This window comes from Haemorhous mexicanus, chromosome 1 (genome assembly GCF_027477595.1).
Source record: "Haemorhous mexicanus isolate bHaeMex1 chromosome 1, bHaeMex1.pri, whole genome shotgun sequence".
NCBI lineage: Eukaryota > Metazoa > Chordata > Aves > Passeriformes > Fringillidae > Haemorhous > Haemorhous mexicanus.
The window spans coordinates 117,909,248-117,981,336 of record NC_082341.1 but is presented as its reverse complement, the minus strand read 5'-3'; positions in this window follow the sequence as shown (position 1 = coordinate 117,981,336).

Below are 72,089 nucleotides of genomic sequence, written 5' to 3'. Positions count from 1 at the left end.
TTTACATAATTCATAGTATCGTGCCTGCTGAGATGAGTAAAAAATGCTTAATACATTCAGGGTGCTACTTCTGCAACATTTTCAAGGTCAGACATTTAATTGACTCTTGATTCTAATTCTATCAATGTCAGTATCCTCATTTAAGAAAAGGGAAATGACAAAGGAAGTTTTTTAAAATAACTTTTCATATCTGAAGCGTATACAGAAAACATTGTGGATGCCTTACACCTGATTTATTTTGACTCTTCTACATGATGAGAACTGTATAAAATTTTTGTTTTATATTTAGGTTGTGGCATAATTATTGAGAATTTTCAAGGCTGTGCCCAAGGGATCCAAAATCTTTCCAAAATCAATCCTTTATATGCATTTGTTTTCATGTTTCCTGATATTTGTCTTTGGATGAGATTTTATTTGGCTATACTCTTATAGTCTTTAGAAGTTGGTTTATGAATATTTCCCTCTCCTGGGAGCAGTCAGGCTACTGGCAAAAGTAAAATGGTTGTGTGAAGGGTATCCAGAGTCTGGTCACGCAACCCAGTCCGTCAATTTTCCATACATATAGTTCACTGATTCTGTTCAGTAGTACTCAGCTTCCCTACAACCCCTTGGTTTGCTTAGGCACAATATCCTTATCTCAGCCCACAAGTTTTGAAGCTGCTGGACAGCAGGGGCTAAGATACATTCACCTTCAACCAGGTGCGTTTCATTGATCTCCTGTCTTTTGCACCAGCATGACAATGAAATGTTGAACTCGTGTGTCACCTAGGGAATCATCTGACTTTCAAGCACAGACAAGGGTGAGGCATAAGGACAATCAATTAAACCTCTATGCAAACAGAGAATCCTTTGTTTTTTCCCAACTAACTCAAAGACACCTTAACACAGCAGCGGAGATGCAGATCTTAAGAAATTCTTTGCAGACAACTCTGTGGACAAAAATAAAAGAAAAAAATCTACAAAATTTTAAGACCAAACAAGCTTAGCTGGTAAATGTCCTGGTGACCCTCAGAAAGGGTGTGTACTGTGGGTAAGGAAAGTGGAGAGGATGGAGCTAGAAACGGGCAGATGAGTCTTTTGGCATTTTTGCTCTATTGTACACAGAGCAAAATTCCAAAAGTGCTTTGGAAAATTTCCTCATGGTATTTCTTTGTTAGTTTAATTCTTGTTTCAACATACACTTGGTGCCCTTAGGACTTGGAAGGAAAAAACTGCAGTAACTCATTCTATTTATTCAATTTTGTTGGAATGAGATAATACCGTAAGAGTGATATCTGCTTCCAGTGCAGGACGGACAGTTTGTCTCCTGGGAGATCTGTGTCCCAAAACTATGAAAGAAAATTAAAAAACCTAAAAAGAGAGAGAAAAAGAGAGAGAGGGAAGAATAAAGTTATTGTTTTATTCAATAAAAAAAAAGAAGTTACGCTTTTGTTTTCTTTATTTCTTGCTATAAGATTTGGAGTTCTAAATCCAAATTAAATAAAGGAAAATTATGTACAGGTAGATTATTTTTTCCTAAATTGAAATGACATTACCTGTATCTTTTCTGCACTGTTTTCTCTAAGAATCTTGGAAAAGAAAGTGCAAAGTAGATAATAAAAAACAGGGGTAGAGTACAGCTGAAGAAGACAGTCTAGACCATTAGTCTACAGATAACACTGACCTTACCCAAATAGTTCCCAATGAATGTATGCCTAATCTTTTATTTACAAACGTCCAGTGATAGATTTTTATGTGTCAATAAATTTGCTGTCTAGACAAGTGTTTAGTAGCTTTCTTTTTATTTTTTATTCTTCTTTTGTTCTGTAAGTGCCAACCTAAATATCTTCTATGTCAGAAATTACATCTGCTTCTTACTGACCTTATCATGGCAGAAGTGTAACATAATTTTCTTGTGTCAGTCTTGAAAGCTATAATGTTGTCTCATTTTAGGCTTTCCTAGCTGAAACAATTTAAATATCTGTCCGTGGACTGTGTTCTTGAAATCCGTTTTTATTGCCCTACTCAAACCTCGTTCTGCTTTGCTGACTTACAAACAAAGCCCCACAGGTAAATGGTGCTCCTAGGAACTGTGGTGGGGTCATTCTTCAGTCTGATAATTTGCCCTGGAAGAACAGTGATCAGGATCATTCTGGATTGTACTTCTAAAGTGTTTAAACTTGTCTTTTCACAAGTAACACTTCAGTGTAAGGTTCAGCAATAAATATGTTCTAGGAGCAATTCCTAGGAGAAATGGAGGGAACATGAAGCCATTCACTTTTGGATGCTAAGGCAGTTCATAAGCAGATATTCAGGGTGCTTTAGGTCATTTTGTATAAGTGTCTTTCCAACACCCCTTAATTTGCTAGTATGAATGTTATGATTGCTATTGAAGATTTGGCCTTTATAGTAGAATCACACATTCTGTTATCATTAAAGTTATTGAAGCTTTCTAGTTTCTTATCTATTACAATGGTAAAATATTTTGTCAGATAACTCCCTGGGGGAAAAAAAAAAAAAAATATATATATATATAGTTCGGCTCTTTTTTAATGTTACTGGTATCTCCATTCCATTCTATACAACTTACTGGGGATATGTGATTTTTTGTTTGTTTCTTTTCATCCCGTGGCTAGAAAAAATATTTCCCTAGCACAGACTTTTCATGAGAAGGTGATGCAGGAAAAGGGGAAGATATTTCAGGGGATAGAATGGACAAAGTCAGGGGAGAAGCTGGAGCACAGACCTCCATTTCTAAGATCAGTGTACAAACAAATGTGCTGAGGGCTTTCTGAGCAATATCTGCCTCTTAGAACTTAATGGTCAACAAATTTAAAGTTAGTTTATTCTCAACAGCCTTCAGATACTCTTACAAAGAAGAGAGCTGAACATCCTCATTTTGAAAAACATGCAAAAGTTTAGAGGAAACATATACATAAATTTAGAGTCCTGTCTCCTTATCTTCATATTTGAATGTTTGACTGTTACTGAGGAGAGGAAAAGGCAAAATGATTTACACTCACATCATAAGAGTTATTTGTTCCACAGACTAATAACTACAGCCTCAACTCTGAGTGGCTCAGTTTTACTCTGGTCGTCGTTTTTTACAATGGGTTGTGTCTCCTGAGTTACTGATGTGAATTTCCACTCTACCACTTGGCTGGACTCTGTGAAATTCCTTGCTTAATTGATGTTGGGTGAAACCTACACATGACTAGAATCCTTTGCGTGAGGAAACAGACAAGAAGGGCTGTTACAATGCATTGTTATTTAAAAGTTACGGACTTTTAACAGTTAGTTATTTTAAGAGTTATGGAGTTATTGAATTGCCAGTCCCCAGATAATTCTTTCTGAATTTTTAAAACAAAACCCTTGTGTCTGTACATTGAACATAAGGCATTTGAACTTGAAAGGCATGACAGATCATAAGCACATAGAAGGAATTTAAAATTAATTTATTTTTAAAATAATTGTTTTTAAAGTGGCTTTAACAGTACGGGGATTTGCCTAATGGTTTTTGAATGACTGAGATGAGAAATATGAAAAATAAAGACTGTGATGCATAACATAATAAAAAACAATTCACAAAATAACATAACAAGTAACATAATAAAACTGTTCTGTAAAATTGAAAAGCATGCAAAGACTAGATCATTGTACTTTGTCAGTAAGTGATGACATGACATTTATTGTATTATTATTCTTCACTGGATGCTTTGTCCGGATGTAAGCTGAAGGTTGAAAGCACTGAGCCATCAAAATTGATAACAAAATCCAGTCCTCAGGGAACTCCCACTCAGAAAACTGAAGCAGAAATTATCTTATTAGGGTGTGTGTGAAAACAAATGAGAAATGATGCAAATTGCACAGCAGCACACGATTGTGATATTCTCTGGCATCCATGAATCTTTACATTGTTCTAATCAGATGTAGGCATAGGTTTGCTGACCTGTAATTAATTTTCATGTCTTTAAGTTATCAGAAACCAAAATATCTGAAAGGCAGAGTCGCTCTTTTTTTAGAATACGAAATACTACAGGGCTTGATGGTCTTGCTCTGCCTTATCTAGTCCAGGGACTGGAGACTGGACTGGTGACCATGGTTTGGTGTCTGACAAAAAGTGGATACTCTTCAGTCCTGGAAGGTTCTACAGGTATGGGAGCTGCCTTTTTTTTTTTTCTTGAAGCAAGTATCTGTAGTGGTTTTTCAGGGTTCTCTGCTCCATCTTCTTTTCTATAAGTGGTCAAAAACTAGTCTTGCTGTAAATTTGTGGGATATTCTGAAGTGGGTATCCCTCAGTCACTGTAGTTATCACAGATTCCTTTGTATAAATAACCAGAAATAAGGTAAATAGGGTTGATACTACCAGGTGTCCCAGGGAAAACATGTGACTGTTCTGTTCCATGACTGTCTTTCTGCTTCTAAGGATTTATCATTATGGAAAGTGTGCAAAGTATGAAATACTTCATGTGTGTTTATGTGAAAAAAAAAGTCAGAACAAACTAAGAAACCCCAACAACAAAGCAAAAGAAATGAGATATTCATATATTCTAGTATGCTTTACTAATAAATTACCTCTATTCAAGGAAAACATGTACAGAATTTGCCTGTCTCCCTTTACTTTTGGCCATTAATTTCTCTTGGCTTTGCGCTGCTGTTGCTGCTTCTGATCACAGTTGTCAGAATAACAGAGAGCACATAAAGATGGAAGCATTTTCCCATCTCTATCATTAACAGACACCACACAAGTATTTTCCTTCTCTGAACTACATTGTTTAAATACAGTGCTGCTTCACTGTTACTCCTTGGAGAAAGATTTATCTGAGCAGATGCAATCCCTGCCCTCATGGCCTTTAAACAGATGCTCTGCCCAAGATGTACAGAAAATCAGATACACTGATACACAGAAAGGAAAGGGGAAATTCTCCTGTCCTTCATTCCCAGTCTTTCCTGAATGTATGTTTGCTTCTGGCTATATATACAATAAGTTGTACTTGAGATCACAGGACAAGACACCAAAGCAGATTGTTATTCATTGCACATCAAGTACTTTCACTTCATAATTTTTCTGCTTATGAACAGGTTGTCTGGAATTTTTTGACCAAGTTCAAGCTCTATTTAATAACTTGTAAGTTGTTTTTGAGAATGCTTTGGGTTTGTTGTTTCTCAGTCCTGATTAGCAAGAAGTTTCCACAAATAAGACTTCATTCATTGCTTATTTATCTATTTTTGGAAGTAATTTTTGGGCTTGACTGTCATCTTGGTAATTGCTGACTACAGGGCAGAAAAAATAGCCTACCTTTTGTGTTGCAGCACTTTGTGAAAACAAACAAGATAGTGTAAACATTACATCACTGCCTATCAGCTCTGTGAGGTAAATGTCTGTTCGTCTCTTCTTCTCCTCATTTGTGATGTAGGACACTTATTTGTCAATGTGAGATAACTGTCCATGAACTGCCCTATTTTTACCGTAGAGACACCTGCAGATCTCACTTCAGTAGACTAAACCTGGAGCAGGCAAGTGCAGGAGTTTTTAGTTTATAAGTCCAGAGGCTTCACACCCTGCATGAAGCAGACAACACAGAAAGGATTCCTTCCAGGCACCAGAATTTTGCTGCTGCTCATCAGAAGGGTGGATTTGTTCAGTGGAAATGTTGAACCTGTAGATGATCCAGAGCAGACTGAGGGAAGAGTTGGATTTAACCTCTAATTTTGCTGAGCTGAATAAGTGTAATTTATTTTAAACCATTCCTACCTAATAGTGCTGCTAACAAGAGCATTAATTCACTTGCTTAATTGGCTATTACAATTATTATTATTATTATAATGCTTATAGATAACCTCCTTCTGCAGTAAAGTGCCTGTGTGGAGAAGACACTGTGAAAGTCATACAGTTTTTAAGGAGAATCTCCACATAAGACCTCCAATGTTCATACTGCTGAGTTATTCACAGTTGGGTCTGTTCTGCACTGGATGCTCTCCTGGGTGTCTTGGGGCATGACCTGGGGATCAAGGTGCTGCCTGCCTTTCTGGAATTTAACCATGGCTTCACTGCCCAGTCCCTGGGAGGCTGTACCAGAGTTTTTGTTTGAGATTCTGGCCAAGGGAAGGGGAGGATGGTCACTGGAGATGGGAAAGATATCCCTGATATCAATCAGTTTCCTATTAGGCTCATGAGAAACTCAAGTCACTGACAGCCCTCTGTTTCCCCAATACTTTTAGGATCAGGCACTGGGGATTGCATTAATGTCTCCTGAAGAGGGGAGAAAGAAAGCTATCTACTGCAATAGATCTTTATGATATTTTCCCCCTGATAGTTCACTGATAACTGGCTTAGATGAAGGTGCTTTTTCTTGCAATTTATAGCATCAAAATCTGACAAGGATAGGGCACTTCAGTTCCATTCTTTCTGTCTTGTTTTTGGCACTGAATTTATTATTTTTCCCCCACTTGTTTCCATCAGGAAGTGTAGAGGGAGTGCAACTCCCGCTGCTGTAGATCTTCACATTTATCTCTACAATTCATGCAGAGCTCAATGCACCATTGATAAATTACAGTGCAATTTCTTAACAGTTTCTTATATAACATATGCACTCTTCCTAATGGCTATAAGGTGAAATGGCTATCCAAACCCTAACCTGGTCTTTAATAGATATAAACCTGTATGATGTACTTGCACTTTTTTTCCTCTGTATTTGGCATAGGAAGCTAAGAGGCCATACCTTTGGGATCTAATTACGTAAGCACAAAAAATTTTGGTGGAAGGGTGGTGCCACAGTGAAATCATGCAAGAACCTGAAATGACTGCTAAAGTGATTATGGTCAGTTGGATAAAAGCATATTTTGGGCCAGATTCAGAAATGCAATAAAGCTGTGAACTTTTAAACTCCCGATATTTCTTCAAGCCCTTTACTTTATAGCTGGGAACTGCTGTACTTTTATTCTTTTAACTGAGTGATGGGATTATTTAAACTTTTGTATATTAAAAAAAGCATTAAATGAATTGCACTAAAGAAAAGTGACATATTAATAACTCAGAGACAGCAATTTCATTTCCCAGTGCCTACTTTGTGTACTCATGGTCTTATACATCTTAATTTCAAAGTAGTTTCTTCAGGATTGAAGAATGAATCTGAAGTGTGACTTCAGCATTAAAAAATTGCTTCTGATTATGGAAATTCCTTACATATGTAAGGACAGTTCTCTATGCATCTGTCTCTTTTTTTAAAACTTTATGGTTGAACTGATTGAATGCGCTGATTTTGTGGTTGATAACATGAAAATACATTCTTTTTTAGGGTGTTACATTTGCTCAAAAATATTTTCATTACTCAGAGCAACATACAAGCTAAAGGATGAGCATAATTTCTTTATCAAGTAATGATCTAATGGCATTAATTTACAACAAAACATTGTTAAAATCTCTATGTCATAATGAAAGGAAATAATAATTTATTAGTCAAAGTCTTGCTAGAGTATTCATCCTACCTGAAATAGGAGTGGCCCATATGTACTTTCCCACATCGGTAAAGTAAAAAAAATGGGTAGTCTTTTTCATTTGTGGGTGTACCTAGAATGAGTTAAAATTTATATACCAGTCATCAGCTTTTCTTCACAAATATTGATGTATATTTGAAGACTAGCTTGAGACTACAGACCAGGAAAATCTCATTCCAAGTTAAGGATAGGGCTTCCCATAATTAATTTTAAAGTCAGAAAACATTATCCATTTGCTGTGTTGACTTGATAATGAGAACACTTCTCTGTTCTCCTATGTACCTGTTTTGTACATTGGCAGAGCTCAAGACCTGGGGTGATCTGGACATGACAGACAATCTCAACAGCATTGTTTCTGATTTATTATTCCTGAAATTCCATGTCGCACTTAATTTGAAAGATGCAGTTTTGCTAAAGAATGACTTTTTCTCAGTTTTCTTGGCTTTCTGTAAGGAGAAAGAAAAGTTGAGAAAAAATATGCAGACCATCAATCGTGCAATTAGGAAAACAGAGCTTCTGTGACTAGCTGTGTCCTCAAACTAATGTCAACTTAGCAGAAATCATTTAAAGACTTCTGACTTTCAAACCTGACAACGTCTACAAATCTAGAAAGTTTTATCTAATGTATAGATAGAAGCTCTTGTCTCTTCATCCCTTCATCTGTAAGAAAGCACTCTTTGATACTCTTCATTATTAAGGTGATGCCTTGGCTGAAATATCTGTGTAAGAATGGAGGAGGTCTTTGAGAGAGTGAGTTATGGACAATAAGACTTTTGATAGAAAGGACTGGTGCAAAAATCTACATGCACAAGTTGAGTTGACACTTCTATATGTTTTCTGAAGAAAACATATTTTTAAACTCAAATCCACTTGCAAACCTTTACGTTCTTTTGAATGCAGATTATCAACATTCATGGAAAATAATATAAGCATGAAGTTCTACTATGATTTCTGTGATGTCTGAAGTCATACTATGATTTCTGTGATTGTCATTTCTCACTGCATGTGTAAGAAACAAAGACATTTCATTTTGCCATAGTTTCATTTCCAGATATTTTAAGTGGAGAAAGAGAAATGCATTTGAAGCTTTAAGTTCATGATCTGAAAGCAGACTGGGTAAACTCATTGTGATCTTACACATGCAGCTTTGCAGTAAAATGTGAAACAAAGATGCAGGTCAAGATTAAAACTTGAGTCAAAAGTCAGTGTTTGTCTTGCCTTGAACTGTTCCATCCAGGTCTTTGGCACAGCACTGAGACCTGCAATAGCTGGTCTTGAGCAATACCCCCGTGTTCACAGCCTGTTCTGCCCAGGCACTTTGCCTTATGTCCCCTAACCCACTCCTAAAGCTTCAGAAAACCCTGGGGATAAGGAAATGGCTCACAAGCCACAGAGTACACACTAGATCCTTTACAGAGGATTAACCCTGCCGTGCCTTTTTTCCCATTGAAATCCCACCTTCTCCTGAGTCTGCTCTTCCAAGAGAAAAGAAGACAATCTCCCACATTATTAAATATAGGACTGAAACTAAGACAAAAACTGTTTGATAAAAATGTAAAGAACTACATTCTTTATAGCAAAGAAATTGTCAAAAGTCTCTCTTGGATAGCCACAGTTCTTTTCCTTCTTGTAATGCTCAGATTTTCTGGGCATATAACTATTGCCAGCCACCTCCTTTATCTCTTCCTGGGGGTATATTCCCTGTGTATTCCATTGCTTTTCCCAAGTGAGGTCTGCCATAACAAGAGCAACTACTCCTAGTTCCTGAAAAATAAAACTTGCTCAGACTTACTTCTCCCATTTTGAGGACATCCCTCTGACTGTGTGAGAATTAGTCACTGCTGCATGGTAAAGGCATTTTTGTGCTACCTGGATGTACTTTTTCTACAGCCCTCTCTCATGTGAAGCATCTCTGCTGTAAATAGTTTAAGGAGCTGATACAGCAGAACTTAAAAGTATTTCTGTAGGAATTTAGTGCCCATTTATCATGGCTGACCTTCCCAAGATGGGACAGCAATGTTTTCTGTTGCCTTTGCATTCTTTCAGACCCAATGCATTTTAATAACTCTGTAGTCAGCAGACTTCTAAAATATCAAAATATACAAACATATTTCAGAAAAAAATGCAAAAAAACCTTTGGATAGGGTGGTAATAACAGAGGGGTCAAGGATTTATAGAAATAGAGATGTCTCAGAACAGCCTTGTAAAATTATGGAAGAAATGATATTTTAAATTCCTAATACTGTGAGAAAATGCATTGGAATTTTAGCAAGATGGCACCTCTATCCCTGCTTTAAAATTTATTCCAAGTGTACTCTTTAATTGTGAATTCTTATTCAAACTCAAGATATTTCAAATTCCATAGTGTTTTACTTGCTCCTGCTTAGGCCATAATCTTGGCTGAGTAATGAACCATCTTTCTCATCTGCCACGAACAGAGTATATGGGCAATTAGGTAAAGCTGAAGTGGCCTCAATAACTTCAAAAAGGGGTCACTTTTCTTTCATGTTGACAGTCAATACTTTAGCTACATTGTTGCCTTGTGATTTTTTTTTTAGCTGTTTTATTACCCTGTGTGCACACTTTTCTTCTCTCTCATTTTTATTCATGCAGCTCTGCATCTTTTTGAGTAGTTATTTCAACAAGTTGAGGATTCCAGATAATGGGTTTTGGCATCCTAATATATTTTTTGTCTTCTAAACATATTCAAAATATAAAGCATGTAAATTACTAAGATCGCTCCCTTGAGATTCTATCCATTATTTTTTAAATGTGCTTTCCACTGTCTGTGAGGCTTCTGGACCTTCTATATTAACAGAAGGTGGTGATTTACTTATGAGCTCTTTCTCTACCATAGAAAGGGCAGCTTGGGTTTCTCATATTGCTGGACAAAAGCAGATGTTGTTACCTGAGATGGAACTGATGCTGGTCCCTTCCTGAATTCCTGATAGCATGATCACAGTACGTGCACCAAACTTCCCTTTTATGTGCAAGTGTGAAGCAGGCCAAGTGTCCCGTTAGTTTTTGGTTTTGTTTTTTAATTTTTTAATCAAGGAAGATGACATTTTTCTCATAGCTGAAACTAAAAGGAAAGGAAAATGTTTGTTGAAGCATTCGGCCATTTATGGTTTTGGGTCTTATGTATGAAAGTAAATCCAGAATAAAGAATGTGGAATCAAGAGAAATAAACACCTTTTACAGAAAGTTGCCTGGAAAACTATTTAACTCTATTTTTTTAAAAGGTTTTTGCATTTTACCATTGATAGGAAACTTCATGGGAAGAAAACCACCCCAAAGATGCAACAGTTCTGTTATTTGACTATGAGAACAAAAAGCCCCCTCCAAAAATCCTGCTAGTTTTTCTCAGCAATTACTTCCTACATAGGAAAAAGATTCAATCTGCCACCTGAACTTGCATCTTTCATGAGAAAACTGTGTGTACCCATACAATCCTTTTCTGGTTTTTTTTGTTTTTTGGTTTTTTTTTGGTAAAAATCTGGTAAATTTTTGCTGTAAAATACAAGTATGCCCCTATGATTTATGGATCATAATTTCATCCAATTAGAGTAGGGATAGAGCTAAGGAATGTTTACTTTCCACATTGCATTCTGCACATTTAAAAAACTTCCATCCAGATTAATGGTGTTGTCCTGTGACTTGATTTTACACCACTTTAATCAAAACTTCACTAGCTATCCAGATGTATTGCTATTATCAGGAAAAACACACAAATTACACCCAAATGAATGATATAATCCATTCATCTGGAGCTATACACTGGAGGTATGTAAAGATAACCATATGTACAGACATATGGATGAATGTATGTATATGTTGATTAGGTTATTAAGCCATGCCAGGTCAGTTTTACTATGTCAGGTAAATTATGTGAAGAACTGTTAAAATTTTATGGTTTTTTCTAAAATAAATTTTCATTTTAAAATAAAATAATTTCGAAACGCACCTTATATTTTTTATTGATTTCTCAGCCCCTTATCCCCTTCCTTGATTTTTCTGTAGCAGAAAATAAAAATGAAACAAGGACTTAAGGAATAAAAAAAGAACTAATACATCCCAAAGAGTTTTCCCATTAAAAGAAAACAAAAAAAAAAAAATACCAGCTCATCTTTGGTTGTATTTTTTTATTTCTTTAAATTAGTTTTTTCTAGGAGTCATGCAAAGTGTAAAATTTTCATAGCAAACTTTCATTGTCGTATCAGGAGAGTTGGCTAGTTTATTCAGGTTTGAAAAGGGCCAAACCAGGAATACATTTGAAGATCATCGTGGCTGTACTAAATGCTTGCTTGGACATGGGCCATACATCTGCTCTGCTGCAGCGGGGTTGTTTTGTTTACAAATTTACCTGCCTAACTGCTTGTGTTGAAATAATGCTTATTTAGTGCAGTGGTATTTGACAGGATTAGTAACTCTTCCCGCTTGCTTTTATTGGGGTGAGTGACGGCTTTGGATGTAAAAGGAAATAAGTTCTGTGTCTTTCAGACCTGTTCATATTCAGAGCAAATATGATGTATCTGATATGGGTATAGTTCTGTTAGATGCTGGAGTTGGAGAAGGCTTTGGGGAAATCTAACTGCAGCCTCTCAATACTTAAATGGGATTTAAAAGAAAGATGAAAACAATTTACTGGGATCTACAGCAATAGGAAAAGAGGAAATTTTAAACTAAAGGAGTGTAGATTCAAACTAGACACTAGGAAGAATTTTTGTTTACTACAGTGATGCCCAGAGTGTGGATGCCCTATTCCTGGAAACATTCACGGTCTGGTTGAAAGGTTTTTAGCCATCTGATCTGTCTGAAGATGTCCCTGGGAGTTTGAGCTAGGTGACCTTTAAAGGACCCTTCCAACTCAAGGCATTATATGAGTCTAAGAAGTGATTCAGAACATACCTGTGTAACTCAGATGACTGTCACAGCAGTTCATGGGTTAATCTTTGAGTATTTATGATCCAGTACTGCAGGCAGATGAGATAATGCATTTTTCTCTTTTTCATGTAGCCCGGGTGAAATATGTTGCTCTTTTTCACGGTGGGCAGTTCTCAGGTCTGCCAGCTTTCACACACAGGAGGCGTGCTACGGTTGCCTTCAGGTTGTGACCCCTGTGATAGGTCTGGCATCTCCCCAAAGGCATCTCCCACCATATATTTATTGAAATAGGAGGCAAAAGTGTGTTTTTGAAGTATTTCTGAACAGAAGAATATTATATTCATCCAATATACTGGCAATTTTATCATATGACTTTTTTCTGCTCTCACCTGACTTAAAGCCAGCACATTATCTCCACCAGGCAGGTCTTATACATGAGAGTAAAATACAAATCTCATTTGATCTCTGTTGCAAATCTGATTATTGTCTAAAATTCTCCATAATGCACCTCACCCAGCCATAATCAGTCTTGCAAGCAAGTTATCTCAGTCTAGGTCAGTGACAGGTAGACTTTTGGCTGGTTCTCACACAAAGATTTCCTCACATGCTGTGCCAAGCATTAGGCGATCATTCTCACAGTGTCTGTGGTCCTGCCTTGTTGATGTGAAAACTTTTGGATTGCTTAAATAAAAACTACTGTTGGCTTTGGCTTCTGAATATATCCTCATGAAATAAAAATAAATGCTCTCATGAAAAGCCTTTCCTTCTATTCCTATTTCTGTCAAGGCTCCAATACACCAGAGGTTTAAAATAAAAAAAACTCTTTTTTTGTTGTATGCTAGTGCAGAGCTCTCCAGCTGACAGCTTGATGAGGTGGTGTTAGTATTTCTAATTTCAGTCACTAAGTGAATTTCAGAGTAAAAAGAGTTGTTTCAATTTGCTGGTGGGGAATATATATATAGATTGTTCAACACTGGTTAGAAGTGCATATCACAGAGGTGTTCCAGTGTGAAGATTCCTGTGAAGAATATAACCACATCATAGTTATATTCTTCAAATTTGTATGCCTTTTTCAATGCAACTCTATTATGACACAGGTATAAGATATGGAATGAATAAATAATATGCACATGTTTATGCTGTTGCATTGCAGCTGATCTGAAGCTGCCCCTAAACTCAACCAACCTTGAAGAATAAAAGCCCCCAGATAAGGCAGGGGTAGGTTGGATTCACACCCAAGCAAAGACCTCAGCCAACCCTGTTCTAGCTGAGATGTAGATGCATCACTGGCCTGAGAGCAGGGTGGAGAGGTCTCATCCAATCAACCATCTGAGCCCGGGAAATCCAAAGCCCTATAAAAGAGGCAGCCATAGTAAACTCATGGCTGCTTTCTGACAGCCCACCAGGGTTGTGTCATGTGTCTGTCTGCAACCCACGACCCCATGTAACAAGTGGTGGTATCCTCACTTGGTTGTGAGGACAAACAGCCATTTCCCACAGGCAGAGTGGAGGGAGACAGAGGACAGCACCTGCAGAGCCTGTCCTCACGGCGAAAATCTGAGAAAAAACAGAGGCAAGCAGAGCCCAACCCAGCAGTGAAAAGCTGCACAATACAGCCAGAGAGCTGCATGAAACAAAAAGCCAGCGAAGCTGAAAAAGCTAAAAGATAGAAGAAAAACCCCACTGAAAAATGGGTGGTTTTGTCTCCGTGCAGGATCATCCAGTTATAAAGCTCCTGGAAGTGAGTGCTGCAACACCAGTGGTACATGGGACTGCTCACTAGCTAAGAGGAGCTGGGTTTGGTTTTTGGGTGGAAAAACCTCATTCAAATTGGACCCATGCTGCCTCCTGTTACCCTGTCGTCAAGGAGTCCTTGCAAGTAGAATAATGGAAAACACTTTGCATTTTTTAGTGTAACCAAAAGGATGAATTGTTGTCATGTTGCAGCTGATCTGAAGTTGTCCCCTAAACTCAACCAACCTAGAAGAAAACAAGTGCCCTGATAAGGCAGGGATAGGTTGGATTCAAACCCAAGCAAAGACCTCAGCCAACCCTTTTCTAGCTGAGATGCAAATACACCACTGGCCTGAGAGAGCTGGGCAGAGAGAGGTCTCATCCAATCAACCATCTGAGCCCAGGAAATCCAAAGCCCTGTAAAAGGGGCAGCCACATTAAACAAATGGCTGTTTGCTGATGATCCACCGGTGTTTTGTCCTGTGTCTGTCTCCAACCCACAACCCCACATACCATGTTTAGGCATCAAAAGCTTGAACAAAGCAGAAATTTCCTCCAAGATGCTGATATTCCAAGCCTTTTCCCTAAGTGCTGGATAACTAAAAATGCATGTAGTTTAACAAGTACTCTAGGCAAAAGGTTGTGTTAAAGCATGAGGGAAATTATTGTGTGGCACTTATAGATAGTTTACAAGCACACATATGCCCTAAAACATAATCACTACTTATTCAGAAATGCACAGTAGACACTGCATGACTAATTTTCTTTTTTTTTTAGAAACAGAGACAGACCTGAATTCAGAAAACTGCCTAAAGAAGCTGTAACATTTTTTATATTATAAAAGAATTAGGTATTTTTATCAAAGTTATTTATATGTATGATACACATTTCCTATTTTTAAAATACATTTTGTGCATTTCAAAAGTGCCTTTGTAATTCTGATATTAACTGCTTTTCCTTTATTTGAATTGCTAGTTAAAAAATCCCCCATAAATCAAACCAAACCAAACCCAGCAACACATGAGGTAGGACAACAAAGCTGTCAGTTAAGCTGGTAGAACCTGCACACCCTGACCTTGCAGGTCTGCTCACTGTACTTATCATTTATGACTAGATCAGGTGTTTGAAAATTAGAGTTGTCAAAAGCACTTATGAGTTGTCAAAAGCACTCTATTTGCTCCTTGCTTTCATTACTCTAAATGCTGAGGAAGGGCAAGCAGTGACTACTTAAAAATTAATGTAGAACTGTCTGATTTATGAAATATAAATGTGACAAAAGTCTTTGTGAAGCTTTTTTTTTCTATTGACATCATCACTTCTGTGCTTGTAACCACACTACAGGTTATGTGAACCACACTTCATGATTCAGGTGTCTCAGTTTTCCTTTGTAAATCTAGTTAGAGATGATACAAAGCAGGTTAACACTCTTCAACCTGACAGTCTTTTGAATTGTTTCTAATCTTGCAGTTATACACACAAACAAATAAGGAAACAATTGTGTTTTGAAAAATACCAAGTTACTTTTTGAAGACAAAATTTATCAAGAGTGCTATGCATGGGAAATGCTGTCAGGGAAGATTGAGAGTACAGCTTGGGTTATATGTCTGGTAATTTCCTTAAGATATAAATACTAAAGAAATACAATATAAAAACTTTTGTTCTGCAAACACTATTTGTTTATTGCTAGCAAATATTCACTGATTACTTTTGAGTAAGCTGGGAAGGCTTCTTTTATATTTTTTTCAGTCTAGGTTTGTTTTTTTGGATTTTGGGTTGTGTTGGGTGGGGTTTTTTATTTTACTTTGGTTTGTTTGGGAGTTTTTGTGGTTTTTTAAAGCTTTGGGCACTTCTTAGACTTTATATTCTTAGGCAGGACTCAAGATTCATTTCTTAAAATTTCAATACAACCTTGTCTTATCCCTTCCTACAAAAATTTCAGCTGAGCAGTGACTGACCTTCTTCTGACCCATACGGTGACCTATTTCCCATCAGGCCCTTCTGGATTTCTGATTGTCTTGAAGGAGTTTTATATTTCATACTCTTCTGTTGTATGTTGGACCCTTCCCTTCAGACACTTATAGTTTCACAGTGCAGTGAAACTATACTATCTCATGCTTTTAACTTAAAAAAAAAATGTTCTCTTGAAAGTAGGAGTCAGTTGGCCTCCTAGTTCAAGAATATTCCAGTGAGGCTGCTCTCAGCTCTTGCTGTTTGAATGGTAATGAAAGCAAAAGAACGGTAGCTCATGGATGGAGATAATTTCACATTTCTTGAGTTGGTTTACTAAAGACCTGTTTGTCTCTCACACAATAATAAGCACTGCAATGTCTGACATATTGATGGAAAGTGATAGCTAGTGAATGAAAGTAACCTCCAATTTAAAAACCAAATAATATTTCCACTTCACCTCCTCAAAAAAAAAAAAAATCTAACCCTACACAAATATCACCTTTTTTTTTAATTAGGTGATCAAAATGTTTAAGAGGAAGCTTTATTTTTCGGGATTCAGAGTAGGCTCTTCATTTATCTAAACGACTGCTTCCTTAAATTGCAAACTCACTTCTGAAAATGGAATGACTTAATTCAAAGTTAATATGGAATATCTTTATTTAATTGTATCTCATGTCCTGCCTTGCAAAGATAGTGTTATGTATGCTAGTTTAGCAGTCAAAATAAAAAAAAAGCTACTTTGGAGTCCAGCTAACAAAGATGACAGAAAGCAAAGAGATGGAGGTGGAAGGCTGAATCTGGTGTCTCATCATAGTAAGAACAGTGTAAATAGGGTTGGCAACTTCTCTTTCACCTCTTAAGGAATAACACTATGGCTTTCAAAATTCATATGTTCTGCAGGGTCATCTGTTGGGCATAACCACCTGTTTTAGGCAAAAGGGATTAACCATACTTAAATACTTTGGGGACAGCACCATTTTGTATATAAAATTTTCTTTTTCTTCAATGAAAGTAGGCTTTTTATGAAAAATAGTTAATGTGGCAATGAAGGTTTTCAGCGACACATGTATATTGTAAAGCTTTCTAGCTAACAAGTAATTATAGACTTGGGGATACATACATAATTTATTCATCAGGAACCTTTCTATAGAATTAATGAATTTTGGTAGCTGAGCTGCTGCTGGTCCCCAGTTCCTGAAAAAGTTGTTGGATACAGATTCTGCCCCTCTACTACTGTCTCATGACACTTCACCCAGAGAGATCCATTCAGCTCTGGGACCCCTGACATAAGAAGGACCTGGATGTTCTGACCAAGGCCAAAAAAGGGCCATGAACATGATCAGAGATATGGAGCACCTCACCTATGAGGAAAGGCTGAGAGAGCTGGGGTTGCTCAGTCTGGAGTAGAGAAGCCTCTAGGGAGACCCTATAGCATCTTCTAGTAGTACCTAAAGGGGCTATGAAAGAGCTGGAGAGGACTTCTGACTTGGACCTGGTGGTGACAGAACAAGAGGGATATTCTAAACTGAAAGAGGGTAGGGTTACATTAGGTAGTGGAAGTAAATTCTTTAGTGTGAGGATGGTGAGGCACTGGACATGTCAAACAGGGAAGTTGTGGCTGCCTCACCTGTGCAGGTGTTCAATGCAGGGTTGGATTGGTATTCTCTGAGCAACCTGGTCTGATGGACAATGTCCCTGTCCATGGCAGAGGGGTTGAAACCAGACGATCTTTAACATCCCAAACAACTCAAACCATTTTATGATTCTACGAATTAAAATGATGTAATTCTTTGAACTAAGAGCCTTTAGATATCACAAACATACAACTTAGACAAGAAACAAATGCAAAAAATCCTTTAGTCTTCAATTTTTTGTTGTGATTAAATATTTCAAAGCTTCTTTCAACATGCCATTGAAGTAGGTCAAAGACAAATATGGCTGAAAATAAAATATCAAATGCTCACTTAGAATAACTGAATAAGTTAAGGGCCAGTATTCTCTGAGAGAGTGCATAGTAAAGATAAATGCAGATAATCCAAAGATATGTGTTTTGGAATGCACAAACTTCTAGGATAATCAGAGAAAGACTTTAAATGCAGAAAGTTCTTTGCACGAGCTGGCCAAGAGTTCAGGTGTTGAATTTTTAGGTCATGCATTATAAATATGACTTTGTTTAATCACTTCTGTGTCAAAAGTGAGTGCCTGCTCAAGTCAGTAAAATTCATGACATTCTTGTTTTATAGTCTATATTTGAATAATTTAACTAGGACAATATATGCTGTGCTCTTTTTCTTATTATTTTAATCTCAATATATCTACGAAAGAAGTAGTAACCATAGCAATGTTTCTATGACTGGTAGTGAGTGTTTGGAGAATGTTTCGGAGAAATGATATAGAAACAACATTGCATTTGAACAATTTCCTATAATTAGGAGGACTGCTAGTTTCATGGAGGATTGGAACAACCTCAAAGTTAGTTTTCTATTTTTTCTTTTCCCCTAAAAATTGAATTTCAATGCTGCACTGGTGATTGAGAGCTCTGCTGTGTTTATGGGTTATCAGAGTTCACTCTGCTCGTGTTTGAGAAGCATCTCTTGAGATTTGTGCTTCCAGTAGCAGCCAAGTAAGAACAGAAAACATCAACCTTGTGAAAAATGCAAAAAGCCAATGAAGAAGAAAAAGATACATCCCACTAATAAGATGGGCAATTTCTTCATTAATGATTCATCTGAACTCTTTCCCTACTTCTGCAGACTGCTAATATCTAAAAACTTGTTCACCATGATGTTCAGGAACTGAGGATGAATTTGAATTCCATACCTTTTGATTAACTCCAACTTTATAGGAACAAAGTGAAGGACATTTCAAAATCACAGTATGATCCTGTTACATCTTTTACTTTTTTTTAGGATTTAGAAAAAAGAAACCATGAATTCATAAATTTATTTAACTTAGCACTAAATGTTCTCCTTCAAACCAAAGATTAGCTAGAATTGTGGAAAGGAGACCTTTATTCTAGCTGTGACCATGAACTGTCAGATAAGCAAGTCTAATAGTTACTAGTTTAATCCAAAATGGTTTACTTAAATATGACAATATTTTTTTTTCTAAATAGTATTTAGGGGAGAATGTAATGAATGGCACTCTTTAAAAGCATTTTGGGAATATGAACAAGCCATAAGCCCTAAAATTTTTACATATCAAGCTCTTTATTTAATTGTTGTTGTTAGTTTTAATCCCAACTGCCATTACAGGTACACTATAAAGTATTCCAGCCTCTCAGCTGGCTGCTCTTTTTTGTATGCAGATAAGTTCAGAGGTGAGAAGGAATTAATTTTCTGTCATGAGCAGCAGGTGCTCTGTGTGGGTGTCCCTACTTGAAAGATGCATGATGAGACACTATATCATGTTCTTAATATTTTCCTGATTAGAATGGACTTGGTTTATATGTGATGTTTCTGAAAAATAGCATTTCAAAGTCACTTACAGATGGTGCCACAGTAGCATATGTATAGCTGCATTTGAACACCTGTGAAAAGCAGAGATTTTATTAAATGAAGAAGAGAAATTTCTGGCAGATAACATTATTTCATTACCAGAATGTAGAATTTCTGTCAGGTGCAGCTGTTTCTTTTTTTCTATTCTTTCCATCAGCCCATTGTTCTCCATTTTAAGACACGGTTAAGTACAAGCACATTACACACTAAGAAACCTCATAACTTCTTTCCCCTTTTCCCAGCATTTACTTATGATGAGAAGATGAGAAAATAATTTCTCATTCTTGTCAACAAATCTGAAGTTTAGCAGGATATGAGAAATCCCATCAGGTGCCCTAAAGAAACTTAGGGATTTGAGCACTCTAAGCCTTTAATTCACCATTAGTACCTAGCGGTTGTTCTGCAATCAGGGTTTTAATTCACAAAGAATTCATTAAAAAAACCTGTGGCAAGCCTGGTGTGCTGCCACCTCAGGACCGTGTCAGTCAAGAGTGATGTGGAAATGAAAATAAAGGATGGGCTTGATGGAGTAACCCAAAACAGAAATAATTTTAGTAAATGGTAAAAAAACAAACAGCACAATCCCAACAGCAAGTAGAGGAGCACTCCAAAAAGCGAGGGCCAGGGTGGATATAGAGTGTATAAAGGGTAGGTTGGGGGTGGAATGTGAGGGGGAGGGTCCAATGAGGAACTAGGGTCAGGAATATTTAAATTACTGCATAAAATCTTAACCAATATTAAGAAGGGGAACAGAGAAACTTTCTAGAACCAATCCTTCCGAGGATAAGACTGTTTACATGCTGATGATTCCCAGAGGGCAATGCTGATGCAATTCTGCTCACCCTAACTGGAGTGAAGGTCTACAGACTGGACTTCCATGGTTTTAAATTAGTATTTGTGGTCTGAGTGACCCCCTTAATTATTGTCTCTGCCTTCTTTAAGCACATACATAATATTTATTTAGAACACTTTTATCTTATGTTCTTTGTTTCTAATATGTAAATAGAAACAGAAGCAAGGCTAAATTCTTATTTATAAATTGGTAAGTTTTCAAGTTTTTAGGAAACAACTTTTTGCTTTAGAAGTCATGCTTTAACTCTTTCTGTAGTCACATTTTGCTTGGTTGATTATTTTGTCTTAATAAATCTGAATAAATTGCTGTTTTTGTCCTCCTACTGTCCTGAATAAGTGATGACTAAGAATGAAACACACACCTCACTTAATGGTCAGGGAGGGATTGCACCACAGTGCATGTCCTCAGGGTGTGTTAGCTATGACAATGTGTCCCTTAACATCCTCATTCCCTTTGCATCCTCATTCCATTAGCATTCTCAGCACATGCCCCCTATCACAGTGGTCTATATGCAAGGTGAGCTGGAGGTGAATGGGCTTGAGGCCAGCAAAAACAGGACTGGAAGACCTGTCTTGGGTGACAGAATCACAGAATCATAGCATATCCTGAGCTGAAAGGGACCCACAAGGATCACTGAAGCCCAGTTACTGGCCCTGCACAGGTTAGCCTCAAGAGCCTGCCCCTTCTCTGTGGCTCCATCTAGTCACAGAAACTTTAGATGAATATTGCTGATTCCTTGACCTCCTGAGTGAATTCTGAATAGGAAATTCTCCAGGTTTAAGTTTCCAATGTGGGGGGATGGGCAAGTTGTGTTAAGGTTTGGAGTAATCCTGTAGTTAAAAGGCTTTCTATGACACTGTGCAAGGAGCTGTATACAAATATTTCTAGTATACACTTTCAAGGGAACATTCATATTAAAATAAAAGACTTCTTGTACATCTTGTAACTTGTTCTTCTGAAAATACTTGGCATTTAGGGCAAATTCTCTACTCCAAGCATTTTTTTCTGACAGGACTTCTATCCTTACAACAAGAAAACTGTTCCTCTGTATCACAACTGTGATGTTATTTTACCATGGAAAAGTTACCTGAGTTTATGCATGAGTTTCTTCTGAAGAATAAGAAGTGCTAGAGATAACTGTTCTCAGTAGAGAAAACCACTTGTTGTACCAAAATACTCATTAATCTTATTTTGAAAATTTCCAAAATGGCTGTTACTTTAATCCTGTAACATGGAATGAATATTGACAGAGAAGAATAAAACAGGGGTAATGAAACTATGTAGAAACATGCAGTGGTGGAGGTGAGAGAAGGAGGTAGGCTGGAAGAAGGAGTTGGTGTTAAGTCCACATATTTTCATTTGGCCATTAATGATCTAGGAGGAGGCACAAAAATTTTTATAGTAGAGGCAGGAACATTGCAACTGCAGTTTTGCAAAAGTCTAAAAAGAGTGGGAAATTAATGCAGTTTAGATGCAAAAAATGGGAGAACAACATCATTGTGAAAAGATAATCAGAATGAAAGGGTTTTGGTCAGATGGAAATATCTGAAAATTAGATATGTAAATATCTGGGGTTTTAGAAGTGGAAAAAATGGTTATATGTATAAACTTTAAGAAGGCAGAGGAAAAGTGGAAGCATGGGTTGCAGGGTAGGAAGAAAAGTTACAGGGTAGGAATGAAATAGGGTGATTGATTTTAAATATACAAAGAAATAACACACCACCAGACAAATGAGTGTCTGTTTACACTGCTTTGGTGAAAACATACCCAAGGTATTCTGTGATCTCTTCATTCTGGAAAATGACAAATGATAAATGTTGTTACTAAAAATGATTAAGCATTTGTGAGAAATATGTTCTTTGAAAAAAATATTAAAGACCTTATACATATAAAGAAGGGGAAATCTCAGCTGTGTGGCTGAAAACTCACAGTCAATTCTTAATTTTGATTTTCAGGACTTGATCTGCAACAGTTTCAGAGATTACCTATCCATGTTGTCCAGCATTCTTCCTTGCTACAGATCTCCTCCTCCCTGTTACTGAGTAAAGCCCTGATGTCCTTCTAATCTGACCAGTGACTGCAATCCAATTTCCTTCCATCTAAAAAGTTGTGGTAAAGCTGGAGAAGGTGATAAGAAAAGGAAGTAGCCACAACTCAGAATGTGGAGTGACAGCACAGAAATGAAAAAAGAGAATATGAGGTTTTCACTTGTAGAAAAGAGACAGATGAGGAGATTTATAACAGATATTAAGGAAACTTCCCAGTCTGACCATTCAGGAGACTCTCTGGCAGTCACAGTCCCAATGCCAGAGGCTTCCACTGCTGGGACCTCCTTTACAGCAGCTCCAGCGAGCCAACAGGTACTCAGCCTGACTCTGTACACACTCCCCTCACATGCAGCCAGAGCAGGTTTCTTTACAGTTTTGACCTTGGGTTTCCTATGGCAGAATCACTGATGTTTCCCATAAAGACATTTATTCTTGGCTCAGTAACACAGAAAGAACTCGAGCTGATGCCTTGAGCTCATGGAGGACCCCATGGCTTTTATCCCTCACAGTCCAAGCATGAGCAAGTTTCACAAGTCTTCTTCTTCCTCCTGAGTCCTCAACTCTTGCAGTGTCTCTCAGTATCCATCCACCTGGCTGTCACCACCTGTCATTGTGCCCTTTGTTAACCAAAGGGTTGGCAGTTCTTGGCCCCATGTCTTGGGCCCCCATCCAAAGCTCAATCTGCAGTTGGCAAATTGGGCACCAAATCTTTGCCTCAGCATAGAGACCTCTAAAAGTACTGTGGAGAAAGTCATTGAGGAATGAGTTCGCTGTTTCTTTTCATAAAAGAGTGAAGGGACATAAAATAAAAGAGGTAATACCTGTCACTTGGTTGGGGGTTCATTCAAAGAGGATTTTGAGAGTTTCCACTGCATGGAAATTAAACTTGGAATATCTTTCCTCACTGAGTCAGAGATACTAATAATAACAATAACAAAAATATTGGTGTGAAGAGGAACTAGACAAGTTTATGAAGGAAAACTCTATGGAGGGTTTTTAAATAAAACATCCTTTTATCTCGGAAAATCCCTGATCATCCTTAAGGCTGGGCAAGGCCTAGGGAAAAACATTATGAGATCCTTTGTTCTTAAGATGTTTCTAGATACTTATTGGTCTCAGAAACAAAATGCAACATTGAAAGAGCTTCTGGCCTGCCCAGTAGGGTCATTCTTACAGTTTTAATGCCAAGGTCTGGTAGACTTTTTCCAAGGCTATGGAGCATCCTCTGCTTTCATTAATTAGAAACAGAAATCAGTGCATAGTTTTACTGATACCATGCAGCCACATTAAATTTTGTCTTGAGATTTTTAAGGTGATACAATAACTCTCTCTTACTTTTCTCAAACTGCTGTTAGCAAGTCACATAGTATACTTTGTTCTGGAAATGCCTATATTCAATGTGGGGTGAGTATATACTCCACTGAATTAAATTTATAAAATGTTTTGGGATTCTTTGAGATGAAATGAGCTATATAAATGCAAGCTGGTATTATTTTTGCAAAATCTGTGTGACTGAGAAGATCAATCTTCCAGAAAAATGTCTGCAGATACAACCAGTTTATTATTTGTGAAGGCTGAGAATAAGATAGAAAATAAAATCAGCAGAGTGGGTAAAAGTGATTTGTTTTGGTTTCTTTTCCTTCATGAAAGAAAACAATGGATTCTAGAAAATATCAAATAACACTTTAGACTTGACCTTTTGTAGTTCATATAGCCCATCATCCCTATGTATCACAGCCTCTGTCTTGCCTAAATGAAAAATTAGGGTAGCTAATAATGCACATAGATATGAGACATAGTCCAATATGAGTAACTATGTGAGTGAATAATTGAAAGCATTGCTATCAAGTTACTTTTGTAGAAATCTGTCCAGGTGCTAATGTGTTATAAATTGGTTTTATGCATAGGATAGTTCCTTCCTACATATTTCACAAAGACACATTTTAGACATTCAGCATGACATCCTCTTTATCACAGTCTTGGATACTGAAATTCAAAGAGGAGGGCTAAGTCATAAAGCCAAATTCAAGAAGACTACAAATTTTAAAACAGCAGGAAGAGAAAAACCTCTGAGTTGCCAAGTCTGTAATTTCTTTTAGCACTGGATATCTACCCAGTTTCAATAGGGAAAGAAAAACAAGTGCCTTCTCTTGAGGCATTTGTGCAGCTGGAAGTGGCTGGCAGATTCAATAGCTGCTTGTCTGCAACAGATCTTTATGCCTTTCTGTCACTGCCAACCTGGACACTTCAGAGACAAAAACTGGTCGTGCCTCATTTGTCTCTGAGTGAATGTGATCTGTGAAAAGCCATATTTAAGCTATCTGGTCAAAGACTTGAGATAATGAGGCATATGTAAGCTGGGAAAAAAATGCAAGCAGTTCACTGTGGTATTCAATGGTGCCCTGTCTCTGTTGTCTCCAGAAGAAACAGAGATTAAGGTCTGATGCCTTCCATCACATGTAGTGACATAGAAAGTGATGTACTGTCTATGCACAGTTGATGCAGCTCATAAGCACCCAACACTTTGTGAAGCCATGCCTGGGCTCAAAAGAGTGAATGCAATGGATGATACATGTGGGTCAGCAACCTGCAGGGCACTGCAGCACCTGTAACATAGTTAATAGTTTTTTCTGCTCTTTTTAACTGGCAAAGTTGGAAAAACTTTCATTTTAACAGTCATCAGTGAAACAGACATTGAAATATATTTACAAACAAAACTGAAAACAGCTCACTCTTCCACTGCCAGCTATTTGTAAAATGTCCCTGCTTTGGAAAGAACTTAAAATTTAAGTTCAAAGATTGGTTGTGCTCCATAGAAAGCACAGCCTTTCTTTTAAACTCTTTTCTGTTAGATATTTGACAACAATTATTCTTCAGGACAAAAGACCTTCATCTCACTAAGTAACAGCAAAAACAGGCTCTTACTTTTCAAATTCTACCACACTAAATTGCATGGAAATGTTAATTGTTTATTAAGGAACTGTAGGCTGAAAACGAATTTCTCAGAGTGGCTGGTGGAAAGAAACAAATACCACGAAAACAACTTCTGTGGAAATTGGGATAGTCTGGAAACAACTACAAAACGGAATAAAACACCACATAGTATTCTCAAAGAAGTCATGCAAAGTTTAATTACCTGAAATGGGATGTGCCAGAAGTCTTTATTGATTTCAGATAAAGCTTTTGGTGCTTGAAATCTGCAAATCAACTACTTGGTAGAAATTTTCTGTTAAAATCTCACTGCGTACAAATTACAGTTTTTGCAAGGCTTCAATTACATGCAATTTCTTTTAAACCTCTTAAAGAAAAAAAAAAAACCCTTAGATGTTACATTTTTCATAAGATCTACTTCTGGTTAGCTTTCAGGTTTTCTGGTTAGATAGGCTCAATGAAGAAAAACAGATTGTTTTGTTTCACTTGGATCCACAAGCCAGAAAGTGTGTTCCCCTCAAAAGATTTGGCAAAGGGAGCTTATGATCCTGGCTCTCAAACCTAAAAGCCCCAGATATGCCTGAAAAGAGATGCCATCAATACACACCTTGGAAACATCTTACTGCACATTTTGTCTGCTTTTTAGACTCTCTGGTGCTTCTCAGCTAACACAGACCCAGCAGGTTCAAATGCCTCTGCATGTTTTCCATTTCTCTGTCAAAGCAGCCACCAGCTGCAAAACTTTTCCACTGTTGGGGAGCAAACAAGAAGGTGACCCTCAAAACCTCCTCAGGTGTGGTAGAAATCCTCAAGTTATATTTTGCTTTTCAGGAGAAGAATCTAGGCTATGATGTTGTGGAAAAGTTTTTGTTGAAAAAACTCTGATTTCTCTTTTTTCATGTGGTTCTGTGTGCAAGATCCCCAAACCTCTTTCTGTGATTGAGAACTCTCATTGATAAGGAGATATTAAAAAAAGGAAAGCCCAAAGCAGTTTATGCATATTTGTTATGCTATTTTGTTGCTCTTGTCAAGTTCAGGGCCCCTTCCTAAAGTTATCTGAACTGTCAGAGTCTATTTCTTAAGAAGAATCAGTAGATTTTGCCTTTTTTACTTCTATTAAGCTTGCGTGGAACCTTGAAATGCAAAGTGAAGGCTTTTCAAATCATGTTTGCCAGTGGGTATTTACTTTGTCATCTGGACTATTTCTAGTACTTTGTGATTAATACCTGAACAGTCTTCACCTGTTGTGCTCAGTTTGCATGTGTCAGTCCCATGGTTATTCATCCAGGCTTTAACTTAAGATCTTACAATATTAGTCAATTTATTTTTCTTTTCTAATTCCTTTTTTTGTTTTGTTTTTAAGAAGGAAAACATGGGGGTAGGGGTTTATTTTATTTTATTTTTTTTAGGGAGGAAAAATTAGAGGTTTTTTAATATTCCTAACAACTTAATTAAGTATAAAGCATTATTTAGTTTTAAAATGGGGATCTGAAAATTGACACAAATGCAGTTCAAACCTAGAACCTCAAAATATCAGTTGGATGTCTGAATTACTTACATTTTTACTTTAAGAATGTATCCCAAATTTCATCTATATTTTGACTTTGCATGTTTATGCTGGTATGAAAGAAAATTGAACCTCACCCATGACTCAAAACACACCTTTTTCTGGCCAGCACTGACCATAAACCATTGATGTTGTTCAACAAACAGTAGTCACTAGCCATCTGTTGCTTGACAGGAATGATTTTTATCCTGTAGAGCTAAGCTGATGTAAGCAGTTTGCTGCCACTCAGAAATGTGGTCCTTTTGGATATTCCTCTGTCCTTGTCTGGACTTTCCCATTCTTTACTTTTGGTTAAGATTGGCACTCATTTTCCTGCCACTGACTCTCTCTGCCCCTTGAAGTTCTTGGTTTAGCCCTGCAGAAATAAATCTTTTGCTATTCAGTGGAGGGTTGGTCTTGTGCTGGACAAAAAATGATGTGTATATATATATATATATATATATATATATATATATATATATATGTCACTGAAGGGGGCTTGGGGACTCTGTTTTCTGTAATAATTCATTTATTCTTTCTTTGTAAGAACCTCAGTGAAAAATTTCCTGTTCCATCTGTGGTTCCCCATAACACTGGAGGGAATGGGGCAGGTGGAGCCCACAGAGGTAACACCAAACTCTTTCTTACACTCTGGGTACTGTGGACAAATGATGTGGTGCTTATCACTGAGAAGCATTAAGTGGTCTCTAAATCCGATTATCACCTATTGTCAAAAGGTTTGTTTTGTTTTGTTTTGTTTTTTTAAATTCAACCAGCCTAAGGCAACTTTGCATAAGCCTGCTGCTTTGGATGGAATTAATTTTCACTAAGAAATATAAATTAAAAAAAAAATTATTGTCAAAATATCAGGGAAGGACAGCTTATCATATCTTTGAGCAATATTACTTCTGTTAGAACTGAATAAATTTCAATGAAGGTGATGTTTGGACTCTTTTGGAGCCACAAATGTTAGAGTTTTTCTGTTTCCTTCATTACAACTGGCTCTACATCTCAAGATGTCATTATATAGTAGAAGTAAACAACATTTCTTTTTACAAGTTGACTGTACTTGCTAAAATAAAGTAGGATGTTGTGGTTATGATAGTCTAAGGAAATAACAGAACTTATGCAGGTGGGTAATTTCTTTTATTTTACCTAGTGATGCAGCTGGAAAAAATTAACTTTCATTTATGTGATGCCTTTATGAGGTAACAAATAAGAGAGAGGAGGCAGTTGCATGCAAAAATATAAATTCTTGAGATGGAAGGAGAATATAAAGAGCAGTAGACGGGTAAATTTAATATTTCAAGTCTTTACTACCCGGTAAAGAGATTATAAAATAGTGAGATATATATTGTAGTGTCTCAAGGAAGCAGTTCCTTACTGATGTGAGCAAAGACTTAATTCATTTTGCTCATAAAATGCCTACAGAATTAATGCAGGTAAAGGCATAACATTTTACTAATATTCAAGGAAGTTATTCAGTTATTCCGATTGCAATTGTTTTTCATACAATCTTGGAAGAATAGTCATACTTGCTTACAGAAAATATCAGTTGAAAATATTGACAGATTTATCAGAGATGTATATGATTTACTGAATTAAAAAAAAAATCTATTCTGAAGTTCAGTTCTCAGAAAATTGCACTTAACTAAAGCTCAGAAAATATGACCATTAAACTTTCTCTGTCTCACATGATAACATTTAGGCTGTGATTTTAGGAAATGAGTACCCCTCACAAAGCTGCATCTGATAGTACTTTCAAGTTAGTCAGATGATTTCAAGCAAATAAATCAGTTTTCTTCCTTTGGTTACAAATTTGATCCAGTATAGAAACCCTTTCCTTCTTCCAGTAGGCAGTGTCCAAAAAAGATGAAAATCCTTGTATAAGGAGCCAGATGTTGTGTTTCCAAAGTCTGAAGGCAGAAAATCTGTGCTGGCAGGCAACAGTACTCTGTGGGATGGGAAATAAACCAGAGCACACAATGCTACAGGTAGACACTGATAAGTCTAAATGGTAAATATCTTTTTGTTTATTTGACTGTGGGGGTTACTTTCTCAGTGTATTAAAAAGATAAAAATTTCTATCAAAGGAGAATAACTGCTATCTATTTGCTGCAGGAGTATTTCTACTCCCAGGCTCTTGCACAAATATATAAAAGCACACTGTCTTGGCAGGAAGGTCCCATCTCTTAAACTATCAAATTAAAAATGATCACAGCAGGGATTTCAGGATATAATTTTTTTTTTTGTCTGCTTTCTGCCAGTAAGCCTTGTTTTTCTGCTCCTGTGCTGCAAAGACTAGTTATCAAATGATATCAGCTTCATATCCTGAAGCAGTCCCTACAAATACAAGGCCATACTTCAGGTGGTGTCTTCAAAATACTTTGATTTATTGTCCTTGCAATTTTTTGGGAAAGCATGTGGAAATCCTCTCTCATACATATGTTTATGTGAGACATTTATATGTCTTTTTAATCCCAGAAAAGGGCTGGTTTTTCACTGTCAGTGTGATACATGCAAATTTGTAGTCCTAGTATTCGGTAAAAGCTCTAATCTAATCAGTTATTGTCCAGAAAAGCACATGGGAGTCATGTCCACCCATGCAGGTTTAGTGGAGTCCATCAAGTAATGCTTTCCTTGATCTCAATCACACATTAAAACAAATAAAAGAAAAAGAAAAAAAGCCTATAAATGTGAAAAGAATAACCCTTTTAGCTCCCATACTGGCTCCTTTCATAAGCAGACATACTTCTCTGTCCCCTTCCTCCTCCTTCATCCACCCCATCTCTGACTTCTGCATCAAATGAGGGTAAGCTCTCTGCAGAAGACAAATTTAAAGTAAGATTCAAAAAAATTAGAAGGATGCCCTCCGTCTACCCTCAATAAAAAATATTTTTTTTGTCTGTTTTTCACTACCTAGCAATTAAGGGGAAAATAATAAAAAAATTAACTCTTCTACCTCCTTTTTGTCAGGAGGAAGAAGAGAATTCATGAATATACAAGTGTTTCACTCTTTATTTTTACTTTTTAAAATCAGACTCAGAGAACATACTTGTGAAAAATAAATATGTAGATATACATATATTATATAGTTATATATATATATAATTATATATATACATATAAATACAGATATTTAAATATGCATATATATATATATAAAATGTATCTCTATATATATATATATATATATGTATGTAATAATGTCTTTTAATACTTCTGTCCTCATATTTCCAGCTTTGTCCATTAGTAAAACTGGTTCTTACTGCATTGAAAATACTATTGCAAATATTCCTTTGAATTATGAGAACTTTTTGATTCAGCCCCCTCACACAGTTTTTTATGATAGCAGAAGTAGCTACCTATGGAAAAAAAAAGGCTGCTTGTACCAAAATCACTCTTCCTTTAAGTCAGAAGTCATGCTCTATCCAGAGCAGACCCCACATGAAATGAAAAGTGAAAAAGGCAAAATTGTATTAGGAGAAAATAGATGATTTGTCTCATTCAATTAAAAGTTGGAATAGCAAATTGCCAGAAACTAGAATCAATTTTCACGTGATCTACAAACAGTTGGATTGGTCTGACCTTCAGATTAGATTAATTTGCAACTAATAATTCACTGTGTTCAAAGTCTCATTGGATTTACTGCTTTCATAAATCTTCTGTACTTTTTTTTTCCCCACTCTTCTCTGCTCAGTTGCTGCTGTTTAAGTGCTCGGAGGATAAAGAGTCTTGGGATGGTGCCAGATGGTCTGGGCTAATTCCAAGATAGAGGAGTGACTCTTCAGCTGTCCCTATTACTCACTCATTATGGACTAAATACTAACAATAGAAGGGCTTGGGTTTTGTTTTGCCTTGTTTATTTGTTGGGGGTTTTTTTGGTGGGTTGTGGTTTGTTTGGTTTTTTTTAAGGATTCAGAAAGATTTTTAAAGAGGTGTAAAAGTAACTCCAATAAACAAAACCCAAACTTTTATTTTCATCCCAGTCTGTTCAAAATTGGCCATCTGCCAGATCAGGTGCAATTAAGACATCCTGAAAGAAGGGGTAGATTGGAGAGCAACATGTTGATATCCTTCTCATAATAATTGGACATGTTAATAGAAAACCAGGTATAAGAAATATAAAACACAGTCTGACTGTGTCCCTTGGTCTTCAGTCTTCCACCTCTGCTTTGTGTGTCTTCATAAATGCTGTTGAGAGGAAGTTTCTTATGGATGTAGAGAGCAAAGGATTTTGAGAACAACAGCATCTCTTCTCTGCACTGCAGGGCTCTCACAGAGAAGAAGATGTGAGGGTAACAGAAAGACCAAGCCATCCTGCTTGTGGTGTGTCCCTTCACATGCCATTTGCCACTTTTGTAACAATAGCTGATGTATTTTTAATGCTTTTTGGCATGAGATTTGCTATTGTGTCATTAGTAGTTCTGCTCTCATCCTCTGGAGCATTGCATGCCTTTTGACACCTTAACATTTACACACTTCCACATTAGCTTTTTGCTCAGAACTGCTTATTAGGAATTCATTTCAGGTTTCTGTATCCTGTCAAAATTCATTCTCTTCTTCTTCTTTTTTTTTTTTTTTTTTTTTTTTTAACTTTAAGTTTATAAAATAATTATATATTTTGGTTTTGGCTTTGTTGGGTTTTTTTTTTTTTTTGTTTTTTTTGTTTTTTTTGTTCCTGCTGTCAAGTGCTGTATCATTTTAATTCAATCTGCTTACTAGCTCTGCTTACCTCATTTAGTGTGTTGCTTTGTAGTTCATCTTACCATTTTATTTTCATTGTAAGGAATATCCTGTGAGAGTACAATATTTGTAGCTAATAAAATGAAGGCTATTTTGTAAAAATTACTACTTTCAAAGTCTCACAGAATTTTCTATGTTTTATAATCTATTTTTGATTATAGGATCTTATTCCATTATCTACCAGTAAAGTAAAAATTTTTTTTCACTATTTCAAATGAGCTTTAGACCTTCGGCATTTTGGAGCAGAGACCTCCTTTGTTCATAACTGTCAAGTATAATGTAAGTGATTTGCATGATTTCTAAAAGCAAAATATATTATTTCCAGACAGTATTTTTAGTCTAGCTTTCATCTCTTCCAAAAAATTCTTTCAATAAGAGGCTTTAAAAATTTAAGGAGAGATTTATAGGTAAAGATATTTTGATCTCTTGACATGATGAGGGTCTAAGCATTCCTGCCAGCAATCTGGTTGACACCAGATTATAGTGTTGGTTTAGGAGCACGAAATGTATTCTGCACTTGAGAGGGCACACCTTGAATCCTGTGTTCAGCTTTAGGCCTCTCACTACAAGAAAGATATTGAGGTGCTGGAGCATGTCCAGAGAAGGGCAATGGAACTGGGCAAGTGTCTTTGCCACAAATCTGATGAGGAGCAGCTGAGGGAGCGGAAAGTTTTTAGCTTGCAGAAAAGGAGATTCAGGAGAGACCTTCTGGCTCTCTAGAACTACCTGAAAGGAGGCTGTAGCAAGGTGTGGGTCGGTCTCTTCTCCCAGGTAACAATTGATAAGTGCAAAGGAAAACACAGAATTACAGAATATTCTTCATTGGAAGGGACCCACAAGGATCTTGGAGTCCAACTCTTACATGAAAGGCTCATCCAGGGCCCCCATACAGGGGTCTTCCACTGAAGAGTTGGACTCTTGACCTTGGCATTGCTAACACCATGCTCTAATTGATTGAGCTAATCTCAGGGTGTCAGATCAAGTTTTACCAGAAAAGGTTTAGGATGGATGTTAGGAAAAGTTTGTTCATGGCAAGGGTGGACAGCATTGAAACAAGCTGCCCAGGGAAGTGGTAAAATCACCACCCCTGGAAGTGTTCAGAAAACCTATAGATGTGGCACTTGGGCAGTTCAGTGATGAACATGTCAGTGCTGGGTTAATGGTTGGTCTTGGTGATCCCAGATGTCTTTTCCAACCTTAACAATTCTGTGATTCTTTCTGGACTTTGCTTGGATCTTGTCCAATACCCTGTTTCTTCAGTACTTTTATGAAAAGCTGAAAGTTGATCCAAATTAATTTCTAAATGAACTGCCAAATACATTAGCAGAAATGATAAAATGCACAAATGAAGTACATTATTATAATTGAATTTTATTGCCTGAGGAAAAGCGAGTGAAGAAAAACTGGAAATGACCTTTTAGTTGATGGGGATTTTGTGACTTTGCCTTTTTTCCTTTTTTTTTTTTTTTTTTACTGCAGAAAATTAGTGTATTACTCTGTAATCTCATGAACACGATTGCAGTTGTTTTCTTAGCATAAGTGTTGCTATTGGCACTGTATAATATAGCCTGATTTTGAACTGTAAACTTTTTCATATGTCTGAATGAAAGCCAAAATAAGGATATGCAAACATAGGAATTTATCATATGCAATTATTTTTCAAAGCAGCAACAGAAAACAGATCCTGTCTGGGTTTGGAAGATTAAAAAATTTTCTTTCTGCTGATTTAAAAATGAATTTATGAATGTAGAAATCAACAAAATAATTTCCCCATTGCCATATGTTCAGCAAGTCCATGAAAAAGGTCCAAATTAGTGCTTGCTTTATTTTACACATTCTTGCTGTCCCACTGTAAAACAGTATTAGTTGCGTAAGCAAAAGAAGAGCTATTTTTCTCTTCTAACTAATTTGTGTCTAAAGGAGAAGAAGACTGTGCAGAAGTCAAAGGGCATCTTGTGCTCTGAGCGGCACTGGTGGGAGCAAGTTGAGATCATTCACTGCATATCAGTAATTTTAAGTTTTACCTGAAGAGTAGCCGACATTTTAGAGGAACCTGAATTCCTTCTTTGCACATGGTGAAACAATCTGGGTCCTTTTCAGAGTCACAATCTCTTATCGGGGTACTCTGTCTCTTTTCGCTCCTCGGATTTTGAAAACATTACCATTTCATGTAGATCCTTTTAACCAAAGTGTTTCCCCTGGTGGTCTGCATTCTGACTTTGGCACACTTCAACTGTTAACAAGACTCACAAATGTAATGAGAGAAGAACCACCCCTTTAAGAATGTAATTTAAATAAACTACCAATTCTTCCTTTCTGTTCCACTGCATAAACCCCAATGTTTACCTATGTGGTTATGGTAATCTCGCTTAAAGGATGTTGAGATAACTTAAACCAATAGACCATCCAAAGTAGCTTCAGTTTCTAGATTCAGTTGTGGACTGAATCTAAGCCTAGTGTTATGGAGGAAAACTTGCTGTATATTTTAAAACAGCACAAGAAAAATGTGTCATAAAAATCAATACTGAGCATAGAATATTTTCTGCATTAAAGCAGCAATAAAATGTATCACTTTTCTTTAGTGATTTTTTTCATGTTAAGAGATTAAAAATATGAGAAGTGAAACAGTCTTTCTTGTGTAGCCATTGAATTTTGTATTGTTATCACTTATGTACAATTATTGAGAGAATTCAATAAAGAAAGAGGTCTCTTTGTTTCAGATTTCCTTTTCTAAGTACAGCTGATGGTTCAGCTGGCAGAACAAGCACACCTTTAATCTTTTCTCTTTTGCAAAGGTTCTTGTGTAATTCTGTGAGCCTAAGCCATTTTTCCTTTACTGAATCTCCTTTGAACTTTTGCTTTGATTTGGAAACACTTTTCTTTTTACATCTCTCTACCCGTAGCTGAGGAAAGTCTTGTTTGTATCTGATTTCACTCAACACTTGTTTGGACCATAGTCATTGAAGATAATTGTTCTCTGTCCATTGTTTGGCCCTCTTTTTACATGTGATGATTGCATATATCAAAGCAGTTCTCATTACAGGCAGTTTTCAGGGATCAAATATTAAGCACAAAACTTGCAAAGCACAGCTCCTTCATTAAGTTCTTCTCACATTTGATGACAACTCTAGAAGTGATTATAGTGATATTGAGCAAAACCATCTCAGTTTTATTGGGAATTCTGCCTATAGGACTGAAATCTGACTGGCGTGTTTACAAAACATTGAGGCTGCGGATATGTCAGGACATTCATTTTCTTCTTTTGTACTTTTTAATCCTTTTTCTTTCAATTCTATAGGTCTGATTGAAGAAGCAAGCCAAATACTCACTTGCTTCATTAGCAGTGGAAAGAAAATTGAAGCTTCTCTCCTTAATAGCACATTAGATTGAGGAACAGAACCGGAGGCAAAAGATACATCTATTTTCTGAGTCTTTAAAAAACAGAACAAAACACAGAACACATCCTGTCTTAGCCAGGAGAAGAATAAAGTGAGAAGTGAATAGGCACAAAATGTTTTTACTAGAAAAGCAGCCCAGACTTCTTTGAATCTTAGCCTGCCTTTGCCACCAGCTGATGGACTTTGGTAGGCACCTAGCCATCATCATATAGGTGGGTGGACACACAGGCTGCAGAACAGGTTATGCCTTAATTTTGTCTGGTACCCATCTGTCTTGTGGCAGGAACAGGGAAATCAATCACAAATTCTCTTCTTACAGTCTGACTTGTTTGGCAAGGGAAGAGGGCTCACAGCTCTCCAGAAGTGCTGGGCACTTGTGGGTGCCTGAGGGTGAATACAAACTCCCATGGGGTGTGAAAAGCAGGGCATTTCTCCACGGAGATGCTCAGGCTCAGGGCAGTCTAAGCATCACCTGGATTACCTCCAAGCTCTTTAAACTGTAATTAACAGTGGCAGTTCCCAGCTTCTCTAATACACAGAGACCAGTGCAATTTCAGGTGTGCCTGGTTTTTTGTTATCCTGTTCACTGATCAGGAATGAAATACACTGCAGTCTTACAGTTCTTTTGTCATCTCCACAGAACTTCAAGTTTTAAACTAGCGCCATATGGTATTTGAGTTCCCACTGAGTACCTGAAGAAGGTGATTGGATATTTTCTGAAAGATTATAAAATTAATGGAGAGTCTGTTAATTTTTAGGAACAGTGTCATCAGCTTTCTAGAAAGAAACAAATAAACAACTTCACCTTCCCAAAAACCAAACCCCTGAGCTGAGAGTAGATGAGAGTCTACTTGTTATTAAACTGTTTTATTTTGAAATGAAAAATATTTTATATAAGCAGACAATGTGTGTTTGTTCTTAATTCTGATATTAGTTTTACTGTTAGGTAATCACAAAACACAAAACTGAGGTTGATTTCTCTAAACATCTGTATCTATGATAATAAATACAAGATAAACATGGATATTGTCTTACAGAATGTCATATCAAAGTTTCCAAACTTTAAAGTATTGGGCTCATTTTGTCTCTCCTGCCTTCTTGCAGATTCCCTTTCATCTTGCTGTAACCTATGCTTTCATAATGAATAGAAATTATGAGCTCCAGGGTGGAACAGGATAAAGGACAGGTTGAAGGTGGACATATTTAATGACTTTCATCCATCAGTACATTTAGGTATAAAGCTGAAATTCTATGTTTGAATAGCCGTCAATCCAAACACATGCAAAATATAAGAATTGCATATAGGCTGCAAGCAAACACTAATATGTTGCATAGTTTGTTTACATGTGCTCATTTAAAATAATGTTTGCCCCTGTGGATTTATTTGGGAAATCTGCTTTTTTTTGTTTCCTGATGTCACAGATGAATATTTCATGCCTGTGCTTGCATTTTTCATACTATGAAAAACACAGGGCGAAATGAAAATTGTGAGACATGGTTATTTGAATACATATGATGTATAGAAAGAAAAAAAATATTTTTATCACTTAGTTTAAAAAAAAAAGAAGCTTAAAAAAATAATTGCAAGAATTAATGAGCTGGAGGGAAAATGCAGCAATCTGTTTTGTCACAAGCATCTTTAATATTTGGTGCTGCTGAATTAATGCATGTGACTCTTGGGGTTTTCACAGTGCCACCAGAAGATTTTTTAGGGGTTTGGTGTAACTGTGGACTTCAATACTATCTTATAAATTGCAATTTTTTCGGTTGTTCACTATTAATAGCTTATGTTTTTACATGTCTGTATACTCCTGTCTGTACAATTACTTTGCTGAAATTTGAAGAGTTAGAATAAATATGATTACAGAAGAAAATGAGAAGTTACTGGTTAGGGTAATTGCAAAATAACTTTATTTCACTTCCATTCTGCTTGAATCAGTAAAAAATTGCAATCAAAAGAAAAATATTGCTGTGATGTATTTTCAATATGTCCCTGATTTGCCTTGATGGAGGAATTTAATTTTAATATTGTACTTCTTCTTTTTCCCCACTAAGACTTCTGCTACTATTGATAAAGATTTCCCCTGTAATTTTCTCTTTGCAATGCTTGTTGAAGCATAGCCCAGATAAACAAAAAATAATCAGTTGTAGCTGAATATTCTAACATAATTTAAAGATCTATTTTAAGTATTCTGAATGAGAAACCAGCTTAGATATTCTTGTGCATTATAATTACAAAGCTATGATCAAAATCGTCTTTTTCACAGATTTCCTAATCCTTCTAATTGTTGATTTTTCTGAACATCGCAGTGAGTGAGTACAGTTGGAAGCAGACTTCTTTCATCCAGCTTCTGTTAAACAGTAGAATTCACATTGCTCTGTTCTCACTTGAGGATATTCAGATACAGAGTGTGTGGCTGCTGTTCTGCTGCAATAGAGCTTTAACTTGATGGGCAGTCATTTTGAAGCTGAGGCAAAATGATAGAGTGGACTGATATTCTTTATACATGCATTTTATATATATATATATATATATATATATATATATATATATATATATATATATATATATATATATACTTTTATTTACATACATGTGCATAGCTATAAATAGGAGTGTGAGGTCTCTTCAGTGCTTCAATGGTGTCTTGCCCACTGCCCATCAGCTGGAGCACAGCTGAATCAGTTATTCTGAGGAACAATCCCTGTGATTCCTTCACGAGGAAAACAGTGAATGAATGCATAGCAGGAGTGTGCTGACCTTCCAGTAGACTTTGCTGCCAAATGCAGAGCTGACCACTGTGCTTGCACAGCAGTGCAAAGCTGCAGAGCTGTGAGCAGCAGTTTCACTCAGAGTTATTCTCTGGTTTAAAGGCTGACCTCCTCCTGCTTGATTTCTTGTGGGGCAGGGAGCTGGCAGGGAGCTGGCTTGCACTGTCCAGTTCTCACAACAGGGAGCAGCATTAAAGGTGACAACTGGAGGTTTGTGATGGCTGTTAGAAATCCAGAGAGCAGAGCACAGTGAAATTGAGGGCAAAAGAGGAAGTGAGGAGGACGGGATAGAGCCATGTACAATGGAATAAATTACTTCCTTCAGTGTGAAATGAAAAGAGGATGTGAATGCTCTGAAATAATCAGCACACAAAGCACTGCTGCAGGAAAGTGGATTGCCTGGGAAAACTATTTTTCTATACAGATACCACTAGGCACTGTTTCTTAAAATAAAACCAAATTGATGAGGGAGATATAATCAAACAACTGGGAAAAAGAAATTATCCAGGACTATATTTTTTTTCCTTAACTTATTTTGTAGAGAGACTAAAAAACAATAAAGTTGTCAGAGTTAATTCTTGAATGTATTTCTTTCATATTTTCATTTACTGTTTTGTAGTATGAGAGTACACTCCCTTTGGTCCCTGAAGGATACACTCCATACGAAGAAGTCATGTACAATAGCTCATTCCTTTTGTTCCTCTCCTTGATTACCCACTCTGCAAAGATGGCTGAGCCATGGCAAACAGCAATACCTTTTACATGTCTTACCATGTTTTTAAATATCCATGGAAGTAACCAAGAGCCTTGTTTAACACAAACTGTCATTCTTATCACATGTACCATTGCTTTTATATTTTTATTTTTAAGAAAGTCTGTTAATAAGATTAACCAGCTGCACTCAGTAATAAAAGCTGAGTCATTAATTCTAAAATTATTAGGAGCTGAACGTTATTAGTGTTTGAGATATTAACTGAAACTTTTAATATAAAGAGATCCAGGACCACATGAGTCAAAAGTCCCTGCTGTCTGAGATGGAGTCAGAGGCATGGGCAAGTTGCCAGCAGACAGGTGTTAATGGCTGTCAGTATCAGTACCCATTGGTGCTGAAAGGAGTTGATGCCTTCCAATATCTTCAGCATGATGCGTGTTCAGCAGGTAACAACAGTGTCTTAATCCCAGGCCACATTGTGAATTGAATGAGAAATCAAGTTGAGTGTTTTCACCTGAACATCCAAAGTTTAGGGGGTCTATCTCTTGGAAATTAATATTAAACCAATAATTTGGTAATTGCTTCTATGATTTAAGACCTTGTAGATGTGAAATGGGTGCAAAGGAAGAGCTCTGAGTTTACATTAGGAACTATATGAATGCACCATGCAGAAACGTGTGGGTTGGGATGCTTCTTGCTAGCATCAATACTTAAAATATCTAGACTCTTTTTAAGATGTCATTGTCTCAGTCTCTTGATTGTAGCCTGATGTTGTAGAAACACAGGGGTCATGATCTGAAGTCTTCTTCCCATTTTGGAAAGCAAAGATCAATATTGTAAACATAAAAAGATGGGCAAGCTTCATCCTACCCTTACTGTCTCCCCAGCATGTAAAGTGGGATGCCCCCAAGCCCTTTTGATTTGTCTCAGTGCCTTGCTAGGTGTTTGCTGGCTTTCCCACAGCTGTTTGGGATCAGCAGCTGGAACCATGCAGACGATTCAACACCCAGCCTGGATCCATCAGGCAGAATCAGGCAGAATCAATTTTGCCAGCTGACATGAAGCATGGTGTAATTATATGAGTCTAGTAGTTTAGACGAATGGTTTAGGTCTAATGGTTTCATTAGGAGGAAATAAATTAAAAAACTCAATTAAAACACTTTTCTAATATTTCCAGTGGTTTTAAAAGCATAAATTATGTTATTTGGAAAGATAGATTAAAATAATTTTGCACAGGGCCCTACCATGCATAAATAGATTATCTGTATTATTAATTTTCTTTTTTAATTTCAAATTAATTATATTTATTTTTATGTTTTAAGGGCTTTTGAATAATAACCAAATTTGAAAGATTTCACAAAATTGCTTTGAAAGGCTTAGAAATCTGCAGAATGTTTCAAAATAGAAACTTCTCCTGGATGACCCTCAATAGCGAAACTGGGATTTTTAGTTATTAGAAAATAATTTAAAACATCCTTTATAAGTACATGACAGCTTGTTCACCACCTGCCATATTTAGTTTATACTTACTGAAAATTGTGCAGTTCAATAAAATGTGATTGGTCTAATGAGCCAATGGGAAGTAATTTGTTCTATGTGTTTTATGTCTACTCACCTAATTTTGAAAATGGACTAGAAAAAGGGATCCTTTCTGTTGATGCTTTCATTGACCTCCCTTAAGATTTTAATCACTAACCATAACTACTCTTGCTCATGTTTATATTTTGAAGAAATTTGTGACATTCCATTTTATATCATGAAAAAAACCAAAATATTATTCAACACACCTTTGATGTCAAATGGTTTCTGTGTAAAAAACCCAACATATTAATTAACTGTGATCAACTTGCATATAAAACTTTGAGCATTTAAGGTTCTGCCAAGGTCTGCTTTAACATTAATGTAATTAACTCATTGAATGTGAAAATCATGAACATGTAGAAGAGAGATTAGGTCAATCTTTTTATGACAGACGGCTTAATACTCTTAATAGTAACAACATGTGCACATAGACCAGATAAGGGATTGAAGTGATCAAAGATAATTAGCAGAAATTAGATGATGTTCTCTTGAACAGGGACAGCGTAAAATGTATGTCACAGTCCTTCAAGAATCTAAGACAAAATATAATGCAAAATAATTTAGCACAATTTCCAAGAATATGTGCAGACCATGAAAGGTATAAAGGTTTACACGTCCAAAATTCTATTTTGAGGAGAAAAAAGGGTAGTTTTAGACCTATGTATTAATAGGACTAATTTCAACATTTCAGAAAGCGTAATTCCTGAAGCAAATGTTTTAATTGTTGATCTGTGAGCACCTAAGAGACTAGAAGGGATTTTTCAGCTGATAGAATTCAGCTAACATCTTTCTTGTGACTTCTCTCTGAGGCAGGTGTATTGGATGATGCTCTAACTTCACACATGTTCATTGGATATTCTTACAAGCAGCTGATGGGAATAAAATCTAAATGAAGGAACTGACCGACGGGTAATCTCACCACGTTGGAAAACTTAATGTTGGTAGCTCCTGGTGGTCAGCAGTTAAGCTAGAAGGATAATGTGTTTGAAACTTATTCTCAGTTCAGCCCTTAGTCAAAGTCAAAATGTTAGTCAGAAACCAGCAGTGAAATTTGTTTCCAAGGCAAGGTATTTAGAGATGAAAGTGCTGTGGGAAAAGAAAGAACAGATCGTGAATGCAGTTCATTGAAATGCTCCTTTGCCTGCTTTACCATCACTGAGAAAGCAAAAGATTTACCAACCATATCCAGACACTACTCAGCAAGGCAGACCTGTTTTATCTCACCTCAGCTTCACTGCGGTTTGAATTTGTTACAGTTACAACAGCTCTGCTTGCTCCTGATAATGCACAAAACCTGGCTGCTTAATGCAGGTGAAATTTTGGCCCTTTCGGCTCAGTACAGCAGAGAATGTGCAAATCTTCTCTTTTATGGTGTTTGGCAAATGAACTAATCCAGGTAGAGAAGAGTAAGACACATGGCTGTTCCTGTTAGTCATAAAACTATTTCAATTTCTGTATATCTGCAGTACACTGTGGAAGGCAGAACAGAAAACTGTTTTCTGTTATATATTTTCCTGTCATAGCATTGTCTAGACAGAAAGCTTATGGTTAATTTGTTTATTTGTAAGGCACTGAGGAAAACATAGAGCAAACCTGCCCACCAACCAACCAGCAGCTATAGTGCTATCAATTAAAAAAAATAACATTAATGCTGCCACCTTCTCCCTGTGTAATCTTGTTCTCTTGATTTATTTCATCTTCACCAGAAAAGTTAGAAATTGACTCCATTCAGACAATTTAACTACTGCACTGAAGTTTTCTAATCAGACCTAGCTATTTTTTATTTGAGTTTAACTTCTGAGAGCTCTCACAGTTTTTTACAAGTTTTTTACAACTTCCAACAAATAACTTGAAAGCCTGTGTTCTATTTTTTCAAAATGCTTTAATATTTGCCTTTGTGTGTATTATAGTATTCATCTGAACCATTAGAGCCTTCAATATCCATGACAATTAGGCTGGTTTCTGGCTGTTAAGGGTTTGCATGGATCAATATTTGATTCAGATTTGTCTCCAATTTATATGGTAATCATCTTTTTTATACTCAATATGTATCATACAGATGGTTGATTTAATAAAATCTGTACTTGTTCTCATAAATACAATTTTTACAGAATGAAGACATTGCTCAAACTCCCACTATAATTAAAGGAATCTTAAATGAGATGGGTTGACTGGTGACTTTTTATAGATTTGATAACACCTATAAACACACAGCAAGCACATCTCATTTAGAAGACCCTAAAGATTTTTCCAACACGTTATCCCTTATATTCTTCTTTTTTTTTTTAATTTTGTCCTTTTCCTTCCTTCCCTCCTTCCTTCCCTCCTTCCTTCCTTCCTTCCTTCCTTCCTTCCTTCCTTCCTTCCTTCCTTCCTTCCTTCCTTCCTTCCTTCCTTCCTTCCTTCCTCCCTTCCTCCCTTCCTCCCTTCCTCCCTTCCTTCCTTCCCTCCCTCCCTCCCTGCCTTCCCTTCCTCCCTCCATCCCTTAAAGTTAATAATTGTACTGAGTTGCAATCCCTGTTTTTAAACTAGTCCGCACAATTGCTGCTTTATGATGTTGTTCTAATCAAGTTCTTTGGGCTGTCTGGAGATATTTATTTTTTTCAGTTGTCCACAGTCTCAAAGCTGGACTCAGTTCCTATTAAAAGCACCCTCTCTAATTTCTCCTTTTGAAATGAGGAGTTCCAGCCACAATCATTCATTTTCTTCCTGAAGCTGCATGCCAAAAAATAGAATTAAATATTTGTTATGTTTCAGAGCACACAGAAAGCCCCAGATGCTTGTGCATAACTTGCCATGTATGCATAAATAGGTTCTGTATGATGGTATGACAACACTGATGGATGTAGGGAAAACTGGATGTAGGGAAAACTGGCTTATTTAATATGAGAGCAGCAGAAATTTTGTAAGGTGCTCTGGTATGTGGCAAGTTAGCCCACAGCACTTTCAATTAAAAGCATGGCTGCCTGTCATACTGCTTGGAAATTGCCTTTCCCTTATAGAACCTTGGACCATTGCTTAAGGTGTGTAGGAATATGGCCTGGAGCTTTTCATCCTACTGGGGCTGTTCCTGAGGCAGGTCTGCTCACTGGTTCACAGAGGAGGTGCAGTGCTCTAGAACTGGATGTACCTTCTTGGGAATGCTGGCTGTTGCTCTATAATTGTGTGCCTGAAGCTCACCACTGCTGCACTTGTGGAGCTCAGCTGACACTGTTGAGCCAAGGACAGCAAGAAAAGACTCCAGTCTTCAGAAGGTGAATCAGAAGGTGTTTAATGAAAGTAGTGGATCTTTTTATAATGTGACTCACTAAGGTGAGACTTGATTGGTCTCAAAGTAAAAACCTTTCACACTCTTGGTGAACTATGAACAGCACACTCTGGAGAATCATATCTATAAACAATGGTTACAGAAAGAGAGATAATAATTGCTTTAATCCTTTCTCTGAGCTTTCTCACAGCTTCCCAGGAAAATCCTGGGAGAACTGTGTCTCCCTCTGTTCAGAAGATATGTGATTACCGCACTCAGCAGCAGTTAAAAGACAGGTTTTCACTCATGTTTTCTTCAGGTCAGGATATGTCATTGTTGAAGTGTAGAGTGTGGAATCATTCATTTCTCCAGTTGGACACCAGAGCATGTACCCCAGGAGCTGGTGCATGGATAGCATGGGAATACAGACTGTCTGAACCTGTGGGTGTCCTGTAATACAGTGCTCTTCGTAGACAATCAGCCAGGGGTTCCAGAATGGTAGTCTGGTCGTGGTGCCTTGTTAGAAGGCAAGTTACCAGTATAAAAAATGTACCTCTGATGGGAAAAGGCTGATGCTGGATTAGGATGCCTCCATTGGTCAGTGGTAGCATGGTAAAGAGAATTGCTGGATCTATGCCTCCCACAGGCACAGATTAGAGAGGACCCTGAGCCAGTCCTCCTCCAGGGATTTTTAATAATAAGGTGCACGTGGTGTGTGTGATGAACTGGACGTCATTCAAACATCAGAGGACAGCTTCAGAGGGAGAACAGTCATGTAAAATGTCTTGTGGGTGTGAGTTTAATTCATTGTTTCACAGTTTAATTCTGAGCAGAAGCCAAAGGACCAGCCAAGTCAACACAGACAAAGCCAGGTCAGCATGACAATGACCATTCCTATCAAAACAGTGGTTCATTAAAATCTGTTTTTTCTTTTATTTAAAAACTTCTGAGAATTAGGGTTCCTTATCCTTAGATTATCTAATCTAGTACTTCTAAGACTACTTTCTGTTTTAGCCACATGAATTAGGAATATTTTTTTCCCCTTTTGGGGATATTTTACATTTTTTAGGGTAGTGAAGTATCTTTTTTGTTTATTTATTTTTATTTCTCTTTTTCACCTTGATTATAACCACCATATTTTCTAAAAGAATACATTTTCTAGGCCACATCTCCTTTGATATTCTTCCCTTGACTTTTAAAATTTTATGTATGTAATACCCTAATTAGACTTCAGTCATGCTGACTAATGAAGAAGGATTTCTTTGTGTCTTTTATAGAGTAGTCCCACTGATATTTCTTCTCAGCACTTTATGTATGCACTTTATGCCTACTGCTACATAACTCTTCCCACCCAGTTGCATCTTTTTAATTCAGTACATTTCTAGAACATATCAAGAACATTTTGAATTCTAGACTTAACATTCCCTCCCAATTTTTAGATTACAAAGCATACTCACAGCAGTGCTGGACAGGGAACAGTTCCTGTACAATCTTGGTAATGACCACAGACCATTCCAAGGCAGTACAGTATTGCATCCTTCTTACAGGACGCAGGGCACAGGCCACCCTCACTGTTTCCCTGGAGGAAGAGACCATGTGGGTGGCAAACACTGAAACATGTGTTATTGTATTCATGTTTGTCTCCAAACTGCTTTTGCAGCTCCACACACACAGAGGAGTGTCTCCCCTTTGAGCCTCTGCACAGCCCAAGGGGAGAGGAAGAGAAGAGCTGTTGCTGCCCCTCTTATTGGAGTCCTGTGTGCACTATTTACTAGGAAAACCAGAACTTGCAGATTTTTCTCTTGGGTACTTGCAAAGTACTTTGGTGACAATATCTATAAATGAAAGGGGCTGTACAGTACAAAAGGTCAACTTTTTATCTCCTTCCTCTTCCTTTTTATAACCCTCTAGAAATGCTGGAGCTGCCTTTATTTTGACGCCTCGAGAAGGAGAAGCTGTATAGATGACTCCAAGGTTTTGGAGGTGAAAATCCAAAGCAGGATCACTTGCTTTTGATGTATCATGGAAGTACAAATCACTGAGAGTAAACTAAATTTGGGAACTCGAAACCCCTAGTTATATTTACACTTGACAAGTTAATGTTGGACATCACATATTAATAGCTGAGTGAATCTCTATAGAATGTGGACTTCAATTAATCTTTAACCTGGCTAAACCAGTGAAAAACTGTTCCATTTTCCTTTAAAAAAATTTTTTGCAGTATAATAAAGAAACTTGGAAAAAAACCATTAATACTTCATTCCCACTCATAAACAGGATAAATCATATGAAAACTTGTTTGAGACAATTCATATAAAGAACTGATTGTATACAGAGATGTTTGTACAAATCTAGACCTTGATTGCTGTTAGATAATCACTGTAAAAGGTACTTCTTATTTGAAAAATTCTTTCCATCAATCAGGTGAAATTAAATTCCCAACTCTGATAACCTAATTAATCTTCATATTTGTGAAAGACAGCTGCAGCTGGCTTTTTTTTTTTTTTTTTTTGCTTTATCTGCTTGCTTGACTATTACACTTCTTTTATGGTAATGAAGAGTTAATATTTGCTCACGTTACATAAAGAGTAGCAAGAAAAAAGTAGAAATATTTCTAATAGGAATCTGTTTACCAACACTTAACACATGTTATTCCTTTTAGAGTCCACTTTTCAGCATAGTGAATTCCTTACTCCCACCTTAACACAAAAGAGGAGGAAACCAAGGTGAGAAAGCGGAGCAAATCCCTTTGATGTAGATAAAAAAACAGCCACAGAAGCATGAAGACAGAAAGCAGCAGAATACAGATTGACTCATTCCCCTCTCACTTACCTCTCCTCCCCCTGAAAAAGTGAATTCCTGAGGTGTACTGCTTCTCAATGCATGAAATGGGAGGGAACAACCCAGTGGCAGGTTAGGGATGCAGCTCTCACAATATCTGACACAAAGCTACGCCTGTGAGAATAGCTTTTGGGCTGCAAAAATGAGAGATTTCAGGAGATTGCCAGATTTCTGGAAATATGATACCAGGTTTGCTATGAATGCTCAGAAGTCACAGTGGTTGGCCACAGTATAACATGTTGTGTTTGTTATTTTATGTTATTTCATGTTAGTATTTTATTTTTGTGTAAAGTGAATGGATGAGGTCTTTCATGCTTTTAAGTGGAATACTACCCCAAGAAATGGTAGGTGAGGTTTTCACAGATGAGTTTGAATTGAGATTTTTCTTTAAGCATCACATACAGTTCTGGGTGCTGTCAGGATGGAAATGGCAGGTTATCAGGAATGCATCCGGCTACATTAATTAGCAAATTTTGTTGCATATTCTTGCTGGAAAAAGACCTTCTACATGGGGTTTAGGAACAGGCCCCTGTTGCAAATTAAAGGTAAGAGAATTACAGAAAGGCAGCTCCTACAGGTGCTGAGTGTTCATTTCCTTTGTACAGTAACAGATAACATCTGAACTAGTAGTGCCAGGAACTCTTTACAGGCCATGGAGAAAGCCTATTTTAGAGAAGGTATTAGGGAAATTTCCCTGTCCCATCCTGCAGGAGCCACTCTTGGCAGTCACACTGACACCTCCTGAGCTGGGACTGAGCTCCCTTCACAGCTACACCTGCCACACTCACACAGTCAGATAAATGAGCACTGAAAGATGAGGAGAAGGCACTAAAAAACAAAATTATGAGCTTGTGCTGTTGGTTTTTCTCCCCCGAAACTATTTTGAATAATGAGTTGCATTAAACAACCAATTTGTTTTGAAACATTTTACAAATGATTGAGTGAATAAAATAAAGTAATAATGACATGCCATATATATTTCATCACTAGAAAGAATGTAATTTTTCCATAAGTAAAATTTATTTGATTACAGGAAAGATAACCATTTGAATAAAAGATAATTGCATGTGACATTAACGACATTTTTTTTTGTTGTTGCAATTTATCTCTCCAGTTATCTGTACAAGAATGAAACTCTCGCAGTAGAATAACAAGCATTTCCAGAGTAAAAACTATTTACTGAAATCTCTGCCACAAATTTTAGAGAAACTTTTTTTTTTTTTTTACCCTGAAATTTGGACATTTGTATTTTAGAACTGGATAAATTCATTCTGTAAGTACAGCCACATTTTCCATATTTAAAATTTGCCACTTTTATCTTGTTTTAGAATGATAATATTCTTACTAGAATCCTTAAAAGGGATTAAAGAAGAAGTCTCCGGCCCAATCTTCCTTACCAGTGTAGAAGCACCAACTATTGCAGAAAACTGCAATGAAATTTGGCACATGGTGTCCAAATAAACTAAAAAAATCCTATTCTGTGTGTCTTTCTCTCAAAAAAAAAAAAAAAAAAAGCAACCAAAAAGCCAGGAAACATGTACAGAACTGAATAATTAAAAAAAAGAAACTGAAATTAGGAAATTTTACATTTTCACATTCAGTGGGATGAATGCCACTGAAATGTGATTTGAGATGTTGCTTTGTAATAGTGGTAGTTAATAATTTAATGTTTACATTTGAAAAGCATTTTGAAAATTAATGACGTCTTTGGGGTTGCAGTCAAAGTAAAATTTTCATTTTCTGTTGTAATACTAGCATAAAACCAATTATGACTTCCCATTACAAACAAATGTTTGTGTTAGCAAAACAAAGTTAACTGCTGAGAATAAAATTCTAAGGTCATGTAATTACCAAAAGAATGGTTAAGTTTTTCTCAAATGTTTCTGGGTCATTACTTAATAATGCTACCATAAGTAAAGTCCCCATAGCAAGATATACTATAGCAACAATATCATGTTTTTGATGTATTATCCTTAGAACTATTTCCAGCTTTGCCTTCTAGCACTTGCAGTACAGGTGTTTGCTCAGCTCTGTGTATCTGAGTGTGCATCTGAAACACAGGGGCAGACAAGTAAAATGGAGACAGTGAAAATATAGAAGTAATACTTAAAAACTGATTCAAGGCTCATTCTAATTTATTTAACTTTCTTGTGTCACTTGTTATGCACTGAGCCTTGGCACAAGCAGCTGAGACAATCTGTGGAGTCTCCATCCTCTGAGGTACTCAAAATCCATCTGGATATAGTCCTGAGAGCCACTTTAGGTGGCTCTGACTGGGGAGGAGAAGGCTGGACCAGATGTCCTACAGAGATCCCTTCCAACCTCAATTGTTCTGTGATTTTGTAAAAAACATCTTTTCACTGTTGGAAAAAAGTTCAATTATAATTTTATTAATAGCTCTAATAAGGAAAAACCATGGACACTTGCTCACAGCCTCATATCAGGTCACTCTTTCCTCAGTTTGGTAATTCTTGCCAAATATCATCATGCTTTGGGGGAAAAAAAATGTTGATGGTTTGAATGTAACAACCTAAGATTTTATTTGTAGGTAGAGAAGTTTTTTATTACGTGGCTGGTAATGTTAGAAAGAAAGACAAAATTTTGTGCAAGAAAGCATTTATTTTGAATTTAAAAAGAGGCTTCATCTTGCAAAGCTAAGTACACATGAGAGTAGTGTCTTAAAATTAAATTAAGTACATAGCAGCTCATTTCTGGGAGAAAAATTGGACCAGAAAAAGGTATTAAACAAGGAAATGGAATAAGAAAGAATTGAGTCATAATTTCTCTGAGAGGTACTAAAACAGTGTATAACATGGAAATATGACTTTAATATTCTCTAGAACCATTATCATACAGTAATCATTTAGTCTTTGGTATTTAACCAGGTAAGGAATTATTTTTTTTGGATTTGCTTCATTCATGTGGATTTTTTTGGGGTTCTTTGGGGGTTTTTTGGTATATCTCTCTTACTCTTTTATCACCATCTGTGATATTCATAAATACTTGCAAAGTGCCATTTCCAGGGTACAAGATATTGCATCTTAAAAAAAAAATACATCTGTACTATGAAAATGCACCCCTTATCAAAATTTTTTGCAAAGATATTTTACATCTCTTGAAAAGCTAGATCAGAATTATGTATTGTAATTAGCACTGGTGCCATTCACATGTTACTTAAAAGGTAATGCAAATTCTTTTATATAGTGACGTTATTGTAATCAGTTCTTCATCAGATTTTTTGTTCCATTTGCAATAACTAGAAAATGCATATGCTCCTTATTCTCATCAAGCTATTGGAGTCACAATCAGAGTCTACACCTTTCCTATTCTTTTATTTCCAATGTCACACTCAGATTCGTATAGACTATGCTCTTGTGGCAATGTTTTATTTTTCTTTTCTTTCTGCAAGAACTCTAGCATTTTAGCTTTTTCTTTAATCTCACTTTTATTCAAGTCACTGTGATTTAGGCTTCAGCTTGTCTCTTATCTGATGCATCCCTTATCCTAGAAAATGTTTCTTTTCAGATTTTTAATCTTGAAACTTCTACTGCAGGTCTTTTGGTTTTTTGGTTTTGTGATTTTTAAAATTTTTTTCATTCTGTTCCAGTCACATAGTAAGTGATGAATAAAATTTTTAATGGTATATGAATTTCTCAGAAGCCTGAGTGACTCTAGAGCTTAGGAGAAAACATACCCCTGGTACAGCAGAGCATATGTGGGCAGAGGGCAAGGCTGCTTTGCACTTCACCTCGTCCCATATGAGGAAGAAGCAAAACTACTCAGAGGTGTCTGGCTCAATGAACTTAATCACTGTAGTGAAAGCTCTATCCCTCTTCCAAGTAAGGCAGCTGGTTAATTCTGAAAGCTGCAATCCTTAGCATTCAGGCTGTCTCGTTAACTCAGTCCTCTTCTAATGACATTGCCTCATCCTTCTGCGCAGCACAGTTATTCATAAATCACTCTTTGCCAACTGTCGGTGGAAACTGCTGCCTCTGCTTCTGAATGTTTCTGTGTAAGTTTGCATTTTCTTTGCATCCCTCCTGGGGTGTGGAGTGCAGTTGGAAATGTGTCCTTCAGGGCCCTTCTGGAAGACCCAGATTGATTTCAATTCCTGTAAACTCCAAGTAAGCATTTTGACTGGCTATCACTCATCACAGAGTGTTTTACTGCCTGTTGTACTTTCAAAACACTCAAGAACATTAAAATATGTTTTGAATCATAGGGATTGTATCCAGAGTAAGTTTTCAAATCCCAAGGTTATTATTCCTTCACTCTACCATGCATGCTTTCCCTATTCTTTCAATAGACTCTCTCATCTTTGTCTTGGCTGAATCCTTGGGATGTGTTTCCCTGTGTCCTTACGCATCAGGGGCAAAGTTGAAATTGGTGGTTGCTACTCAAAACACTGTCTTTTTCCACCATTTTTTTGCTTCAGTGATAAAAAGTGGGACTGGATAAGCCCCTGGTGTGTTTCTACAGTAATTAATCTGCACAGAAAGATGAAAGAACAGTAGTTAAATAGATATCATTTATTGCATAGCTTTTTATTTGGGAAAAGAAAATGTTGTGGGCAAGCCTTTTTTTTAAGACGTGACAGGATATCCATGTGCACTTTGGAAAATTCCTCAAAGGAATATTGCCACCTTAAAAACCGAGCCTTTTTCAGGAAGGAAAACATGATTAATTTATTTGTTTCAAGCTCTTGCTTGGTTTCTAACTAATTAAGCTTCACTTTTCCGTACCATAAACTTTTCCCACTTAATTGTATTTTTTATCAGGATTTCACTGAAACTTTGGGTCATGCTGTTTCATCCTTTCATGCACCATCCTCAGAAGAGCATGTTACTTCATTGCACCACACTCAAAGGAGTCTCATTAACCTTTTTATATGATGGCTGACATTCAGAGGCAGTATCAGCTTCAAATTTTGAAACTAGGCCAAAATATTCAAGCTCAGATGTTTAAAGTTTGCTTTCTCAATCTGTAGTTGAAATTTCCAGATCAAAGCAGACTCATTTGTAGTGATTGGAATCTTTAGATACCAAGGTAAAAATATTCTTGTCCTGCCCTTATAGTTAGGAGGTAATTTGTATGTTCTGTAAAAGTCAGAATAGTAACAGTTTGGAATTATTTATAAGGTGACTTCTTGACTATTCATTATTTTTAAAAAGTCAAAAAACTGTGTTTGGTGTCAAAACTCATGTAAAATATTCAACTCACAATTGATAAATTTCCCTTGAAGTTTTGATGTTGGTAATCAATAGTAGTCATGGGAGGATGTTTTACTGACTTGTACATTGCTTTGCATTCTTTTGCAAGGCATTTCACCATTCACAGCTATCTAAAACGTGCCAATACAACAAATAGCCTGATAAGATTTCGACTTTTCTCTACAGCCTCCCAAAATTAAAATTTGCAAACCCTGAAACCACTTTCTGGATATGTTTTCTGCTCTCCTACAAGATTGTATCACAGGAGATTTCAGCTGGACTCTGCCTTTTACCTATTTTTTTCTCATCCTTTTCACTCAGAGAAGTTTTCCTTAAGCAAAACATGAATTTAATGTACAATTCAAAACCAGACTAAAAACCAGAGCTGATTGTTTTCTGTCTTCATGAGAGAAACATGGCAAATTACTTGGACACTAGTTCTGCTGCTGCAGTGTCATCCCAAACATGCTGTTGCTAAGCTAGTCCAGGTCTCAAAGCAGTGAAGAGAGCTCAATGTCTACAGGAGCATCTGACTAAGGATGGGAAGTAAATTTGAGCATTAGACCTCAGAGCTGCTGGGGGATAATGAAGATAAAATAAAAACAACTTAAATGGATTTAATGTCACTAGGAAAGATGTGTCATTTCTCCCTTTTTTATCTCTGGCAGTGGGTAGTAGGCTCTGGGCATGAATGCTTCATTTCTAGTAAGAGGATGAAAAGTAAGCCAATATATAAAAGAATTATTAGGGAATTATGCTCCAAATGACATCTGGAGGGAAAAGTGATTGTAATGCAAATGTTCCATTTTAGCAAGAGATAGATTTAAAGGAATTTATGACTGTAACTCTAGAAAGCAAATGTCCTCTTTATTCTAGAAAATAGTACACATTAAACAGAAGTTCCCACCAATGGCTTAGTTTGGAAATGAGCTGCATTTGTGAAAAGCTCATGCCAGGTTTTCTCCTCCAATGGATGACATCTCCAGCTGCCTATCATCATTGACACAAGCATTTTTCCATGGATATTGAGTCATTCTCTTGCTTAATGCAACTAAAAAAAGGTCACCACATATTTTACTGGGCTGTTAGAATGTCGTGCTTAGCCAGATTAGTAGAGTCCTTTAGAAGACATATAGAGTAGACAGATATGTTGTTATCATTTCTGAAGGGCTTTGGAACCACTTGAAATATTTAATACATTTTTCTTAAAGTATTATAAACAAAATAGCAAATAATTTCCATTTCCTTTCCTGGTCCATTTTTATAAAACTTTTTTTTTGATTTTGCACAGCTCGTTAATACCTGTCCCTGAACAATGCCTATCCTTCTGGAGAACTGAATAGATCAAAAATATCTTGTAAAGGTGAATTGAAGGTGCTGTTAGAGGGAAAATTGTATCAGGATTGCTTTTTCTCACCAGTCTGAATGTCAGTGTTGTTAATAATTATCTCTGGACAAACAAATTCAGAAAGCTTTTGACAAGAGCATTTGTTTTTTGTTTTGCTAGAAAGTGTCTTCATTTGCAATTCTAACAGTGCAGAACATTAACAACAGACTATGAATGTATTTCTATCCTACTGCAGCAATAGCTTTAGAGCAAAAAAATTGCTTAAAAGTGTTTCATGGTAAATGTTGTTTTCTTAGTATCTGGAGTGAAAAGAGCCTTCACATATAATCCCTTTTCTTTACTTTGTAGGGCAATTTTGATTCCCTTACATTTCAGATTTCCTCTTTTTAAAATACAATTGATATTGAAAAAAGTATTCTGTAAAAGCCTTTTTCTTGGACTATTTTATGAGTGCAGGCTGTAAGAGGGAAAAAAAAAAAAGCTGATTCATTTTTTTCTCCTGAGATCTTACTTCGTATACTGAGATCATACTTTGTAACAACCAAAATTCTGTCTTCTCAATTCTTTTAAATTTTCTTTTTAAATCACGTGTTTCGCAACTTGACAAGGCTAATCATGACACTACAAAGGAAGAGGAAAGGTTGTCAGCTCTAAAGTACAACAGGGATGAAGCCAAGCTGGAATATTATATTTATTTGATTTACCATCCTTGGAGATATTTAAAATCCATTTGGACATGACATGGGCAGTCGGCTCTAGGTGGCCCTGCTTGAGTAGGGACATTGGACCAGATGACCTCCAGAGGTTCCTTTCCATGTCACCTATCCTGTGATACCAAATTCCTCTGAGGTCAAGCTAGATTCTAAAATCAAAGAATGTCCATTATTATTATCATAGCTATTGCATAAAAACTTAATTTTCTCCAAGCATAATTTTTTGATTACTATGATTTTAATTGGCAAGAGCCTATATGGATTTATGTAGACTCCAGGCTCAGCTCTGTAGGTGCTGTGCTAACATCAGAAGCTCTGTTCTAAAAAGCTGGCAGTGAAAGACAGGTAACAGAGTGAAGACAAGTGCAGTCAGATATTGCAGGGATGCATACATAGATTAAATTATAAAATTTATTTGCTTTTAAAGCGTTTTTTTTTTTTTCATTTTGAAGAAAATATTTTAAGGGAAAAGTATTTCTTTCCTAAAACTAGAACATAAGCAAATAAGAAGGGCAGCAAGATTACTACTTTTTCAGTGATCAGAGCAGGAGACTGGAAAATAGATATTATGCATTTTAGAGCATAGTAGCTGTATATGCATAGCACACAAGTATTAGAAGAGGAGACTTCTGCAAATTCCTGAAACTCAATTTTCTACCTATGAAATGTTTATGACCTACCACCCGAGAATTGATAATGACTTCGTTATTCTCCTTTTGATATTCAGCATAATATGAGTCATGTTGGTGCCATGTAATAACTATGATTTCTCCCCCACTACACCAAACAGCATATAGTAGTATTCATAAAAGAAATCCACAGGGAATAAGTATAGCAGCTATCAGCAGTTTTCTGATCAAAAAAATCTACTTCTTGTTATGCAGAGATAAATTAAGACAGCAAGCAGAGTCACCAGAAACAACTCAGAGCCAACATAATGAAAAACAATCTGAAGTTTCCTCTAAATTTTATCCAGCTGTGCTCAGTTTCAAGGCAGATAAAAAGAGCAAAATAATAATACAGTATTCAGCAAACCAGCTCACAACATTGTCTGTTCCTATTTTCAACAGAGATGAGAGAAATACCAGTTTAAATTCTAACTGGTAAAAATTTGGGTACTCTTGTTTACCAGAGAGTTGAAGGAAATATTCATCTAAGGTCTGACTCTCAAGCTTTTGGGCTACACAGTCTGGAGTTAAAGAATAGATGTAGTAGTCAGAAGGGACCTACATGGCCCCCTAGTCCAGCTGGACCAGTCTTGTCCTGACCAGGGCTGCCCAAAAGTTAAGGTATACTATTAAGGGCATTGCCTGAATGCCTCCTAAACACTGACAGACTTGGCACATCCACCAGCACTCTAGGAAGCTTGTTCCAGTGTTTGAACAGCCTTTCAGTAAAGCAGTGTTTCCTGATGTCCTGTCTAAACCTTCCCTGGTGCAGTTTGGAACCATTCCTACATGTCCTATCACTGGATAGAAGGGAGAAGAGATCAGCAACTCCTTCTTCACCTCTCCTCCTTGGAAAGCTGTGGAGAGCAATGAGGTCTCATTGCCTTCTTCCCCTCAGACTTCTTTTCTGCTAAGCAGACAAATGCAGACTCTTCAGTTGCTCCTCACAGGATGTTTCTTCCAGCCCTTGCACAGCTTTGTTTCCATTTTCTGGATGTAACTGAGTGCCTTCACACCCTTGTTAAGCTGTCGGGCTCAGAACTGCCCATGGCACTCCAGATAAGGCTGCACCAATGCTGAGTAAAGCAGGGAAATCATCTCTTTTGACCTGCTGCTGATGCTGTGTTGGAAACACCCTGGGACAGGTTTTGCCTTCTGGGCTACCAGTGGATGTATGGCTGACTCACACTGAGCCTGACAGCCACCAGCAGCCCCAGGTCCCTTTCTGCACTCCTTTCCCAATGAAATCTTGTCTCCAGTATTACTCCATCTTAGGTTCAGAATCTGGCATTTGCAAGCTGTACCTTATTTTAAAATACTGTTTTAGAGATGTGAATTTTCGAATTATTGACAGGGAATCATGAAGGCAAACTAACAGAAGATGCAACTGTTTCTCCACAGTGTGAATTGTGCATTCCTGTGTTCACGAAGAGGGACAGCATAGCGGGTGCCACCTGCCAGCACTGTGCCTCAGTGCCATCCTTCTCCACTCCTCCTACAACAGCACCATGCAAATGCAGCTTGCACCATGGCCAAAACTCTATTTCAGGATTAATGCCTTGTGCCCATCTTTGCAGGCACTGTTTTCACTTAAAACATATACCCAGATTACGGAAGGAGAAATCAAAACCAAAAGGCTTAACCTTTTCCATTAGTTTTACATAGCTAACACTCAATTGCTTGCTTCTTCTGTTTCTAATGTAGTTTTTCAGAGTCACTCTTGTCTTCACTGACATCTGGTTTATTTTGCTAGTTGGTGTTGTAGTAAAGAAAATGCATAATAGCTGTGGGTGAGTGCTCTTCTGAAGGGGAAAAAATTGCACTGGATTGTTATAAAAATCTGGCAAGATTGATGTATAATTTAGGATTTCTGAAGAAAGGGCATCTGTCTCACTCACACATAACCATTGCAACATCTCTGTAAACTTTACTATTCTCAATTGTAAAAGTCACTTTTCTAATATTGATTATTCCTGTGTTTATGTCTAAGTGTTGGTATCTCTGTCTTGCCTGTTTTCTGCCCGTGTTGAAAGCAGCGTCTTGGGATACTGCTGATTTTAAACAGTGGGTTTCTTGCTGAGTGAGAGAAGACACCAATTCTCTCTCAGTTCCTCTAAGCCAACCTGTTAGCTGCTGACAGCCTTTATTGAGTCAGTGTGTGGCTTAAATCCAGAAGTGAATTATAATACAAGATTAGAGTTATGGTCTCAAACTAAAAACAATGTTACTGCACTGACAGCTGTGATCAAAGCTGTTTCAAGTTCTCTCAGAGGTAGAAATCCCTAGGTGGCAATCAAGGGTTTCATGGTTAGGAATTACAGACAGAATTCATAATATGCTCCAGTCAAAATAAAAGAAGTCAAAAGCTACTATAAGCAGAATTTTCTCTCAGTTAAGAAACAAGGCTCTGCAGGCTACTTTAAAATCATCTCCTACCACAAACAACTTAATCGGAAGTCCAGAAAAAATATTATATTAAAAAGTGAAATCTATCTAAACCAGATCAAGCACACATAATTCTTATTTATTTAATGACCAAAGCAAAACTAGCACAAGGTTAGTGTTGGTTTACACAGGAGTAAATCTGTAGGCCAGAAAAAAATGTTCAATAAAATTTCTGACAAAAATAGATAATTCTTTCTGATGTATAGATGAAACATGATTCCTACTGCCTAAAATTTGCAGCAATACCTGCTGAATCACTGCAGCAAGACAACCCGATAGGACAGCTGTGACTGTATTTATGCATAAGAACAACTCCCTGATATGCTGCAAAAGAATGCTAAGATTAAGAGTCTTGGTTTATTTATATGTAAATTTAGGTAGATTTATTACAGAGACTTGACTGGAGTACAGTATCATACACTGTACTCAGCCTTCCTCGGCCTAAAACAGAGTATTTACTCCTGAGAAGGAGCACATGCACTTCCTGCTGGGATCTGTCTAGGGACATGATGATGGTGTTTTGCAGGTCAAAACACTGGGGCCCCTTGGGGAGAGTGTTCTCAGACAGTTTTAAAATACTTGACACACTGACAGGTATTTTTGATCTGCTCTGACTGGGCTGGAATGGATCCAGCAGGCAGATTAAATTGATGGATGATATTCTTCCCATTTCTGCCTCTCCCCACAGTGATGTTCCTTCTCTGAGGTAAAATGCTGGGGCTGAGCTGAAGTGCTGTGAACACAGGTTCAATGCAAGTGAAGCTGCATGGGGTTTAAAAAGGAAAGGAGTATTTGTGCTGCTCCCACTGCTTCGTGGCCACTCTGTTGAAATGCTGTGTTGATGAGTCTGATCCCACACTGAACAACACTCTCTGCTGGAGAATGGGAGGGCACAAGGCAAGGGAGAGACCTCATTCCTATTTGTTATTCATGAAAATATTCTAATGCCTTGCCTAGAGGCTTAGAAATTATGTGATGTTTGGTACTATCATGTTACTTTTTTGTAAATTTATATCTTATGTGCTTTGAATGGGTTTTGGTAATATCTGTTCCAGATGGAAAATTGACAGGATGAAAGAAATATTGAACTGCTTTCTAACCATGTTATTCTGTCTTGATTTTGCCCACTGATGGTTCAATCCCTCAGAAGTTCATCTGCCTTGTGATAACTTTTAGATGCTTCAAGCTTATTGAGAAAATGTCCATAATCAGGAATTATTTTATGCTATTCTGAAAACATGTTGTTATAGATAAGTATTAAAAAGAATGAAAAAAATTGTACTAAAATTATTATTAGAAAGCAATTATTTGTGTTTTAATGTGGGTTATGGCCACTTTTATTGTAAGGTTGAATTGTCACATTAAAGTATTTTACACCATGCTTCTACATACATATCTGATTTAAAAGAAGGTAATGAAGTAAAACAAGAAAAAAAAAGATAGGTTCCTAAAATCTCATGGTAAAATTGTACTTTTAGTATTATTTATGTCTGGGGTATTCTTATTATACCATATTTTGCTGAAAGGAACATGGAAATGTTCAGTTTTGCCAGTCTACCAGTTGCTGCCCCAGTAGGAATGAGACTAAGAAGTCAGAGACTTCAGATTTTCCTTTCTCAAGCTGCCATGCAGATGGTGACCCCTTCTCCTGAATTCATAGAAGTATCTGTAGTATCTTTTTCATCTGTAAATGGATGGGGTTTCCCCTCTGGGCTGTCACTGCTGACTCACAGTGAGCCTGATGCCCACCAGCACCCCCAGATCCCTTTCTGCCGGGCTGCCCTTCAGTTCCTGCTCTACCAATTTGTACTTGTGCCTGGAATCACTTCATCCCAGGTGCAGAATCCAACAAAGAGTACAATTAGTTCTTGCAGACGTAAGATCTAAATGTCATGTTTCACATTATTTTAAACTTCTCTGTTTAAAGAGTCTGAAAGTAACCTTTGATATTTCCTTTTCACTTATGACATTGTTTACCTGCTTCAATATTTTTTCATAGGGAAAAAAAGGTACCCTTTATCTCATAGAAATGTTTTTTTATTGATGGTATACTATTTATGAAAATCAAGAAGCCATTTTCAGGTTGTTTCTTTTCCTTTCTTCACACCTGGAAATAATTCATAGCTCAAATTTTTCATAGTTCCTTTGCCTTCTTAATTACCCAAACTAATGTTCCTAAAGCCCTGTGGTAAATCCTGCCCAGGCAGTTTCAAAATTTAGTCATCATTTGAGCATTTATTCCTAAAGAGCTGGGATTGAGCTGATTATTATCAAGAAATCTTCATAACAAGAAGTATTGTACCAATGCAATAAACCATCCAAATGTTACTATTACTTTTGTAAAAACTAAGGAAAGCTGATCACATGTATAGAAATGCATACATTTTTAAGAAATCTGCAAGTGAGTGAAATTAGAATATCTATATTTTAAACTTAGTTGTATTACATTTTAAAACTCTTAGAGCTTACTGCAATTAAAGTAAATGCCTCCATCCTCTGCTAGATCCTTACAAAGTGCTAGATTCATGGTTTAACACTGCAGAAAACAGAGCATCATATGGTATATCAAAGAATGCTGGATGGGTGGTGCTGCTGTCCTGGCAAAAGAGACATTAAGGATTGATACAACTTGGAATTGCTAATGTCTCCATAGGGTTCTGCTGTCCTGTCGATATGTACATGTAATTCTTGCTAATACTAATGACAACCATGAAATTGTGATGAGGTTAAGTTTTGAAGAAACATTTGACTCCAGTGGAAACCTATATTATTCAAAGAATGACAAATTTTTGCAATTATATATTTCCCTATGCCTTCATTTCACTTTAGTGTTACGAAACTCAAAACTGAGTCACCATATGAGAAGGAAGTGCTATTCTTCCAATATCCCAGTGGGAACAGATTTACTGAAGAATTTAGAAAAGTTATATATATATGATAATATCCCTTAAAGACAAATGCTTAATAAACTAGACACCATCAGGATCGAGGAGGCTGTCAGGACATTTCTGTTCCTCTACATAATAATTTCCCAACTCAAGGAAAGTCAGGGATCAAATGGAAAATTTATTTATTTATCATAATTTAGTCATAAACTATAGTATCATAGCAAGATGATATTCATCATCTCATATGTGATAAGTACAAATGCAAAGATCTGCAATGTACCATAATCCTTTTCTTTTGCATGTCAAACTGCTTCAACATAATCTGAGAGCAGACAAATGGGCAGTTATCATGGTACAACAGATCCAAGGAAACTTGTGATGCAGAAGTGAAATTTTCATGCATCTTTACCCACATTGCCTTAATTTTATGTCTGCTTGAGTAGTGATAACACTTAAAAATTCTCAGAATAGCTGCATTAAAACCTGTGAATTTCTAAAATTATCTATTTGTAACACAAACATGTGAGAGTGATAGAAATCAGATTGACCTTATTATCTTGACACATTTCTTTCAGATGCTTTCAAATTTCTTTCCAGAAGGCATCATATCAGGCTTTGATAAACATCACAAACCCCCCCCCCAAACCTGTAAACTTCACATCTGTTCAATCAAGTGGTTTTTGATGTTAACAGACCTGAAGAATTAAGTTTTCAACCTCAAGATCAGCCTTATTGCAGCGAAATAAAACAAGACATAAATAAACATAATTTTTAGGAAAGACTTTTTTCTTACATGACATTTGTAAGAAAATTTCTATCATATGAGGGGAAGACTTGTATTTAAAAAAAAAGATTTTTAAAGTTAAATGGTTTCTCTCAGGAAAAATAAATCAGCTACAACAGGTTTGGTTAAGCCTCTGCCTAAGTAAGTGTTCTATAGGGGGAAGTGGTCTCTGCCAAAAACTGCCATTCATCTGAACTTTAGGCATATTCAGCATTTATACACTACTTCGATGGGATTGGATGTTTTCCTTAATACCTTTTCAATTTGGAATCTCAAGGATGCATTAAGTAAGAATTATCCCATCATACAGGAAGATCTATATTTGTCTGCCTAGAAAAAATTTTACTTGCAGAGTGAGTTACACAGGCATCCAATGTAAAGAACTTTTCATGCCTCCAAACTGAAGGACATAGGCTGTATCTAGCAGCTCTGCAGTGGTGGAGAGAAAATATGGTTTCCCTGCATCTCTTTCCTCTCCAGAGTACAGAACAGTTGACCTCAGTTTTACTTGTTAAAATGGGCAGCACAGTTACAGCTACTATTTCAGCTAATACCTTCCATTGGCCTGGAATAAAATGTTCTTCATCTTACCTGGAGGACACATAAAGCACAAAGTGAAATTATTCCTTTGTTGTGTTGTCTGCACAGACCCCTGAGGAAGCCACTGCAGTAAGAACAGGTTTTTTTTGGCCAAAAAGGCCAAGTGCAGACACCAACGGAAGATGTCCCTTCCCATAAACTGTGGTGTTGAAACTAGATCTTCTAATGTCCCAAGACAATCCATGTGTTTCTGTGAATATCCCTAATTAATGTTTGTACTCTGGGACTAACACACTCGGCTCAAATGCACTAGAACCTACAGGGAGCTTGCCACCAAAGTTGTTGTTTTAAAAGAATACTTTTTCTTATATTTGGTCCATTTCAAACAAGATTTTTGTAAGGAATGTTCTGTGAGCTCAATCTGTGCTAAAGGTCAAGTTTCAGGGTTAGAGTGCCTGTAGTGTAATCACATTTGTACATGTGTGTAGTCAACCAGCTGTTCTGGAGGGAATTCAGCAATGGCTGATAAATAAATCAAATGTGCCAGTTTTTAATATTAATTGCGGACTTTACTATTTTATGTGTGTAGATGTTTTGTGACTATGCCTTTATATGATTGGCCTCCTAAGAAAAAAATAAATCAGGAAGAGGCTTACCTTGAGTGCTGGAAACTGGGGTTACTCAAATAAATTTTAGTGCAGAACTATTGCCTCATTGAAAACTTACCACAGTTAAATCTTTCTAGTAAACTCACTGCACATATCTTTTGATTTCTGACTGAAAAAAAAAATCAGAATTCTGAATATAACTTCATTGTTTTGGAACCCCATTTTCGTTTAACTTATTACCCAAACTTTACAGGTAAGCATTTAAAGAAAGAGATGTTTTATATTAGCAATCTCTAAGAGGAAGGATTTTTTGAAATTTATCTTTAGATTATGATTCTTTCTTTTTCAGTGGGTGCTCTTTCAATTTTAGTAGTTTCCACTGGGTATCTTGAAGTAGCTCAGATTTGCTCCCTGTGTTAGGTGGTAGTTCTTAGTGTTTTTCAGTTACTTATGTCATGGAGTATATATAGAGATATTCTAGCTGCTTGTAACTTGAAATTAATCCTAATATATTTGTGTTAACATTGCACATTTAGCAAGTCCTAGATCCTGCAGAGATGATTATGCTTCCACTTGCATGTAGAGTGAAATAACTGCATTAACACTTTTGGATCTGTTCAGATTGTGGGTCTATGATTCTGAAAGTACTTTTATTTGTTCTTTGGGGTTTTTTTCTAAAAGTTTTCAGGAGCTGTTTAGTGGAGATTTTGCTATAAAAACTGTGCTGATCACAGAATGGGAGGAAGATGCATGCTAAACTGTGTTTCTCAATAACAGAATATTAAAGTGATGACTCAAACATTATTTTGTGTTTTAACTTCATGTACACAGATACATGGGTACAGATAAATGAGAGATATAAATGGGCAAAAGGCTAAATTACATGAGCAATGATTTAATTTTCTCTCTGATGTCTATGTACTTAAGAAGTGGCTTTTGTCTTTGACAGTAAAAGAGCCTGAGTGCTCCATAGCTGCTAGGGATATTAATTCTGTCCTACCCTTAGTTTCTCCTTCACTATGGTGAAGCAACTCAGAAGTCATTCTTGTGGAAAGTAGAATTTATGTGGAGCATAGCTATGCAGCAACTGAGCTGCACAAAAGCATGAACATGAATATGAAATAAGCACTTGCCTGTTTAGCAATTTCCAATTAAAAAATGTGAAAATACCCAAAGATATTAACAAATTATTTGATTTAGTGTGGTTGAAGGGAATACATTCTTTTAAATATATGAAAAATAAATACATAATGTTTGCAATCCAACATCAGTATAACTCAGTGTATGTTTCCATGGCGTTTTTCATCCAAAAATAGTGACTTTTTTCGTTCTCTAAGCCAACTAGAAGATATGTAGCTGTAGTTAACAGCATGCCTTATTGCATTTTTATGAGGTAGAGAGAAAAAAAAGGAAAATAAAAGTCAATATTCAGAAAATGTCAGATACCAGCTGCATGAGATTAGGAAGTTGTTTCACTTCTGAATAATTTTTTCGCTGCTACTTATTACAGAGTTTTCCCTTCCCAAGGCCTGGCACCAGCTCTTGTCTTGGACACAACACAACAGTGATGAATTATTGTCATAATCATATGAGCTTACATTGAGGCAGGATCTGATCAGCCTGCTTTGGTCCTTGAGGTGACTCATTAAGGATATTGTCTTGTGCAGAATGAGCAGAATTTTATCCTGTAATTCCCAAATTATCCAGACTTCCTGGATTCAGATTAAGCATGCCCCTTCCAAACAAAGAGTCTGCAAAAACACTTGCTGATGGTATGGTCTTGGGAGTCTGTCTGAAAAGTGTGATTGTTGCCATTTTAATAAGAGTTTAAAGTATCTTACTGTTTATTGTCCATAGCAAAAAGTAGGGGAAAAAGCAATTTATTTTGAAATTTATTAAATGTACTGGAATTATGCAAACCTTCTAAATTTTAATTGAAAAAAAAATTGAAGGTTTCTAAAACTTTAAATCAGAAATTCAATTACATTCAAGTTATTTTGTCTTAAGAGAGAGAGATGATTACTAGAGATATTTAATTTAATGTCAGCATATTTTTGTGAATTTTGATGACAGATTAAGGTGACAAGACTACATTTTTATCAACAGATTTTTAAAGTTCTTACTCCTTTGATAGTTTATTAGGACATAAAAATGTTAAATAAAAGTTCTTCTTGAAAGCTTCTTCCTCAAGCAACCCTTTCTAGTTCCACTTTCATTTCAGTTGAAACATGACCTAAAATAGGGACAGCAATTTTTCTGGCATTCTAAACTGTCACAGACCAAAAAAACCATAAATATGACAATCTCCATCTTAAAAAAGCTTTTTAAAAGGTAACTAGACATTCAATAATTAAAAATACAGTACAGCATCACTCTGTGGCTCTGAGCCATTTTCTGTCTTTCTAGTCCATGGACAACCACTAGAATATAGTGAATTTCACTAGAATATAGTGAAATTTGCTTTGAACTAATCGATGTTTTGTTAATCCTCTCAAAGGTAGGAAATAATCTTAATCCATAATTAACATTACTAGGTAGCTAGAAAATTACATAGATGATGATCACTGAATTTAACAGCAAATCATGTTATTGAAAATTATATACTAGTGGGGAAGGTTTAAAATAATTTCCATTTCTATGGAAATGGAATTTTTATTTAATGTTATTCAAAATACCATCAACGTGGTTACTAAAACCAATTATAGACTATGAGATACTTTTAAATGGAACTGTTGGAAACATTACTTTGGAGGAAAAAAGTCCATGTTTTGGCATAAAAAACTCATAGTGATAGGAACAAATTAACAGAGATGCTTTATGTGTCAAAAGGTTGATTTACTTTCTTTTTCCATTTTGATATCCAAAATCTTATATTTAAAAGCTATGGATATCAAACATGCTTTACTATAACAATGAAAAGTGAACACTAAATGCAATCAGTAGCAGACAGCAAATGTGAATTCACAGTAGTGTGACTTCTTGTACAGCTTTCCTTGTTCTTCAGAGTGTGTGTGCACATCAGTGCTTGCTGACACACTACTGTACATTATAAAATATGTAAGCAGGAACTCATGAAAATAGGAAATTTATCTTTTAGACTTCAACACTGAATAATACACAGAAGTAGAAGGTAAAAACATGTTTTTTACCATTTTCATGCTTCCAAGTTACAGGTCATTTTGAGCATATTCAACAGTTTTTACACTGCAATCTGTATGGTTTATCTGGACAAGTGAGACACATCTTATATGCAAAATCAATAATGTTTTGCTAACCTAATTAATATCTTGACAGTTTAATTGAAGGTTTATTATTAACCCAATTAAAATGTCATTAAGACACATAATTCAAATTACCCCTTTCTTAGAATTTGGCTCCATAATGAGTCAGCTTTAGGATCAGATCTAAGAGTTCATCACCTCATTTATTCCTTTATCTACTCTGGTTATATTTTAAGGTCATAATAACAAAACCCCACTAACATACCTTTTCTGAGGTATGTTTTAATAGCTACTCTATTCTCACCTTTTCCATCTTCTCCAGAGAGCTTTTTATTACCTCAGAACTGCAAGATGTATATGTAACCTCAGAGAATACTGTTTATTTCATGTGCTCAGCAGAAGGAAATTCTTTGTCCGAGATGCATACCCTTGTATACAGATCAAACAAAGGAGAAGCAAGTGCTTCCTATGAATGCTGTTCCTTTTTGAAAAGGATTCTGTCTTCAGTAACTTGATGGCCACTTGACTTCACATGTCCATATATTTGGGAAGGAAAATTGAAGCATATTGGGTTTTTTTCTGATTTAATTAATTCTCTTTTTCCAAGCAGCAACTGACAGAATGAGAGGACAGAGTCTTAAGCTGCGCCAAGGCAAATATATCTTGGATATTAGGAAAAAGATTTTCCACTCTTTCTATGGAAAGAGTGAAAAAATACTGGAATTGTCTGCCTGAGGAGGTGGTGGAGTCACCATCCCTGGATGTGTTTAAAAAAAGACTGGATGTGGCACTTGATGCCATGGTTTAGTTGAGGTGTTGGGGCTGAGAATTAATGATCTTGAAGGTCTCTTCCAACTTAGTGATTCTGTGAATTCTGTGTAGTTCTAAAGGAAATTAGGCATGAAAACACCTAGGATTAAGTAATGCTGTTGAAAAAAATATTTTCTTCAACTTATTTTAAAAATAATGTAAGTTGTCGTCAAACCATGACACAGACTTCAGTGAAAGCTTTCCTTTTCTTTCAAATGTCCTGATGTCATAGGGAAATTTTTAACAGGTTTTTTTTCCCAGACAACATTGAAGAAGAAGTAGGGATTTAAAAAGTTTGCCAATAAAAACCCCATATTTCCAAGCGGCACTCACTAAACCAAACTATCTCTAAATCAGGAAACCAAATAATCATGAAGATTCTTACATATTGAATTTATCAATATCAGGTAGAAACTATGGAAAATTTGAAAGTTTGCATAAAAGTTCCAGAATAAAAGTTATATATTATTTAGTGAAAACCACTTGTTTGTTGATTGCATTTTTTAAAATCTGGCATAAAAATATTTTCAAAAGAAGAACAATTAAGGGATTTAGGAAAACTCTAACTCAGGATTAAAACATTAATTGGAGCATTAACTTTGATACACCAAATACTTCTTTCACGAATAATCATCAATATATGAAAATACTATAGAGCTCTGCTAAAGAAAAGTGGTGTTCTTGAGCATAAGCATGTGTGAATGAACAGCTGTCATCAGGGGCCAAAATACAAAAACTAAAAGGAAGGGTTTAGAGAACACATACAGACCACTGTCATCTTGTTACTGAAACTCAATATAAACTGCATTATAAAAACAACATAAACTTTTCAGTCTCTTTAGAAAGGACCAAACTGCTTGCCCTGAAAAAGAGAATAAAGAGACTAGGTTCTCCCTTCATGTTGCTCATCCAACATTCTTCTCAAGAATATTTACTACTAATTTAGCCAAAAAAGGCAAAGCTATTTGATCAGCTGACATGTCCCATTTAAAAATGTCTTTTGAAGTATATGGATATTATAAACAAAGTTGTTTAAATTAACTAATGAAAAAGGCTTGTTATGAATAAATATTCATCTTTTATATTTAAGTAAAAGAATAATATGTCTGTAATGCAAAATGTGCAAGGTAAGTCGTAAACTTACTCCTGGGTTTAAATTCTTACAAAGTATACTTTCAGATGTGAAGTTTCAGTAGTGTTCTTGTTCCACCCATGTTGCTGTAACTTCACATTTTTGAAGCATAATTAGAATGTTTGTTTTTTTTCTGTCTATGTATCCACTAAAAAAGAAAAATAAAGGATCCTTGCATTTTCAGCCCCCATGGAGCTTACTCAGACAATTTACACTGCTGTATCAAAGTTAGACCATATATTCTAACGCAGATGTAATTTCTGGAAAAAATAAACCAATACAACCAAACAAAAACTATTCTCTAATGGTAGATATCCCATATCACTCTTTTTCAAAGTGGCAAAGCACGTACAAAGAGAATTGTTAAAAACCCATTGAAACCCTATTTTACTGTAAGAAAATTTTAATTTAGCTTCCCAGATGATGTTGCTTAGTAGGAGTGCTTAAAAGCTTTTTTTTCAGTAGCTGTCACACTTAGTCAACAAAGATACAAAGCTATTTTGCCCTGAGCTAAACAAACAAAGTTCTTAACAAGTAAACAAATCTTCCTCTTGTTTATAATCCCAAACCAAGTGTAATGAGCACAAAATAGTACAAGGGGCTATGACAGAAACGAGTCACAGTTGCATGTTTGACATATGGATTTTCAGTCACAGCTGTGTGTGCATGGTATCATACAGATACACAACAATTTTTTTGTTAAGGAATTCTTATGTTCTCCAGTTGATACTGGCAGGGCAGCATTCTAGTGCAGTATCTTTGACATTTTGGAGGAGGAGAATACATGACTAATCCAGGAATCGAGACCAACATGTACATACTGTGAAGATGGAGCTCTTATTTATCCTCTTGCTGTTAGAACCGAGTCAGCCACCCCTGTCTTTACCATAAAATGAACATTATAAACATCTAATCAAAAGAGGAAAATAAGTTGGTCCTTCTTTGATGTCACTAAAAGAATATTGGTTTACCTGCAGTCAGTTAGCCCAAACATCTGTCCAGCCCTGAGTCTTCTCTCTGACAGTGAGAGATAAGGGAAGGTGTATGGGGGCTGCTTGAGATGGATCAGCACCATCTCTTGATATTTCCCCCCTGCCAAGGAGCTGGGAGTGGGCAAGGTGCTGGCAGGGGACACAGCTAGGCCAGTTGGCCCAAATTAACCAAACAGATATTCCATACCAGATGACATCAGCCCAGATGCAAACTTAATGGAGGAAGGAAGAATAAGGAGCATTTTTTGTTTACAGTGTTTGCCCTCCAGAGCAACTTCTCCAAGTGCTGAAGCTCTGCTTCCTGGGAAGTGCCAGAACATCACTTGCTGGTGGGAATTAGAGAATAAACTTTTCTTTCCTCTTTGCTTGTAAATGCACCAAATTTTGCTTTTGCATTAGCAAACTGCCTTATCTCAACCCACAAGTTTTTTTCCCTTCCCCTATTTTCCCCTCCTTTTTTCCCTTCCCTGGTCTGCTGGGAAGGGGAATGGTAGAATGGCTTGGTGGTCACCTGGCTTCCAGCCAAGGTCAACCCGTAACAGAAGCCTACGGTCCAGGCTGGGTACAGAAACATGGCTCTATCTTCTCTGGCCCATTTCCCATTAGTATTTATACACATTGGTAAATCTCCCTGAATTTTCTCTTCTCCCAGCTCTCTCAGCCACTCCTCACATGATGGGTGCTCCAGTGCCTTAATCATCTCTATGTCCATTTTCTGGATTTAGTTCAGTACATCTGTGTCTTTCTTGCAGTGAGGAGCCCAGAACTAAAAAGAATACTTCAGATGTGGGCTTAGTGCCAAGGGGAGGGGAAGGATTATTTCCTCTGACTGTCTGGCAACAATCTTCCTAATGCAGCACAGAATCCTGTTACTCTTATTTGCTTTGAAATCACACTGCTTGCTCATCTTCAGCTTGGTGTCCAAAAAGACCCCCAGAGCCTTTCTATAAAGTTGTTTTCCAGCCATTTGGCCCCCAGCATGGACTGGTCTATGGGGTTATTCCTCCCTAGGTGCCGGACTCTATACTTGCCTTTGCTGAACTTCATAATTTCCTTTCTTTATAAGGCTCATTTCTCCAGCCATCTAAATTCCCTCTGTATGGTGGGATTGCCATCTGGTCTACTGACCGCTCCTCACAGTTTTGTATCATCTTCAAACTTTGTGAGGGTGCACTCTGTCCTATAATCCAGGTCATAAATAAAGAGGTTAAATTGTATTGAATCAAGTTTTCATTCCTAGGATCCCAAACCAGTTTCTGACCTCCAGCTTGACTTCATGACTTTGACCATAAGTTCAGGTAGTATTAAGTCCACATCACTGACCACTCATCTGGTCTAGTCTACACATCCATCAGTGTTTCAATGAAGAGGTTGTGAAAGCATTGAAAGCCTTGCTAAAATCAAGATGCACAAAATCAACTTCTCTTCCCTCATCCACCAACCAAATAATGTTTTTTGTTGAAGGCTGTCAGGTTTTTCAGGCGAAAAATGTTGAATACACCAAATCAACTTGTTGACACACATAGGAACAGGTTCCAGGATTATTTGCATCATCACCTCCTGGAAGGTGAATGTGAGACTGATTAGTCTATAGATCCTTGATCTTGCATCTTGCCCTTCTTGAAGATAGGTGGGACATTGGCTTTTTCCAGTCGTCAGGAAACTCTTCTGAGCATCATGGGTTTTCAAAGATGGTTGTATGGACCTGCAGAGACATAAGCACATAGGGATATTTCCCACAGACTTGTGTGTATTTAGTTTGTTTAAATGTTCCCCAGTCTGTTTATTTTTTCCATTTCATTGCTCTGGACTCTCTAACTGATGTTGCCAATACAGGATTTCTTAAGAAGCCAACTATTTCAGATGCCTCTTCTGTAAAGACTAACTTAGACCTAACCATCTCTGACCCTCGTGCAATATTATGTTATTTTAAATTGTTATTTTTGAAATAAAAAATTATCCCAGATTGTTTAACTTAGCATTTCCACCTATTAACCTGTTCACAAATTTTGAGGTCCTTTGCCTGGATTAAAGGTAAATATAGTATACAAAAATGTCGTGGTTTTAGAGGAAATGAAGTTTTTTTTGGGATGCACTGGCATCATTAGAATCTACAGCATGGTTTCCCAGTTTTAAAACAATATGATAGAAGCCACCATCTGCTTGTCTTTCAACCTACTTTATGGTTTCTTTGTTACTTGTTAAGTATTGTGGTTTTTAATCTTTTTGAGCTCTATCATTAATCAACCAACTGGTGTGAAAGAAACAGCTTTTATTTCCTTCTAAAGCAGATTGCATCTTTTAAAATATTACGATTTGGGTGGTTTTTGTTATTTTAGCAGATTCTTCGTCTCTGTGTGTATGATACTGATCTTTTTTTCTTCTGTAACTGAAGCAAAAGCCTAAAAAATCCCCACTGTAGGCTGAGAAGTGATAAATAAAAGGAAGAAGATTTCTTATTGAAGAGTCCATACCAGTGCATGAGGCAGACACTGTTTTTTATGACATATAATAATTAATATTGTAAATCAGAATTTATTCCCATTATGCATCTTTACAAAGAGTGGCAAGGAGGATATTGCTGTGCCTGACTTTAATCAGACTATAAATCTTTATTTATGTGATGAATATAAAAGTTATGTTAATTCTTAACAAGAATTACCAGTGAAAATGCTTTTTTTTTCAAGTGATGCTATAAATCTTGTCAGACTGATAGATACTTGTGGGATTTTAAACTGAAGAAGGTATGAAAAAGGCAAGTTATCACCAGGATAGAAATGCCAAACTCTCTCTAATTTAAAGGTCATTTCAATTTCCCAGTATTTTCCTAGTTAACACATGGTTTCCTGGGAATACTAACTGGCTAGTAACAAGAGAAAGATCTTAGTCCCTGCTTTTTCCTTTCAATAGACAAAACTAGGTTTTTATGAATGTTTTATGTATTCAAATTAATTTTCTAGATGATGTACTGCCATAATATTCAGTGACAGGATTGCTACTTAGGACCTTAGAGAAGAGCCTCATTACACTTGATATGTTGCTGTTAAGGAACTGCCGCACAAAATTAGGGTCTTTTGTTTGTGATACCATAATTAACAGTGATTCATTTTATAGGATAGCTTTTGTAGGGGAAGAATTATAAATAGGTATTATTCTCCAATTCGTTAAGTTTTTACATATTATCTGAATCTTTCTGTATTGTTTTTGTCCACAGACATATGAGACCTCCATTAACGTATATAAATTCAATCTTGTAGCCATTAGCTTTGTAAAGGTTTTGCTACAGATTCTTAAAACATTAACTGTGATTACTAAATGGTGTCCATTGCACATTGGCAGAGAAAAAAACCCAAATATGAAAAAAATTATACATTGATTGCCCAGGTATAAAAAGCCATAATATTTTTCTACTGTTCCTGAAACCAAACACCTGGAAATTCAGGTTAAAAGGATTCAACATTTTGAAATATTTCACTGTGGTCAAGACATGAAAATCTGCATGTTAGGAACAGACATTCCCCTCGCATCAAAGATCATCATAAGAGAAAACTGATAGAAACCTTAAGCAGTTAAAAAAAAAATCCCATTGAAGTATTCCAGTATCATATCCAGTAAAGTGTTTTATTGCTTTATTTGTGAAGGCATATTTAGCAGAGAGGTACTGACACATGCTCATTACCTGTCTGTGCAGTCAGTAAGCATAAGTTTGGATTGTTAGAATGAATCTTTCAAGATACATTGAAGACACAAACAAGTGGAAGATGATGGGTGTTGGATGCACTGTTTATTTGCAGAAAAAAATGATGTTTTGAAAAAAACTAGAAGAAATGTCTTTAAGAAATGTTTATTCTCACATGGTGGATTCAATAAGTTCCCACAATTTCTGAAAGTAATTTTGCTAGTACCAACTTTTAAAAAGCTATGAGATTAAAGGAATACTCAGTTTTATGCATACTTAGACAAAATGTTGCAGTGTTTTGAAATTAATATATAGCCTTAAATATGCACCTAGTGCACGAGACAAAAAGGAAAAAAACTAAACCAGTAGTAAATTTAATGTAGATGTTATGACATACATTATATGTATGACAAGGAAGATTAACAGCACAGATTCTGTTTCAGTCATTCTGCCTATCTTCTGGGAATTATAGAGGAGACTTTAATTTTTCAGCCCTATAAATCATGGTAGGTCGTTTTGTTAAACACCATTAAGACTTGGAGAGGTAGGTTTAGAGTTCTTTTGCTTTTAATTCATTATTATGGTTGTAAACGTGCACTTATTTCTGTGCATATTTACTTCTTAATATTAGCATATAGATGAGGGTGAATGTTCTATTCAGTGAGGTAATTTATAATTCATTGTTTGCTGGGGGGAATGAAGCTTGTAGCTACAAGGACAAAGCATGCAGTATGGGAAAGTTGTGGTCTTCTTATTTGCTGTTTTCCACCGTGATCTTTATTCCTTCTTTAATCTGCATGTTCATCTTGCACTCTTTAAAAAGCTTCTTCATGCA